General features: G+C 47.0%; 2 protein-coding genes and 1 pseudogene across 2 annotated transcripts; 1 reads left to right on the plus strand and 2 right to left on the minus strand.

The window, feature by feature from the left end:
* Window positions 1-24,879: 24,879 nt before the first annotated feature.
* On the plus strand, window positions 24,880-28,018 carry LOC109779717 (uncharacterized). Its single transcript, XM_020338352.4, has 3 exons — window positions 24,880-25,405; window positions 27,008-27,266; window positions 27,373-28,018. Exons 1-3 carry the CDS (start codon window positions 25,046-25,048, stop codon window positions 27,747-27,749), a joined length of 996 nt encoding a protein of 331 aa, XP_020193941.1. The 5' UTR covers window positions 24,880-25,045; the 3' UTR covers window positions 27,750-28,018.
* Window positions 28,019-30,286: 2,268 nt separating this feature from the next.
* On the minus strand, window positions 30,287-31,402 carry LOC109779713 (F-box/kelch-repeat protein At1g80440-like; annotated as a pseudogene).
* An 11,162-nt stretch (window positions 31,403-42,564) lies between these two features.
* On the minus strand, window positions 42,565-45,801 carry LOC109779712 (protein FAR1-RELATED SEQUENCE 5-like). Its single transcript, XM_020338351.1, has 3 exons — window positions 45,696-45,801; window positions 43,659-44,278; window positions 42,565-43,560 (listed from the first exon to the last, which is right to left on the minus strand). The coding sequence occupies exons 1-3, from the start codon at window positions 45,799-45,801 to the stop codon at window positions 42,565-42,567; spliced, it is 1,722 nt and encodes a 573-aa protein (XP_020193940.1).
* Between the last annotated feature and the right edge of the window lie 26,288 nt (window positions 45,802-72,089).

Below are 72,089 nucleotides of genomic sequence, written 5' to 3' on the forward strand. Positions count from 1 at the left end.
AAGGTTTGCCCCTACGGGCCCTCTTCTTGGTGTTCTGAGGCTTCCGAGCAGCACGAGAGCTAGAGCCACCTGCAAACGCACACAGAGAGCACACAGAAACCCCAGCAAAGATGAGAAGAATGCACACAAGATCAGAGGAATATATCTCATGTATGTAAGTAGAAGAAAAACAATGCATATAGGTTCAGAGAAGCCGGTTGTTCCGGTTCTTCCACCGGTAGAACCGCTCGAGCGGTAGTACTGCTCGCAAGGAGCGGTAGTACCGCTGAGAGCGGATCTGCCGAGTGAAGAACGGGAACCGCCCTATCTCGAATCTAGATGCAATATTCCTACTTCTACCTACGCACAAGAAACAAAAGGAGGCTATACGGATCCCTCCCACCAAACATTTGGCCAAAAATGTGGGAGTACAAGCAATGCCCTAGAGATAGGATTCAACAAGAGGAACCCTAAGAACGAGAAGAAACAGGGCATTACCGGTATCCATGGGAGTAGATCGAAGAGGAGGCGACCTCAACGAAGCGGATCCGATGAAGGGCCGACCGATCCGGAGGGCCTGAGGGCGCTCCGGGGTGATGGACGGAGCAACTGGCGGCTAGGGATTAGAGGAGTGACGAGCGCGAAGGGGAAAAAGAAAACCCCTTCAGCCCGCGCCCTTTATATAAGCCCCAGATGTCAGCCGATAGTACCACACTGAGGAGCGATAGTACCGGTCCTGTAGCTACCCGGTGTTTGAGAGTGGTACTTCCGCTCCAGAGGTAGCGGTAGTACCGCTTCCAAATACCGGTAGTACCGGCCAGAGACACAGGTGCAGGCAGGAGCGGTAGAACCGCTCGTGTGAGACCGGAAGTACCGCTGGGACTATACAACGTAGTGGAAGACCGGTAGAACCGTTCTGACCATCGGTTGTACTGCCAAGTTGCATCATCCCATGCACAGAGAGATCAAACTTGTGTACATTTGAAAAGATGGCTTGGGAGGAGAAGGCTTAGGATGGGAGCACGACACTGTAATATGATGATGAAGTCTTTCAAGAGTGCAAGAAGCAAACAATAAAAGCCACTCTTTAGAGAGTTCAAACATCTATGAAAACCAAAAGAGCAAGGCAAAAGAAAACCCACAACAAGGAAAAACACCTAAGCACAAGGGCGGTGGACGGAGCCACCTATGTTTGAGTTAAATGGTATGGGGCCGCGAAGAATTATCCTTGGGCCCATGACCAAGACTCGTCTTTGAAGCACAAGTACCATCAACAATATCTAAATGTGAAAGAATCGATCAATTTATGCATAATGGGGGGAGGAAGAGTCCATTGAGAGAACAATACTCCCCCTATGTCCATGCCTACACCTAGAGCAAGACATCACGATGAGTATGGTGGGGTGTGCAAAGGTTCAAGCCACATTGCTCGAATCAATGATATTTAGCTCATGCCTTAACTCGCGAAATCTTTCTTCATCCAAGGGCTTCGTGAAAATATCTGCAAGGTTATCATGAGTGTTGACATAGTTGAGCTCGATCTCCCCTCGCCGAATATGATCCCGGATAAAGTGATACCGTTGAAATGTTGCACCGGGTTGAGAGAAATCTTGATGGCACTTTCATTGTCACACCAAAGAGGCACTTTGTCACAAATGACACCGTAGTCCTTTAAAGTTTGCCTCATACAAAGAAGTTGTGCACAACAACTGCCGGCCACCACATACTCCGCTTCGGTGGACGAGAGAGACACACAACTTTGCTTCTTAGAAGACCAACTCACCAAAGAGGAACCAAGGAATTGGCACCCTCCGGAAGTGGACTTCCTATCCACTTTGTCTCCAGCCCAATCCGAGTCCGAATAGCCTACAAGCTTGAAGTTTGCTCCTCTTGGGTACCATAAGCCAAAGTTTGGGGTATGAGCCAAATATCGAAAGATTCGCTTGACCGCCACAAAGTGACTTTCCTTAGGTGCGGCTTGAAACCGTGCACAAATTCCCACACTCAACATGATATCCGGTCTAGATGCACAAAGGTAAAGCAAGGAGCCAATCATGGAGCGATATACCTTTTGATCCACCGCTTTACCATTGGGATCTATGTCAAGTTGGCATTTGATGGGCATTGGAGTGGAAGCCAGCTTGACATCACTTAGCTTGAATCTCTTGAGTGTATTTGGCTTGGTTGATGAAGGTCCCTTCTCTTCTTTGCTTGACTTCGAACCCGAGAAAGAACTTCAACTCTCCCATCATTGACATCTTGAACTTTGAGGTCATGAGAGCGGCAAATTCCTCATTGAAAGCTTTGTTAGGGGAACCAAATATAATATCATCAACATATAGTTGGCACACAAACAACTCCCCTTTGACCTTCTTAGTAAAAAGAGTGGGGTCAATTTCCCAATTTCAAAACTGCGATCTTGCAACAACTCGGTAAGATGGTCATACCACGCACGTGGGGCTTGCTTAAGGCCATAGAGTGCCTTATCAAGTTGATACACATGATCGGGAAAATAGGGATCCTCGAACCCGGGGGGTTGCTTGACATACACCAACTCATTAATAGGACCATTAAGAAAAGCACTCTTCACATCCATTTGTTGCAACCTAAAGTTGTGATGAGAAGCATAAGCAATCAACAAACGAATGGATTCAAGGCGAGCAACAGGAGCAAAGGTTTCACCGTAGTCGATACCCTCGACTTGGGAGTAGCCTTGTGCCACCAAGCGAGCCTTATTGCGAATGATAATTCCATGAGCATCTTGCTTGTTCTTGAATATCCACTTGGTTCCAATGACATTATGGTTCCCCTTGGCCTTGGCCCCAATCTCCACACCTTGTTGTGCTCGAAGTTGTTGAGTTCTTCATGCATGGCATTAAGCCAATCCGGATCCTCGAGCGCCTCATAGACCTTTTGGGGTTCAACACAAGAGACAAACACGTGATGTTCACAATAGTTTGCTGATTGTCTACGAGTGCTTACCCCCTTTCTTAAGGTTCCAAGCACATTTGTCATGCAATGATCTTTGGTGGATAGCTTGGATGCAATCTTAGCGGCACTACGCTCCACTTCCTCCTCAGGAGTGAGTTGAGGAGAGGAACCTTGATCATCTTGAGCGTCGTCTTGAGCTTGTTCTTGATCTCGAACTAGCTCGGAGGAGCGAACTTGATTTTGGGCATCACTTGGTGATTCACCACCATCTTGAGGTTGATCTTGCCCTTGATCTTGATCATTTGGTTGAGGGCCTTCACTTTGTTCTTCGGAAGCGTGTGGGTCTTGAGTTGGTGATGGTTCCACTTGAGTGGAACATTGTCCTTCTCCTTCGGCCACAAGGGGTTCCTCAATGGGTAGGATAAAGCCAACACCCATTCTTCTTATGGCTTGGGGAGGAATTTCATCACCTACATCACAAGTACCACTTTGCTCCACTTGGGAGCCGTTATTCTCATCAAACTCCATGTTACACGTCTCCTCAATAAGTCCCGTGGACTTATTGAGGACACGGTAAGCATGAGAGTTTGTAGCATAGCCAACAAATATGCCCTCATAAGCTTTAGCCTCAAATTTAGACAAACGAACACCTTTCTTGAGAATGAAACACTTACACCCGAACATCTGGAAGTATTTGACGTTGGGCTTGTTGCCGGTGAGAATCTCATAAGGAGTCTTGTTCAAGCCTTTGCGGAGATAGAGCCGATTTGATGCATGACATGTGGTGTTGATGGCTTCGGCCCAAAAGTTGTATGGAGACTTGAACTCCGCCATCATGGTCCTTGCCGCATCCATCAACGTCCGGTTCTTCCTCTCCGCTACACCATTTTGTTGAGGGGTGTAAGGTGCGGAATATTGATGTTTGATCCCCTCATCACTAAGAAACTCATACAAGGTGTAGTTCTTGAACTCGGTGCCGTTGTCACTTCTTATTGTCAAGATCTTTGCATTGTGTTGGCGTTGAGCTTCATTTGCAAAGTCAATGACGGTTTGTTGGGTCTCACTCTTCCTCTTGAAGAAGTACACCCAAGTGTATCTAGAATAGTCATCCACACTCACCAAGCAATACTTTCTACCCCCAAGACTATCAAAGGATGGAGGCCCGAAGAGGTCCAAGTGAAGGATCTCCAAAGGCCTCTTTGAGTAAATGATAGTCATGGGAGGGTGAGCCTTCTCATGTAACTCTCCTTCAATACAAGCACTGCAAGCACGATCTTTGGCAAAACTAACATTTATTAGTCCACGGACATGGTCCCCCTTGAGAAGACTTTGCAAAGATCTCATATTGACATGGGCTAAACGGCGATGCCAAAGCCATCCCACGTCAACTTTAGCCATTAGGCATGTCGCGGTCTTAATGGGTCGCTCCGAAAAGTTAATCACATAGAGACCGTTCTCGACATGCCCAACAAAGGCTACTTTAAGAGTCTTGCTCCACAAGAGGGCCATGGTATCAATATCAAAGAAAGTGGCAAAGCCCATGAGTGCAAGTTGACGAACGGAAAGTAAATTGTATGCAAGGGACTCAGCAAGCATGACCTTCTCGATCATGAGAAATGACAACCTTGCCAAGTCCCAATACCTTAGAGGACGAGGCATCACCCCACTCGGCATTGGTGGGCATAGATGGAATCTTGTGTACGTCCACCACCAAGTCCTTGCTTCCGGTCATATGATTAGTGGCTCCACTATCGAGCAACCATGATCCCCCACCGGAAGCAAACACCTAAAAGAGATCAGTGCTTGGTTTTAGGTACCCATTTTGTAATGGGTCCTTTGATGTTAGTGACAAGGGTCTTAGGAACCCAAATAGACCATTCAATGTACTCATAAGGAGAACCAACAAATTTAGCATAAACATGTCCATCACTAGCACGACATAACACATAAGAAGGGTTAAAGTCGCCGGCTTTGTTGGGAGGGGTAGCATTGCCCTTCTTGGCATCACTACCCTTCACATTGTTCTTATTCTTCTCCTTAGAAGCACCCTCTCCCTCCTTCACAAAGGTTTGCTTGAGAGGAGGAGGTCATTTGGCCTTGTCATTCTTCTTCTTGTTCTTGGACTTGGGCGCGTACCCAATCCCTTCCTTGGCCACAACTTCCTTTTGATTGCTCAAAAGGTCGTTGAGATTCTTCTCGCCTTGTATGCAAGACACAAGGCCATTCTCAAGATGCTCCTTCAACTTTGCATTCTCCTCAACAAGATGCACATGCTCACAACACGGGTTAGTAGCATTTGCATTATCAACTAAGACCATATGAGGAAAAGTGGCTCTCTCCTTGGTTAGCTTTACTTGGAGTTGATCATGAGACTCTTTGAGGCTAGCATGAGCACCCTTCAAGACCTTGTGAGCCTTGTCAAGTAAGTCAAACTCCTCTTTGAGTCTAGCAAGATCAACCCCAAGCTTGGCCTTCTCGGAGTTTAGCACACGAGATACAACAAGAGCATGATCAAGATCTTTCTTTAATTTAGCGTGGTCATCATTGTGTGACTCCTCAAGAGCCAAACGAAGACCTCGCTCTTCCTCAAGAGCATTGGAAAGATCCAATATCTCATCGGCATAGTCACGACTATGCCCCTCCATCTCAGAGATGGTATCTTCGTGAGTCTCGATCATGTCATTGGCTTCACCAAGTTGTTCCAAGAGTGCAATGAAGTGCTTCTTGGATTTACCCTTGAGTTTACTCATAAAAGACTCAAATTCATTCTCCTCCACATTAGACCCCTCATGTTCATCAATGCAATCCGTCAAAGAAGGATTATTAGTGATGGTAGTTTTGATGTTGGGGGTTACCTTGTTGGTGGCTTTAGCCATGAGGCACTTGGCGGTGATGTTCTAATTGGGTGAGTCGAAGAGAGACACCCGTGGAGTTGTCGCAATGGCAACAGAGGCCATGGAAACCAACTCACCATCTTCATCATCATCATCATCCTCATTGTGCTCTTCTTGTGCCACCAACCCCTTGGGAGGAGTCTTCTTGGTGAAGTTGCTCTTGTTGAGGAAGGACTTGGCCTTGTCTTTTCGGATGAGCTTGCCACCATTGTCTTCCCTCTTCTCATAAGGGCATTCCACAACAAAGTGGCTCGCATTGCACAATTATAGCAAGTCCTCACTCGTTGCTTGCCCTTCGCGCCACTTGAGTTGTTCTTGTTGAAGTTGGGCCTTGAGTTCTTCTTGCTCGAAAATTGCCTTGAAGCAAGAGCCATGTGTTCATGGTACGCATACTTTGTATCTTCGGGATTGCTCTCCTCTTCTTCCTCTTCGTCCTCTCCTTCCACACTAACCTTGGCCTTCAAGGCAAGGTTGGGCTTCTTTGCTCTTTGAGAATGTAACACCGCATTATCGGCGGTCTTGTCCAAGATAGTCATAGCCACAAACTCATCCAACACTTCACTTGAGGACAAGGTGTGGAAATCCGGCCTTTGACGAATGACGGAGGACATGGCCTTGTGGTAAGGCATCATGGCCTTGAGGAATTTGCGCTTGATCCAGTTGTCATCCGTATCCTTGCTCCCATGATATCGGAGTGAGACCGCGAGAGTAGTTAATCTTCGATAAAGCTCACGAGGTTCTTCATCTTCTTTCATTGCAAACTCATCGGCTTCATCTTGCACCACTTCATAGTTGGAGCGTTGAATGCTTGCGCTTCCCCTGTAGAGGGAAACAACATGGCGCCAGGCATCCTTGGCCACGGTGAAGGGCCGGAGATGAGCAAGATCTTCGGGTGGAATTGCATCTTGGATGATGAAGAGAGCATTCTCATTGAATTGATTATCCGCGGCTTCTCTAGGGGTGAAGTTGCTTCGGTCATGCGGATAAAAGCCTTCTTCAATGATTCTACAAAGATTAGTATTAACATGGTTTAAATGACGCTTAAAGCAATAAACCCAAGAATCAAAGTCCTCATTTTTCACAATCTTAGGGGGAGGACCGACATGATTCAAATGAGTGGAAGGAATCGGTCCACCATAAGTAAGCGGAGGTTCCACATGGGCAAAGATGTCGTTGCCATTTTTACCACTAGATGAAGGAGCCTTTTCACTAGTAGCTTCCCCCTTGTCGGAGTTAGCATCCGTCACCTTGTTAGTGGGATCACCCACTTTCATCGATGCGGTGGATAATTTAAGACCTTCTAAGAATTTGTTAAACATGCTTTCAACCTCGGTCGTCATGGAGGTTTTCAATGTGTCCAAAGCCACATTGAATTCCTCAGAGAGACCGCGGTTCCCCCATCGGCCGTAGACGAGACCGGATTCACACCGGAGTGCTCCTCCACATCGTCTATGGTATCAACCATACTCTTCGGAAGGCAAAGTCCTTAATAAAGAGACGAGGCTCTAATACCAATTGAAAGGATCGATATAGTTGACTAGAGGGGGGGTGAATAGGCAACTAACATTTTTTTAGCTTTTCTTTACCAATTTAAACTTTGCATCAAAGTAGGTTGTCTAGATATGCAACTAGGTGAGCAACCTATATGATGCAACAACAACAAACACACAAGCAAGCAAGGGATATAATACAAATAAGCTTGCACAAGTAAAGGCATGAGATAACCAAGAGTGGAGCCGGTGAAGACGAGGATGTGTTACCGAAGTTCCTTCCTTTTGAGGGGAAGTACATCTCCATTGGAGCGGTGAAGAAGCCACTAGGGCCACCGTATTCTCCTCACGCCCTCACACAATGCGAGATGCCGTGATTCCACTATTAGTGCCCTTGAAGGCGGCAACCGGACCTTTACAAACAAGGTTGGGGCTCTCTCCACAACTTAATTGAAGGCTCCCAACGAAACCCCGGAGCTTCACCACAATGGAATGTGGCTCCGAAGTGACCTCTTCCGTCTACGGCGCCCAAGCACCCAAGAGTAACAAAAACCACACAAGAAAGTATGGGGGAATCAAATATCCTTTGGTGGAAGTGTAGATCTAGGTCTCCTCCTTCAATCCCTAGCAAATCAACGAGTTTGAGTGGCTAGAGAGAGAGATCGGGCAACAGAGCTTTAATGGCAGTAATGGAGGAGAGAGAGAGGCAAGAGGTAGGTGGGAGGTAGGAGAAGCACCTCCTTAAATAGGCCCCCCACAGATCCAACCGTTATGTGAAGAAACGCATAGGAGCGGTACTTCCGCAATAGACACCGGTACAACCGGTAAATGCGGGAAACCCCTGCTAGGGCACTAGGGCGGTACTTCCGGTGGCGCATCCGGTAGTACCGGTCTATCGGAATAAACCGGAACTACCGCACCACCACCGCTAGGACTACCAGGCCACATACAGAAAGTAAACCCCTTAGGCCGGTAGTTGGAGTGGAGGTTGGGCCGGAACTACCGCTGGGCCAGCAGTCCCTGGGTGGTGGAGTCCGAGGCGGTACAACTGCCCTGAGCACCGGTAGTACCGGTTTGTCAAGAAAAACCGGAACTACCGTTCCACCACCGATCTACCACCGTACCCGGTACAGAAGGGAGTCACCCCTGAGCGGTACTAGGAGCGGTGTTGAGAGCGGAACTACCGGCCAGCGGTACAACCGCTCAAGGGAGCGGTACTACCGCCATGGGCAGAACTGCACAGGACAGAGGATGGGGAACCTCTCTCTCCTCGAACTGAGGGTATATGGTGGGTGCAGAGAATGTGTTCGTGAAGTGATTCCCCCAATACCTTCTGATGTGGATTCCCTCTTAATAGTACGGATATCCTATGACCAAAGGAATAAAACGTCGGAAACTCTGTCTTCGATCTTTTCCGCATAGAGGGAAATCCTAACCGTCTTGCGCCACACAACGTGTACCTGAGAAAACGATGGCGCACGATTAGTCCACATGTCTGTTGTCATCATCACCAAAACCCTAAGGCAGAAGATGCCCTTACAAGCGGCATGCCCGGGTGATGGCATGTGCCCCCTTTATGCGGTCCCGAAAACCGCGACTCACATCCTATTCTCATGCACGACAGCACGGGTCCTCTGGACTTTCCGTCCGCGAGGCTCCGGGGCCCAACTGGGAGGCCCTGGACTTTGCGGAGTTCCTATTGGCCAGAGCTACCCACCCTAGGCAGCCCTCTGACTCCTTTAAATTCCTTGCTTTTCTGTAGTACCGGCACCCTCTCTCTAGGCAACGCGATTGTGATCGGCTCGGGCTCATGCTGGATGCACTTCTGGCTACCGTGTGTCGCTTGTCCTCTTCGCATGGCACATGTTGGTTGCCACTCGGTGGCTCGTTTCTTATTTCTCTTATGCTTTTCTGGCCGTGATTGTGATGTTGCCCCAGCCGTCGGATTTGCTATGACGTTTGGATGTTGGTTGTATGGATAGTTACTTTATTTATAAAGCGGGGCAAATGCCTATTTCAAGGAAGAATATCCTGCCCGCTTAACTCCTTCCTATTTTCAAAAAGTGCCACATGGGTACGCCCAACCAGCCATGGGATGGACCCACATGCAAAATTCAGCAGGACCTGCTCATCTCGATTAGAATTATATGCCAAAGATCAATAAATTATATCCTAAAAATCTCAATGCCTGTTTGATTTGCTTGGAATATGCAAAAGAGTTTATCTCACGTTATAAATGGAGGGGGTAAAACCAGATAAGGTTATTCATTCTACTCGTCCTTATAACAAAAGAGAGTAATGACACACACTCACTCACTCACTCGCCGGTATCGCCACACAACAACCAACATGTTGTGTTTCCTGAACGAGCCGAGCCTATTTTAGATCGTGGAAATTAACTACATAATTGAAAACATTATTTCTCAAGTGATCCATAGTGGATACATAATTCGCCTTGGGAAGACTAATTGATTCACCTACCAACATTAGTTTCTATCTCTCATTGTCTCCCCATATAGCTTCTTGACCTATTTGACTGAGTGGCTATACATAGAGGGGAGGGGATGGAGAGGTATAGGCAAAGAAAAATTTGCACAATCACACGCTTTTAAAGCATCTCCAATGCTAACCCGCAAACCAGATACCGCATCCGTCCGCGGACTGATCCAGTTCACAGACATTAGTACGGGAGTTGGCCATCTAACCGTAGCCGCAATTGTCCGCAAAAGTCTTAGTTAAAAAGCGAAACAACACCTTCCGCCAAACAAGCAACATGCATTACATGCACCTTCCGCCAATGCAATACAAAGCAATGTAATGCGTTGCGTTGCATGCCGCTTCCGCCACACACTTGGGCCAAGTAATGCATTTTGGAAAGGAAAAAGAGATTAATGTCAGCACTTTTGGCGGAAGGTGTTCGGCGTGATCCATGCATTTAGTAATAATTAGAGCTTTCCGTTAAGTAAATCATGTTTGGCTAGCTAGCTATGCGCCTTCCGCCAAATCAAGCTAGCTACCTTGAAGCCTTCCCCAAACATCAAGCTAATCAGTTATTAATCACGTTCTCCATCGGCCTTCCACCATCATACATGGATGAGGGCACGTGGTGGCTTTTTACTAGCCACCCGCATGTCCGGATTCCCACAAAGCCCCTTTTGTTTAATTCCGATTTGCAGCAAACGAATGTCCGGACTGCTCTGCAGACTAGTGGGGTATCGCATTGGATGGCAAACTGTGTCCGGACACGCGATTCGGATGGATGCGGGCGATTTGAGGGTCCGCTTTAAAGATGCCCTTACTACTCTTCCTCACACATTGCTCTACTCATTTTTTTGTGCTGCTTCAAGGTCTGTCACATCATGGTAGCCGTGTGCGTGCCCATTTCGGAGAGGAGCTTTCCAACTCCCTTCCCCTCCAAGAACCTGAAACGAGTGACAGGCAATAAGATTTTTGGAGAGTGTTTGTGCGACTGCTCGCTTGTTCGCTTACAACTTCATCGATCTACTACTATGTATACGATATTTGCAGTCATCTGGTACTCCCTTCGTAAAGAAATATAAGAGCGTTTAGATCACTACTAGTGATCTAAACGCTCTTATATTTCTTTACAGAGGGAGTTGTCATGGAATAGTCACGGCAGATGTCCTCGTGCAAGGACTTAGTCGTGGAGCCATCGCAACTAGGAAGCTTAAAGGGGTTAAACGGGACAAAGGACACGAGGATTATACTGGTTCGGCCCCTTACGGTGAAGGTAAAAGCCTACTCCAGTTGAGGTGGAATTACTTAGGGTTTCGATGACCAGGGAGCTAAACCGCTATGCCTGGCTATCGATCTGACCTTACTTGTCCTGAACCGCCGCTGGGTCGACCCTTTATATAGAGAGGTTAACGCCCAGCGGCTCTCAGAGTCCCGGCCGGCTTATAAACAGTGTCCGGCTCGGACTCTTAACTATTCTTGCCTTACACTACAAGTCATGCCTTAACGGCGGTTTATCACTATGGGCCTTAAGCCGCCTCTAGGCCTTAGGCCCATCATTGAACCGCCATCCTCAAGCTTGATATTGGGCTTCATGTGATGATCGTCATGACATAACCCGGCCCTTCCTGGGTGGGTGACTCCAGTAGTTATATCCCCAACATTAGGCCCCAGATTGATTTGAACCGGTTCATGTCAATCTTCAATACCTTAATAAAAAATCTTCTGGCTTCTGTCCGCGCAAAGGCTATAACCCGCCATGACGTCATCTTCTGGATTCTTTGTAACCCGTCGTAACGTCATCCGCCATTAATGCACGTTCTGCTCAAACGTATCTCAACGGATCCTTGTCTTAATAACTATCCCGAAAATCGAGGCGTCTCTGCAGCTGGATAATCATGTCTTCAGCCTCCTCGTTTCTCACGCCCATTCATCAGCCGTCCCTTATAAGTAGGCCCGGCCCTTAGGTCTTCATCATTCTTCCCTTTCCATCGTCTTCCTCCTCTCGACACCTCAGAGCCCGAGCTCCGCCGCCGCCGCTGCGCATCCCGTATGCACCAACCAAGGCCGCTGCATCGACCTGTCTTGACCAGAGAACCGCGGCGCACCTCCGCTGCTCATCAGCACCAGTAAGTCCTCGTCGTCCCGTATATTAGATCCGCATTAGGGTTCGCGAGTTCTTCGGTGTTCTTCGTGGTTCCTCGCGATTCCTTCGCAGTTCTTTCAACGGCCTCCTTTGATCCAAGAGTAGTGCATAACTTCGGCGGTAGTCGTTTCACACCCATTTTCAATACTAGCAGATCCCTTTTGCTTGCAAAAAGACCTCATTTAGAGCTTATGAACTTCTCCGTATCAGTTTTTTGGTCTAGAAATTTTTCTTTTCTGGACGATCGTTTGATCCAAAATAATCCCTGCAATCTGTGAAACTTGTTTGTGCAACACTTAGGCAAAAACTACGTCTGTTAGCCATGGCGGCTCATATCGCCGGCTTAAAAGAGGCTATGCTTTGTGAAATTTCCGGATCATTCATAATAGAGTTAAATAACTTAATTGCTCATGATATCCACGGCGGCTTAAATAACCTGACACAATTAGCCATATACTATTAGGCCCTTTCATAAGCCGCCATCTTGAATACTGAACTGAACCTTTCCTCCGGCTTAAATTTAAACCGGAAATTTTATTTGGTCATAGGCTTCCATCTTTCACAATGCCGCCTAAGGCTCCCAAAGCACCCGTCACATGCAACTGGGTTAGATCCAACGTCACTGACAGCATCTTAGCTGATTTCGTGAAAACGGGTTACCTGCCAAAGAAAGAGGTCATGTCCTATCGTGCTCCTGACCCGTCAGAAGAGAGGCCTCAACCCAAGGATGGGGAAGTTGTCATATTTACTGATCACATGAACCGGGGCTTTGCTCCTCCCGGCTCAAAATTCTTCAGAGATGTACTGCACTTTTTTGATCTGCGACCTCAAGACATCGGACCCAATTCCGTGTCAAACATCTGCAACTTCCAAGTGTTCTGTGAGGTGTACCTCGGAGAAGAACCCAACTTGCTACTCTTTAGGGAATTATTTTATTTGAACCGCCAGAATGAATGTGCCAATGGGCCCAGCTTGGAGCTCGGTGGAATCTCAATCCAACGACGGAGAGATTGTCTCTTCCCTTATGCTGAGCCGCCAAGCCACCCGAAAGATTGGAACCAGACATGGTTCTACTGCCAAGACACTTCTCCGGCTGACGAGAACCCTCTGCCCGGCTTTCGCGCCCTTCGTCTGGAGTTAAATCACCCCTTGCCAGACAAATTATCTCAAGCTGAACGTCAATCACTTACTCCCACCATCAACAAAATCAAAGCTCTTCTGGGGAACGGCCTAAATGGCATTGATCTGGTCCGGGTCTGGATTGCCTGGCGGGTGATTCCTTTAAGCCGCCGCCCCGGCTTGATGTGTGATTACACGGGCCAGAAGGATGATCCTCTTCGGCACAGTCCAGATGACTTACCTGAGGACGTCATTGATGATACAACTAAGTCTCTTCTGAACGAGAGCCTGGCAGATTGCGGGAGAGTGGGCTTAAGCCCTTTCTGCAAGGCTAACCCGGCTCCAACGGTAAACCATTGACCTGAATACTTCACCTTCCATTTTAACGATTTTGTCTTAACTTACTAACCCTTGTTGTATTTTAGAGGCTAATGATAAATTCTGGAAGGTCAAGTATGACCACGAAGCTGCCAAGAAATCCCGAAAAATTAAGAAAGTCGTCAGGAAAACCGCTCCCCGTAAGAAGGGGAATAAACCTAGCGCCTCGGACCTGCTTCGTCTGGAAGACACCTCCGAGTCAGAGGTAGCTCTTGACTCTTTAGGCTCCTTTTTTAACCATCTTATTGACACGGATTATCAGCAGGAGGACACCGGAACGAGTCATGAAGTGAATGAAGAGGTAACTATAATTCCTCCGACTCCGAGCCTTTGCCGAGACAGAAAGTCTGAAGAGTAACCCGGAAAGTAAGATTTTCACATCCTTTAGCTTATCAAGATCCTCAATTTCTTTTGAAGCGATAGATTTATGAGAGCCGGAGGCAGCCCCGGACCAGCAAAGATACAGACCTCTCCTCCGACTTACCCGAAGCATCAAGGAAGCGCCGGACTGAGGTTATCTCCGACTTATATTCTTTGTATCCTTTGGCGGGCATCCCTCGTCAACCACTCAATTCTTCCGACTCAAACTACCAGGGAACTTCGCCTTCCTCCGGCGACTCAATGCAGTCCAGCTTGCCGGCTTTCAAAACCGCTCCCGGGTAATGATGATCAGTTGATTTTGTACTTATCTTACTCATGTTTTTGCACTAACCCTTGGACTTGCAGTGTACAAGTGAAGCCCAGCAAGAGGGTGAAGAAAAATAAGCCGGCCGAAGAGCCGGTCCTGGCTGAGCCGGAACTCAGAACGGCTGCTCCTAATGCCTCTGCTGATGAGTCGCCGGCTATACCATCTCCTTATGCCACCGCTGCTCCCACTGTTGAACAAGCTATGGAAGGTTCTGAGAACCCGGAGATCCCCAGCCCCGCTCATCCAGATGATCCGGACGTTGAGATCACCCGGATTGAGTTTGTCGAACCGGGACGACCTACCGTGTTGGCCAAGTGCTCTGCCAAGGAAGAACTTCTGGAGCGCCGCCGGGCCAAGTTGGACATCACTGATTATGCTCATCTGAGCATTGAAGATATTGTCTCTGGCTATGTGAATCAAGTGCACAACAACCGGGATCTGGAGATTAACATGGTGAAACAAATACAGCAAAAATCTGAGGTATAACTCTCTTTCTTACTCCATAGTTATACTTACCATGCCAGCCCCCAAGTCTATTACTTATGATAAAATATGTTGTAGACTTAATACCGGCTTAGTAAGCACTGCAAGAAAACCGGCTTACCTGGTAGCACTCAAGGTCCGGTTTAATCAGCATATCTGAATCGGTCCTTACCTTGTTTTAATCAAGTAGTTGAACAAGCAATATGCATTAGCCCCCAAGTGCCAAGTACCTTTTCTTGCAAAGTGCTTGGGACTTATTTGCATGAACCACCACTGTAAATAGAGCTCTTCAGCATACATTAGCCCCCAAGTGCCAAGTGTATTTGCTTGCAAAGTGCTTGGGACTTAATTTTGCATTATAATCACCCTAACTGTGACCCGGAATTTATACAGGCCGCCGTCAAGCAATTTGAATCGAGGATCTGATTTAAAGAACCGCCTGAAGACTCAAGAAAATGAAACCCAAAAGGCCAACTCCAAGTTTGAATTCAGTGTATCTGCTCAAGAGAAACTGAAGAAAAAGTTTGAAGCAGAGAGAAAAGCTTGGGCGGATGAAAAGACGGCTTTGCTCAGCCGGGCCGAACAAGCGGAGGCCTCTCTTGCTGAAACAACCGCTGAGCTATCCGGCTTAAAACGCCATGTATCTCAGATGGTCACCGCAATCTTTGGTAAGTTACTCTGTAAGTGTTTAACCAGTTTACATCTTTTCCAAAGAGCATCTCAATTGTCATCAGCTTACCTGACTTTGCAATGCAGGTCCCAGGAGCTCCAATCTTAATCAAAACGTGCTGACAAAAATGAAGGCGGTTTATACCTTGGTGGAGCAACTTTACACCGGGTCACAACGTGCCTTAGCCGTTGTGGCTCTGTCAAATGAAGTTTCGACTCATCTGGCGGATGTACTCAGGCGGCTTGCCATACTTCCTCAACGCTTCCAAGAGTTGAGACGAGCTTCTGCAAGAGCCGGAGCCATAGCCGCTCTGAGCCGGGCCAAGGCATTTCTACCTGAGCTAGACCCGGCTGACATCGCCCTTGGGTATCACAGTCTAAAGGAGGACGACACCCCATTTGACCAGAAAGACTTCGCCGCTTGCGTGAAGAGCGTACGCCATGTCGCCGCACTGATTGGTAATGACACAGATCTTACCAAATATCAACCGGGCTATGACACGGAGAATCAGAGGATCCCAACACCACGCTATGAAGCAGTCAGCCTGATTCCTCCAACTCGTAAGCATACCTTCGCCCCTGAAGTTGACCCGGCCGGGTTAATTGATGATGAGGCTCAATTTGAAGCCTTGAGTGGCATTGACTGGAAATCATCAACCTTACAGGTCATGGAAACAGCCGGAGGAGCAGAGAGGGATGACCCGGAAACCTCAGGCCAACAACGCCCTTGATCTCGCAGGCGGCTCATGGTTATGTCTTAAAAGACGATGCCTCACCTTTTGGACTCGGGGAGTCATGTAATAGAGTAGGACAAACACTTAATTTTGTCGTGCCATCGCGCACGTGTGTAGCGCTCAACATTGTTTAAGCTGCCCTTTTATATTCTTCAGGGTTATGCTTGATCCTCTGTTTTCCTTATGTTTAAAGAGCTGTCTTTAATTGTCCTGCATAGAAAAACAAATCACAAGTCCCTTGGCGGTTTACCGCATGGAGAGTCATTCACTTTACATATAACCCGGAATCATAACAAACCGGTCCTCCATTATATCCTTGAGACAACCATAACAGCATACCTGTGATCCTTCAAGTACACCTCCGGTTTATGTGATCCGAATAATGAGTAAAAACCCCACTATGTAACATGATGCTTATCATGTGCGATCAACTTTATTGACCAAAGTTAAGCCGGTGGAGTAGAAACCACCCTTGAACACTTTAGATATAATCAAAAGAACTTGTTGCAACAAAGAAACTTCAAAAATTTGGAGGCTTCTGATTCGAATACGACCAGAGAACCGTCCCAAAGGGGTTAAGCTAAGATTCGAATACAATCATATAGCCCCCAGTGGCTTTGGCGTTGCCGATCAAGAGGGTATCGACAGCTATGTTCTCTTTGGTTCGAATACGACCTATGTTTGAACAGGAAGCCCCCAAATGATCTTGAGAGTTGTTTAACGACGCTGATTCGAATACGATCCACGTCGGTTCCCAAAGGGGGTTGAGCTATGATTCAAATATGATCAAGAAACTCCCTAGTGAGCTCGGCAATATGCCAATCAAGTGGGTATCGACAGCTATGTTCTCTTTGGTTCGCATACGACCTATGTTTGAACAGGAAGCCCCCAAGTGATCATATATTTAACGGCTAGATTCGAATACGATGATAAGCCGGATCAGCCTCCAAGTGATCATGTGATATCATAATGAAAATAACAATGACACATTTACCTTTGGAGGGGAAAAAAGGACAGAGGTCTGCTTTATTATTCATCATAATATATACATGGCTATAGAAATATGTACATTATGAGAGCCGGTGGCTCAGGTGTAATAAGGCCAAAGCTGAGCTATATTCCACGGCCGGCGGGTCTCCTCCTCCGACTTACGTGAATCTTTGTGCTCTCGAACATCGATGAGGTAGTATGACCCGTTGTGCAAGTTCTTGCTGACCACAAAGGGCCCTTCCCAAGGTGGGGATAGCTTGTGTGCATCTGTTTGATCCTGGATGAGCCGGAGCACCAAATCACCTTCCTGAAAGGTCCTGGACTTAACCTGGCGGCTATGATAGCGGCGCAGGTCTTGTTGGTAAATCGCCGAGCGAGCTGCTGCTACGTCACGTTGTTCGTCCAACAAGTTAAGAGCATCTTGACGCGCTTGCTCATTGTCCGCCTCAACATAAGCCGCCACTCGAGGCGAGTCATGACGGATGTCGCTAGGGAGAACCGCCTCAGCTCCGTAGACCATGAAGAAAGGCGTGTAACCCGTAGACCTGTTAGGAGTAGTATTGATGCTCCATAACACAGAGGGTAACTCCTCCACCCAAAAACCCGGCGTCCGTTGCAAAGGGACCAAAAGCCGGGGCTTGATGCCCTTCAAGATTTCCTGATTGGCTCTCTCAGCTTGACCATTGGATTGGGGGTGAGCTACTGATGAAACATCTAGCCGAATATGCTCTCGTTGGCAAAATTCTTCCATGGCGCCTTTAGACAGATTGGTACCATTGTCAGTTATAATGCTGTGTGGAAAACCAAAGCGAAATATCACCTTTTTCATGAACTGAACCGCCGTGGTTGCGTCACACTTACTAACTAGCTCTGCCTCAACCCACTTTGTGAACTTGTCCACCGCCACCAAGAGGTGGGTCTTCTTATCCTTGGACCTTTTGAAAGGCCCAACCATATCAAGCCCCCAGACTGCAAACGGCCAAGTGATTGGAATCATCCTCAACTCTTGAGCCGGTACGTGAGCACGTCTTGAGAACTTCTGACAACCGTCACATTTACTGACTAAGTCCTTTGCGTCAGCGTGAGCCGTCAGCCAATAAAAACCATGACGAAAAGCCTTCGCCACAAGGGATTTCGAGCCGGCATGATGGCCACAATCCCCCTCGTGAACCTCTCGTAAAATTTCTTGACCCTCCTCAGGGGAAATACAACGCTGAAAAGCCCCAGTAACACTGCGATGATGCAGCTCGCCATTGATAATTATCATTGACTTAGACCGTCGGGTTATCTGTCTGGCCAAAGTTTCATCCTCAGGCAAGTCTCCCCGGGTCATGTAAGCCAAGTATGGCACTGTCCAATCTGGGATAACGTGAAGAGCCGCCACCAACTGTGCTTCTGGGTCAGGAACAGCCAAGTCTTCCTCTATAGGCAACTTGATAGAAGGGTTATGCAGAATATCCAAGAAAGTATGAGGCGGCACCGGCTTACGCTGAGAGCCCAGCCGGCTTAAGGCATCAGCCGCTTCGTTCTTTCTGCGGTCAATGTGCTCCACTTGATAACCCTGAAAATGCCCGGCGATGGCATCAACTTCATGGCGATAAGCCGCCATGAGGGGGTCCTTGGAATCCCACTTGCCTGATACCTGTTGAGCCACCAAATCGGAGTCACCAAAGCATCTCACCCGGCTTAAGCTCATCTCCTTAGCCATCCGAAGACCATGGAGCAAGGCCTCATACTCAGCTGCATTGTTAGTACAGGGAAACATCAACGTAGCACATAACGAAATTTGTCACCTCAAGGGGAAGCTAAAATGACTCCAGGCCCCGAGCCCTCCAACTGCCTGGACCCGTCGAAGTGAATAGTCCAGTATGTGTTATCTGGCCTCTCCTCAGGCATCTGCAGTTCTGTCCAGTCGTTGATGAAGTCTACCAATGCTTGATATTTGATAGCAGTGCGTGGCACATACTTTAAATCATGAGGCCCAAGTTCAATGGCCCACTTAGCAACTCTTCAGGTGGCTTTTCTGTTTTGGATGATATCTCCTAAAGGAGGAGAACTAACCACAATGATGGGGTGGCCCTGGAAATAATGCTTAAGCTTCCGGCTTGCCATGAACACCCCATAAACAAGCTTCTGCCAATGTGGATACCGTTGCTTGGACTCAATGAGTACTTCGCTGACATAGTAAACCGGCCGCTGAACCGGATGTTCCTTACCCGCCTCCTTGCGCTCCACCACGACGGCCACACTGACGGCTCGTGTGTTAGCGGCTACATACAACAATAAGGGCTCCTTATTGACAGGAGTAGCAAGGACTGGCGGCTCAGCTAACTGTCTTTTCAAATCCTCAAAAGCAGCATTAGCAGCATCACTCCAGACAAAGTCATCTGTTTTCTTCATCATCTGATACAGTGGTATGGCCTTTTCGCCCAACCGGCTTATAAATCGACTCAAAGCAGCGATGCGACCCGCCAGACGCTGGACGTCATTTATGCACGCCGGCTTAGCCAGAGAGGTGATTGCCTTGATCTTCTCCGGGTTAGCTTCAATGCCTCTGTGAGAAACCAGAAAACCCAAGAGCTTGCCTGCAGGAACACCAAAAACACACTTGGCCGGGTTAAGCATCATCTTGTAGACCCGGAGATTATCAAAGGTCTCTCTCAGATCATCTATCAAGGTCTCCTTCTCTCTGGATTTGACCACAATATCATCCACATAGGCATGAACGTTACGCCCAATCTGATTATGAAGACAATTCTGCACGCAACGCTGGTAAGTCGCCTGTGCACTCTTGAGCCCAAAAGGCATAGACACATAACAGAAAGCTCCAAAGGGAGTAATGAACACCGTCTGCTCTTGGTCCTTAACAACCATTTTGATTTGATGGTAACCAGAGTACGCATCCAAAAAACTCAAACGCTCACAACCCGCCGTAGCATCAATAATTTGATCAATACGAGGGAGAGCAAAAGGATCAGCCGGACAAGCCTTGTTTAAATCCGTATAATCCACACACATACGCCAGGTGCCGTTCTTTTTAAGTACGAGCACCGGGTTAGCTAACCATTCTGGATGAAAGACTTCCACAATGAACCCGGCCGCCAAGAGCCGAGCTACTTCCTCACCAATGGCCTTCCGCCTCTCCTCATTAAATCGACGGAGGAATTGCCTAACTGGCTTAAATTTTGAATCAATATTAAGAGTGTGCTCAGCGAGCTCTCTCGGTACACCCGGCATGTCAGAAGGTTTCCATGCAAAGATGTCCCGGTTCTCACGGATGAACTCGATGAGCGCGCCTTCCTATTTAGGATCCAGATTGGCGCTAATGCTGAACTGCTTAGATGAGTCACCTGGAACAAAGTCAACAAGCTTAGTCTCATCGGCCGACTTAAATTTCATTAACGGCTCATGCTCCGTGGTTGGCTTTTTCAGAGACGTCATATCTGCCGGGTCAACATTATCCTTATAAAACTTCAACTCCGCTGTCGCACAAACAGATTCAGCGTAAGCAGCGTCACCTTCCTCGCACTCCAAAGCTACTTTTCGGCTGCCATGAACCGTAATGGTCCCGTTGTGACCCAGCATCTTGAGCTGCAAATATACATAACACGGCCGTGCCATGAACTTGGCGTAAGCCGGCCGCCCAAATAGAGCATGGTACGGGCTTCTGATCTTGACCACCTCAAAAGTCAGTTTTTCCGCCCTGGAGTCGTACTCATCTCCAAAGGCTACTTCCAGCTCGATCTTACCAACTGGATACGACGACTTACCAGGCACCACGCCGTGGAAAACAGTATTGGACTGGCTGAGGTTTTTATCGGTTAATCCCATACGACGGAAGGTCTCATAATAGAGGATGTTGATGCTGCTGCCCCCGTCCATGAGCACCTTAGTGAATTTATACCCACCAACCTGAGGAGCCACCACCAAATCCAGGTGACACGGATTATCAACCCGGGGAGGGTGATCCTCCCTACTCCATACAACAGGTTGCTCAGACCATCGCAAGTAACGTGGAACCGCCGGCTCAACAGCGTTCACAGCCCTTTTATGAAGCTTCTGGTCTCGCTTGCACAAACTGGTAGTAAACACATGATACTGTCCACTGTTGAGCTGCTTTGGATTGGTCTGATATCCCCTCTGCTGCTGCTGCTGATTACCCTGGCCAGATTGCTGGTTGAACCCCCCTTGATTACTTTGAAAATTCTGAAAATTGGAATTTGAACCGCCGCCCGGGCCATGAAAGCCGCCGCCGCCTGAGCCGCCGCCCTGCCCATTGTTGCCATTGAAAGTGTTGGAATTTTTGAAAGCTTTCATGATTGCACAGTCTTTCCATAGATGAGTGGCTGGCTTCTCCCTAGAACCTGCCTTGGACAGGGCTCATTCAACAATTGCTCAAGCGTCGGGCCTGATCCGGCGGATCGGGGAGGTGGTCTCCCCTTACGTCGGTGGTTGTTACCTTGCGCATTGGTGTTGGCCACAAATTCCATACTGCCATCAGCCTTACGTTTATTACTTCCCTGGTTCGCCGGGTTATGCTGAGGGCCCTTGCCGTTGCCATTCTTCTTTCCCTTCCCTGTCTTTTCCTCATCAGACGCGGGATCCTTGGTACTATCAGAGTCGGCGTACTTGACCAGAGCCGCCATCAGCGTACCCATATCGTTGCAATCGCGCTTGAGCCGCCCAAGCCTCATCTTCAGAGGCGCAAAACGACAATTTTGCTCCAACATCAAGACCGCAGAGCCGGCATCCCTCTTATCAGACGAATGTATTATCTCTTTGACCCGGCATACCCAATGGGTTGTAGACTCGCCTTCTTGCTGTTTGCAGTTAGTCAAATCCACAATCGACATTGATTGCCTACATGTATCTTTGAAGTTTTGGATGAACCGGGCTTTTAGCTCTGCCCATGACCCGATGGAATTGGGCGGCAGTCCCTTGAACCAAGTGCGGGTAGTCCCATCCAACATCATGGTGAAGTATTTGGCCATTGCCGCTTCGCTGACCTCCAGCAACTCCATAGCCATCTCGTAGCTCTCAACCCATGCTCCGGGCTGTAAATCAGCCGTGTAATTAGGTACCTTCCTAGGTCCTTTGAAATCCTTGGGCAGACGTTCGTTACGGAGAGCCGGCACCAGGCAAGGGACGCCTCCGGCTCTTGTAGCCATGCCTGCCTCAATAGAAGCCGTCGGGTAAACCGAAAAAGGCTGGTAAGCCGTCATCTGAGCCGCCTGCTCAGCTTCCTGACGCGCTATGTCTTGATCTACCGCATTAAAGGCTCCATTATGTGCCGGGCCATGCCCCCAGGAAATTCATGGCGCCGGACGTTGCTTGAGCCGGTCGCCGACGCCATGTGTCTGCTATAACTCGGACTCCGGTTTTGATGAATTGCCTGTCGAGGGGTCGAATGAATCCTGTCCCGGCTATATGAATATGCCTCCTGCTACGCCAAAGCCGTCTGAAGAAGTTCTCTGACCCTGCGGGTTTCGACCGCCGTTGGGGAGTCATCCTCAACCGGAAGAGCCGCCAGTCGCGCTGCTGCAGCGATCATGTTTTCCAACGGGTTAGAATAATGACCCGGTGGTGTTGGCACATATGGAGGCGATGCAGTATTCACACGGGGAGGCCCCATCACTGGTGGCTGAACCAGCGTTCCCACCCCGGGTGCCGTGACCTGATTTATCTCTGGCGGGTTGCTAGGCCCTGCACCGGGTGTGTTGAAGAGGTTGCGAGGATCATAAACCGGAGGGAGCCGAGATTGAGCCTTCTGATACCTCCTTCTCATGACCTCATTGGATGCGTTCTGATCCATCGTGAGCCGGAAAGACTGCGCCTGAATAAACTGAGCCTGGGCATCCAGAGCCGCCCGCTCTGCAGCCATCCTAACTCCTTCCGCTGCCAGGTCTTCCTTGGCCTGCGCTATGTCCAATTTTAGTTGTGCCACTTCTGCATCATGTTGAGCTTGATCCGCCGGGACGACCGTGGCAGTTAACAGGGCCGTCATCTTATCTGTGAGATCCATTAGCACCTGAGCCGGCGAGTGCACAGGGCCTCCTGCCCCAGCGGCGGGGTTTTGAACAGGTTGTGTGCCGGCCATGAAGATTCCAACCCGGCTTGGCGGCTCAAAGGGGTCCGGAATACTGTCGCCATCGGAACAGCCCCTGAGCCTGCCATCTTGAAGTTGATATAACGAGTTGGTCTCATCTGTGGACGACTCGCCATCAGAGCGGGCGGCCGTCTCATCGCCAGATCCAGATCCTTCAGAGAGTCCTCCATGGACGCATCCCACGAAAGCATGCTTCAAGGCAGGCAGAGTCCGGGCGGGTCTCGCACGCTGAGCCGTCTCGACGAGGTCGGTGCAGAGGTCCGGCTCAGGGCCCGGCTCGCCAATCTTGCCAATGAAAACGTGGATTCCGCCGAAGGGGACCCGGTACCCGTACTCGATTGAGCCGGCGTCAGGGCCCCAGCCTGCGTCGTCGATGTAGATCTTGCCGCGATGACTCTTGGTCATCCGGCCCACAGCATATCCCTTGAGCCCTTCGAAGCTGCCCTTCAAGAACTCAAATCCACCGTGCGCTGGCCCCACGGTGGGCGCCAACTGTCGTGGAATAGTCACGGCAGATGTCCTCGTGCAAGGACTTGTCGTGGAGCCATCGCAACTAGGAAGCTTAAAGGGGTTAAACGGGACAAAGGACACGAGGATTATACTGGTTTGGCCCCTTACGGTGAAGGTAAAAGCCTACTCCAGTTGAGGTGGAATTACTTAGGGTTTCGATGACCAGGGAGCTAAACCGCTATGCCTGGCTATCGATCTGACCTTACTTGTCCTGAACCGCCGCTGGGTCGACCCTTTATATAGAGAGGTTAACGCCCAGCGGCTCTCAGAGTCCCGGCCGGCTTATAAACAGTGTCCGGCTCGGACTCTTAACTATTCTTGCCTTACACTACAAGTCATGCCTTAACGGTGGTTTATCACTACGGGCCTTAAGCCGCCTCTAGGCCTTAGGCCCTTCATTGAACCGCCATCCTCAAGCTTGATATTGGGCTTCATGTGATGATCGTCATGACATAACCCGGCCCTTCCTGGGCGGGTGACTCCAGTAGTTATATCCCCAACAGGAGTATTTTGATTGCGACGACTTCTTCTATCGGGCTACTTGTGGTATTGCCACTTCTCTGATCACACCATTGTTGCGAAGGTCACTTCACCACCATGCGCGCGGGCAACAATGAGATTTTTGCTACCTTTGCTTATGTGCCGATGATTTAGCTGTTGGTACTTGTGTTTGCTTCATATGCAAATAAGGTAGACATGCTACTTTATTACTCCACACATACTTGCATACATAGTATCTCATCTACGACAAGTTTTACTAGCACGCTTGTGATGATATTGATGTTGATTAAACCCGTTTCAAATTGCTCATTATTGCAACAATGTCACCTACAAATAACCTAGCTCTACCATCACATTCCCCTTTTCCTACATAGACAATGACAGCCACACACCATGAGTGGAGCCGAGGTTTTCCTATTCTTTTATACTTTATTCATCGGTTGTTGTTGCTAAGAAAAACAAATTGCCCTGGACGGGTGAAGCTACAATGGAGAAAAGGTCGTGTGATTCGTCTCGAGAAAAAGGAAAAAAACAGTACAAAAAATCCTAACAAAACAACAACAAAGAAAAACACTTCAAACAATATAAGACGTTTTAGTCACTAGAGTAGAAAGAAAAACTCACGCTCAAGTTAACAAGGACCAACCTCAAACCGGCACGAAGCTCTCCACTCGCCCTTGTAACACAACCCAACCTGCCACCTACCCTCCCCCACTGACACTGACACTCCACCGAGAGCCGCGGGCCCCACAACCCCGGCCTCCACCTGGCGTTACCACCTCACTCGCTCCCCTGCCCTCTCCCATCTCCTCTTCTCCTCCGTCGCCGCCTCGTTCCAAGGGTCCTTCCTTCCCTGCCCTAACCGGACCCCACCCACCGACCGCTCCTCCCTGCTGGATTCCCGTTCCGGCCAGTGCGGCACCGACCCCTCGCTGGATACGCGGCACCGGCCATGGCGGGAGGCGGCGGTCGGAGGGACGCGGAGGCCGCCGTGAGGATCGGCAGCGGCAACGTGTTCGCCGCGCTCGAGGCGCTCAAGAAGAAGAAGAAGAAGAAGCCGCCTTCCGCGTCCTCGTCCGCTCCGGGGCGGAAGGTGAACGGGACCAAGAAGCCCGCCGCGCCAGGGAAGGGGGAGGAGAACGCGCCGCGGCCGCCGCCGGAGGTTTTCTGGGCGCCCGCGCCGCTCAAGTCGAAGTCGTGGGCCGACGTAGAGGACGAGGACGACGACGACTACTTCGCCACCACCGCCCCTCCGCGTCCCGTCTGGGAAACCGCCTCCGCCGCCGCGGACGGCAAGGCCGGCGCCGAGGAGGTCAGTGCGTGCCCGTTTTGCTTTCACGTCCACTGATGTTAGAGTTTCGCAGCCGGTTTTGATCTAGTACTGGTAGGTTGTTAGAGCGGTGCAGCCGGTATCTTCGTGATAGAAATGAACCTTTCGGAATCGTACAAAGATTCAGTTTCGCGAAAGGTTGCAGTTAGTGAGACCGCTGATTCTTGTTCTACATAGTGGGATCATGGTCTTTAGGATGTGGGGAAGAGTAGTATAACTACTTGGTGGTGGTCCTTTGCTTGTACCACTTGTGGAGTGACCATTAACGATGCCAATAGTGACGACCAACGGGTAAAGCTTGGAATCTTGAGAATTGGACATGAGGTGTCTTATATTACTTTACAGAGGGAGTACTAGGTTTGCTATATTTATGCATGGTATGATAATGGGCAGACAGCTTGACGAGTGAAGGTGCCACCTCACGCTCCTTACCGAAGCACCAGTGAAGATTCATGGTGCGTAGACCCTAACTGTTTGTTGTACAGTTTTTTTCCACTATGTCTATGTGACATTCTAGGAAGTTCGATGTGTGTGATTCAGATACGGAATATGTCAATTTTGTCTAGCATGGAGACAGTAATGTTGTTTTATGATGATTAGTGTCAACCTATATTTCTAGTTTACGTCGGAAATATTTCTCATTGTTATGTTGATGATGTCACTGATTCTTCTGGCACCATGTTCAGTGTTTCTCACTTACAATTTTGTGTTGGTTACTCGTATTCCTTAGCTTTCCATTTATGCATGTCTTTTGTGTACACAAGTATTCGCACTTTACGAAGTTGTCCTGGATTGTCTCATATGTAAAATCCTATATCATGAGGAATGGCTTAAATTCTTAAATATACTTTCTGCCAGTAGGTGTATTTGCTATGTGTATTTAACTTGCTTATCCCGTGATCAATCTAAGAAAAAGTGGCTCATCCCATAGTCTCACACTCTCACGATACATGTAAGGTAATCTATGTAAGATTTGTATTACATATAAATTTGTTGAGGTTCTGTAGTGTTGCTAATACTAAGTAATAGGTTTACATATATAGATGCAAAAGGGGGAGAAGAAACCAGTATTTTTTCAGCTCATGTGGCCAAATTAGCTTTTATAATGAGAGTGATGATAGAGTGGGAACAAAAGTTATAGAACAGAAAGAAAAACGATTGATGTATGCTCTTTGTGTTTTGTTGTGTTTGTTTTTTGTGATTCAATATGAGAAAATCTGTTTCAGTGACTGGTATGGCACACAATGATATTACCTAGTGTTAGTCGGACACGGACATGGTTGTCCGAATCTGACTCGGATTTCGGTGTCTGACTTGGCAAGATATTTTTGGACACAGCAAATGACATTTTTTTTGCGAGGAAATCACATTTGTTATACGGACGGGTATAAATTCCGACAGCGATTCATACTATTGAGTTCTGCCAAAAAATGCTGGTGTCCGTGTAGAACTGCTTCTGTCTACTTTCTCTATGTATACGGCGTAGCTGTGTCTGCTCTTCCTTATGATGTTCTCTGTTGATACATGCATTATTTCCCCCCTTGCATCTAGTATGGTATAATTAGCTCTGCATTTACACTGCAGGAAACTGAGAGTGAAGATGATGGTCTTGATGTTGACATGGGTGATGATGAGCTAGAGGAACCCGAGCATGGACATGAAGTTGATGTACCATCTGAACCTGAGGTTAAAGAATCTGCTCCAGTGCCTGTCCATTCTAAAGACACAGAAAAGCAACTTTCAAAGAAGGAATTGAAGAAGAAAGAGCTTGCAGAACTAGATGCTGTTCTGGCCGAGTTGGGGATTTCTGAAAATGCTACACTGGCTGACGTCACTAGTAAATGTATGTAATGTAATCATGCTACAACCTATACAAATTAATCAAAATGATCAACCATTCCTCATTTTCTGGTTAAACTGACATGTATTTTGATTTTGGTACTTTGCAGCTGAAAGAAAGCCTGATGGACAGAAAGGAGATGGGGATAAGAAGGGTCTTCCTGTACCATCAGAAAGCAAGACTTCAAAAAAGAAGAAACTAAGGAAGGAGAAACCATCGAAGGATTCCAAAGAGCAGCCCAATGAAGTGGATTCCAGCAAGGACCATGGAGGGGCGGCCGATGATACAAAGTCTGGAGAGGAAGCTACCGCTGTGGACTTGAAGGAGAAGATGAAGAAGATAGCTGCATCGAAAAAGAAAAAATCAAGCAAGGAGGTGGATGCTGCCGCCAAGCACGCTGCGATGGAGGCCGCCGCTAGGAGTGCGAAGCTCGCTGCTGCAAAGAAGAAAGAGAAGAGCCACTACAACCAACAGCCCGTGCGATAGACCGCCTTCATCTCGAGCTTCAGTATAAGCAGCGCGCTTGTTGGATCCATTTGCATCACGCGATGCATCTTGCCTTGGCAACAAGTAGTGGTGCTCTCTCTGCTTGCTTCAGATTACTTAACATGAGTATATGGACCATACCTGCTGTCATTTCTGTTGGAGCCCCATTTTCACCTCTGGTATGGAGCCTATCAACACTAGTGGTTAATGAACTTCCAGTTGTATTATCACCATGCACAGTTTATAATCGGTAAGCTATCATTGTGCTATGTTAGTATGTTTCATCATGCATTGTCTGGATTTCTGGCTGTGGCTAGTATTCTTAGTTTCTTACCCTTGTCATTTGCACATACTCAAAACCCACCAGATGTTGCCTGGTAGGATACATCTGCTGCCTCAGATGTATTGTTCTCATCTGGTACGTAGACGTTTAGATTCTACAAGTTTGCTTTTATGCCTTATCATTTGGTCCTGGCATTGCTTTAGTTATGTACTGAAACGATTTGGACGTGGATTACGCAAGCTTAGTGTATGCTGTCATGGATCATAGATCAAACATCTTGGAGGAAAAGTTGAACGATTCTTCATCCGACGTGAAGTAACCCAATGGCAGATTCTCTTGCTGATCGGATGAACTTTCTTTCGTTGACAACTGATTACTATGGGTTAGGAGAAATTAAAAGCAACCACACGAGTATTAAATTATTGTTTGCATTTGCTTAGTATAGTGATGCATTGTCCGATATTTGTTGGTGCAATCGAGTGATCCTGAAGGTTTTGGAGATTGTTGGACAGAAACAGTGTGGGACTGATTAATGTGTTTGCTAGTGCACGCAAATAGATAGTCCCTGGAGTTTGGAGAAGATTGCTAAAATCTTCGGAGAACTTTGCTACAAACTTTCGAGAGAGTTATCTACGCAGCAGAGAAGTTTGCTAGCTGTGAGGAGTTTGCTACCGAGACTTCATTCTAGTGTGATGCTTAATCGAAACTACATACGAACTGAAATGAGTGACCAAACAAACTAAAACGTGTCTATATACATCCGACTCAAAAACCTAAGAATGTCCTATATTTGTGAACAAAGAGAGTAGCATATTTCTCTTCACATTCACACATGCCACCTCATCATATAAACATGCATTGAAAAAAGGCGGGTGCCGGCCCAAATTTGGGCCGGTAGGCCCGCAGCCATCCGACCTGGCGGATCGTAACCATCGGATGCCCTCGTCTTCCTCTTACGTGTCTCGCTCTCTTCCATCTCCCCTGCATCTCGCTCTCTCCCATCTCCCTGTCCGCACACACTCCGATGGCCGTCCCCTCGTCGGCCGTCCTCATCGCCTGTCGCCGCCCCTATCATCTGTCCTCGTCGCCGTCCGCCGCCCTCGCTGGTCGTCCTCCTTGTTGTTCGCCCATCCTCGCCGCCCGCGGTGACCATGCTCACCAACCTCTGTTTGTAGCAAAGACTAAGTCGGTAGTAGCAAAAAAAATGAGTCGGTTGTAGCAAGAAACAAGTCGCTATGCACCACGCTCGTCATCTCTCTGTTTGTAGCAAAAAAGAAGCCGGTTGTAGCAAACAACGAAGCCGGTTGCAGCTTTCGTCGTCGTCCATGGCTTCCGTCGTCTACGGTTGAAACTTTTTTCGCCGTCGGTTGAAGCTTTTCTCGTAGCCAGTAGCAGCTTTCGGGTTTGCGCAGTGCCCCACTCGAAAATCTTTTTCCAGAACGATTGTAGCTTTCTTATGAATGATTGTAGCTTTCTTATGATCGATTGTAGCTTTTCCAGTGCACGGTGTCTCAGTTGAAGCTTTATATGCCGCTGGTTGAAGCATTTGAATCGAAGGGTGAAAGCTTTCGTATAAACGGTTCAAGCATCACCTCGCTGTCGCGCCATGGCTAGTCGCGCACCATTGACGGGCACTAGCGCCGCGTGCGGGCCTCTTGCAGCTCTCCTGCCTCGCAACTTCTCCACCCTCGATGTCTTCTCTCGCCCTCGGCGTGGCTCACCGTAGCAGCAAAACGGCTCGTCACGCCGGCGCGCTGCGCGTGGCGGCGGAGATGGGGGAAAAGGAGTGGTTGCTACGCGTCGTGGGGGGAGAAGAAGATAATGAAAAAGAAAAAGGATTGGAAGGAAGAGTGATGCGTGACGCACGATGGAGAGCGATCGCAAGGCGTGCACTTGTCCGGTGCAACGGTTCGGCCGGCGCTCCGAATGTAAACGTTTCCCTTGAAAAAATCCAACTCAACATGCAAACATGTGTGGGAAAAGTTCACCTCAGTAACTAAATACAATGAATTATATATATATATATATATATATATATATATATATATAGTTTTTAATTTGTATATTATTATGTATCCAAACATTCATGTCTAATATTTTGCAACCGATCCCACGGCAACGCGTGGGGTATCATCTAAGTATATGTTGCAGTCTTGTAGATTTTTCCTGTATGGTTTAAATTTTAGTATGTAGTTTTCTAAACGCCACTAACTTTCAGATTTAATTGACAACTGTACATATACTGATTTTTTGTTACTGTATCATACTTCTACGCAACACGCGGCTTGCACGTGCCCGGCGAACTCCTGAGGCGCCAGGACGCGCGCCCACGACGGCGCCGCCCCGTTGGTTCCAGCCTCCTTGCTGAGCACATACACGGCCTGCTCACCGCCGTGGCGCCCGGCGCCGATGGCGGCCACGCGGCCGTCCCCGATGGCCACGACGACCGTCGCCGCGCGCCCGTCCTCCGGTACCGGCGCCACCACCCGCCACACGCTGTCGCCGTCCCGCACCGCGAGGTGGCCACCACGTAGCATGTACATGGCGCCTGCTGCGGACGGCGCGGCGCAGCACGTCCTCGGGCACGCCCCCTCGTCGACCAACCTGTCCAGCACTGGATCCCACGCCCAGGCGTCTGTGTCGAATGCCTCGCCGGTGCCGGTGGCGCCTCCGTCGGGTACCCGCCAACCACGACGAACCTGGCGCCGACGCAGATCCCTCTTGGCTCGTCCCGCTCCAGCGCCATGTCGGGCAGCGCCGCCCACGCGTCGGCCTCGGCGTCGTATGCCACCGCCGACCGCAGCGCGTTCTTCTCCTCGTCGTGTCCGCCTGCGACGAACACCCTTCCTCCGGCCGCCGCGCACGCGAAGAACGACCGACGCGGCCCAGGCATCGGCGCGCCGCTCCGCCACGCGCCCTCCAGGAAGTCGTACACGTGCACCGTGTCCGTCGGCGCCCACGTCTCAGGGTCCCACCCGCCCACCACCACCGGCTTCCTCCTCTCGACACAAGCCACGGCGGCGAGCTGGCAGAAGAGCGGGAGCCCCCGGCCGCCTGGGAGCGGGGGCAGCGTGGCCCACCCTCCGTCGGCCGGGTCGTGGAGCACGAGCCGGTAGGAGTTGGAGAGGGCGGCGGACGCAGCGTACTTGTGGGCCGGGCCCGAGGCGGCGAGCGGGGGAAGGGCCTGGGCGAGGGCGAGGATCGGGCGGGCATGGCCGTTGGCCCGGCGGAGGCGGCCGTAGAGCGGCGATTCCACCTCCGCCTTCCACTGCCGCGAGGTGCGGCGCGCTGCTGGGAGCTGACGGAACCCCACCCGGAGCAGGCATTCCCGCGCCACCTCCTCCGGGAGCCCCGGAATCAGGTCACCCATCGTCGATCAACCTCGACCGATGCACAACCTTAATTCGCTCACTCCTTCAAATCAAACGAAAAGAACCGATAACAATCCGCTTCTTGCTCTCTGGTTTGGAACCCTACTACGCAACGAGAATCGAGCAGTGAATTGTGGGGGTCGTGGCTGAGCTGAGTTGTTTTGGGACGCGGCGGGATGGCGAGCTTTATACCGGACAAAGCAGCATTTTTTAAATTTATTGTACAAACCAAGGGGGTTGCGCGGGAATGCGAGAGAGGTTTTCCGAACGGCGCTCGCCTCGCCATGCTGATCCCGTATCATATCCGGAAACAACTTGCCTTCAAAAAATTGGTCAGGATGGAGACGTCGCCCTCTCGGCCCGGTGGCGTGCGGCAGTACACTGTAATTGCTCCGTCCCCAGTTTCGTGCCAGGCCGCCGGTCGCCGTCGCCGGGATCCGACCGGCCGGCTACGAAGAGCGTGGCTATTTATCGCCATCTCAACCACACGCCTCCATCGCCGTCCAGCAGTATCTGCACGAATCTTGGCACGTTTTGACTGATTTTGTGTGCCACGTAGGACAAGGCGTGTGTGTGGTGTGACATAGTTCGCCCACACGCCGGTTGCCTCCCCGCGGTCAGCGGTTGCCACTCGGGGGCGTGCGGTGGAACTGCTCTGCGCCCGCACGCCACGCCCGACCGTGGTTGCCATCAAACACGTCGCGCACTTCGCCCCCCTCCCCTCACGGTTCCATTTACTCCTCCCCTCAGTTACTCGCACAACCCACCCCGCAGTTCAGTCGATTGGAGGAGAAGGCGAGAGGAGAAGGCGACGGCGGAGGCGGAAGAGTCGACGGCATTCGCGGCCGTCGGTGGGACTCGCCGGACCGGAGCGTCTTCGCTGGAGCGCCTACAGATTGAAGGTAGTGCTCGCTCCCACGCTCAAAATCCTTGCCTGCATTTCTCCCCTCACCTCCGTGGTCGATGCTTCGCTCGAGATTCATCGAGATTTAGGCGGGTTCGCGATGCACCGGCGTTCCCGCCGGCGGCGGAGTCTTGTGGTTGCCGTTTTCGGTGGCATTGAGCAGTTTCGTCGCCGCCGCGGTGGTGGTCACGCCGGTGTGGTCCGGCCTGTCCGGAGCCATAGCCTGGTTGTACCTTGGGATTGGGCCGTCGTTTTTCTGTCCGGTAGTTGCGCATTGCTTCGAAATGCTATTTGCGATCAGTGCAGGGAGAATTTTGGTGATGAATTTCAAGTTATGATAGTTGCCATTGAACCCTAGATCTAGGTAGTTGTTTTTCAAAGTGCAGTATGAATGCAAACATGTTAGTTTGAGTAACTATCTGCACCGTATGGCAACTAATTTCCTGATTGATTGTGATAGTTGCCACAAATATGTTTTCCATGTGGCAACTAATTTCGTGCACATGCTACGGCTGCTGCCACGCTGTAGGCATGGTAAAGTGTAGTAAATAGGTAGCCATTGCAGTTTCAGCAACTATGTGCACTGGATGGCAACTAATTTCCACATCAACTGTGTCAGTTGCCACATATATGCTTTCCATGTAGCAAGTATTTCTGTGAACACACTATGGCTGTTGCCACGTTGTAGGCAGGATAATGTGACAAATTCACTATACTACAGACCCAAATTTGTGTTTTGCCACGCTGACTTGTGGCAACTGACAGGATAATGTGGCATGGCAAAGTATAGTAACTAGGTTGTCATGTCAGTTTCAGCAACTATGTGCACTGGATGGCAACTAATTTCCACATCAACTGTGTCAGTTGCCATATATATGCTTTCCATGTGGCAAGTATTTCTGTGAACACAGCATGGCTGTTGCCATGTTGTAGGCAGGATAATGTGGCAAATTCACTGTACTGCAGACCCAGTTTCGTGTTTTGCCACGCTGATTTGTGATATCTGAACATATTTGGCCGTACTAAATGGCAACTCATTTTTAATATGAGGTCAGTGTGTGCATTGCAATTTCAGGTTATTTAGTAGATGTTTTCAGCGCTTTTTTGAATTTTGTGTTGCATTTTAACATGGCAATTTCAACCTAGCACATTTTGCCTTTGAACACATGGCAACTCATTTTTGTATGAGGACAGGGCGTGGGCTGCCACATTTTATGTTTGTGCAGGGGAAGATTTGTGCCTTTCTTTCGTACTATCTTGTGCTAACATGGCTACTTCAACATTTTGTTTCAAGTGCCTTATGATCTGTACATTTTTCAAATGAAGCCAATGTGTTTTGTTGCCACATTTATTGTTGGACAATCATAGGGGGTGTGGTTGTTCATACGATATTGCCTAAACTTTTTGCCACTTTCAATTGAGCCCATGTGGCAAGTACATTCTGTTAGGTGGCAACTGTTTACTTCATACTTTCATTTTCACCCTAACATTTTGCTTTGTTCTTACCTCAGCAGAATGGCTCGCGGTGATCATCAAGACGATGATGATGATTTCATGGAGTTACCGCGGCAGAATCGCGCAACTAGACGAACAACAGACGGCGATGAGGTAACTGTCCACCCCCCAGCCCCCTTCCCCCATATGTCTTGAATGTCATGTTGAGTTTGCAATCGTCTGATAGGGTCTAAACCTTCATGATAGTGAAACATGGCAACCAATGATCATTTCTCTGTTTTGCAGAAGAAGAAACGTAATCGCAATAGGGCTTCACAGGAACGCCTGACTATATCGACCGAGGGATTCATCGACGCCAGAAGGGAGCTGGTGCTGAGTTGGGGATGCAGGCTCTGATGGATGTTCGGTGCAAGAATCTAGTGAACCTTGTATGCGACTGGCTCGGTGAGATTTACGAGCCCGCCTCCAGGGAATTTGTGATTCCGGGACGTGGAAGACTGCCGTTAGACGAGGAATCCGTGTTTTGCATGTTGGGTGTGCCCCGTGGAGAAATCAAAGTCCCGTATGAGGTCAATAATATGATTGAGGAAACGTTGTTTGCCCGTTTGTTTCCTGGGATGACATCCATGCCGAACACGACCGTGCTGGCAAATTCGCTGGAGGGCATGAAAACCCATGGCGAAGTTTTTAAGATGAAGCTACTCATGTACCTGATCTCAGCTGTTTTTGCACCGACCACATCTCTTCACCCAAGCAACAAATGCTTCCCCATCCTGGTGAATGCTCTATCTCTACTCCTTCATTTTTTCCTTCAGTCTTTTGACTCCTATGTCATATGTAAGCTAGTCACTGCCAGTTTTTTTGATGTTTTCCCATTTTGATTTCTGATGCAGCAACTTCTTGTCCTGAAATTTGTGTCGTGCAGGCAAAACTGAAAGAAGTGAAGAACATGCATTGGTGTAAGTTCATTGCGGACTTTCTGCATGATGCATTCTCAAACAAGATGTACCAGAAGGGTTGTCGACTCCATTTAATGGTATTTTTGTACTACTTTTTTGCAAACACTCCTAGCTCCTTGAGCATGCATGGCAACCATGATGGTGACATTGTGGCAACTACCATCATAACAAGATGGCAACTGCCAACATAACTAGAATGGCAACTGCCAACATAACTAGATGGCAACTGCCAACATAGCTAGATGGCAACTGCCAACATAACTAGATGGCAACTAACACATATAGATGACAACAAACAGAAATACATGGCAACTTTTTCCTTCTTCATGCCCTCCAACTTGATGATTGAAGGAGCATACGTTAGCTTCTTTTTTGCAAAATACCATGATGGCAACTGATATTTTTTTCTTTTTAAATTGTTGTACATCAGCTCATGTACGTCGATCGTCTTGATCTGTCCACTGTGGACTTTACTGGGATAGGAGGCCCGCCGCCTCCACACAAGTTTGTTGTTTCTGCGTGGACTTACGATGCTGTCAAGGCTGTGCTTGCCGCGGACAAGATAACTGATACGAAATACGGGAAACTGCATGTTAGTTCTGGCTTCTTTCTTTGCACGACATTCTTTTAATTTTGACGCTGCATAACATATGAAAAAATCCCCATACGGCAACCGTCTGTGGCTAACAAGAGATGACTACCTTGCTAGCCATGGCTGTCTGCGCATGGTATCCATATTTGACGCCACATGGCAACTCTGCCATCCATTTTGAAACTTCTATCCTCTTCCTCTTTTTTATTTTTATTTTTGCAATACATGAACTGTTAGTTAGTGTTCATTGTTTTTTCTCTTTACATGCTAGCTTTTTTTTTTGGTTTTTTCCAGCTGATGGCCAAGCATGCTATAGACTACAGCGTGTTTGGTGGGCCTCAAAACTTTGGAAAGTGGATGGACGTGCACTCAGCTCCGTCTTGTCTTGTTGAGGTAATCAATGATATATATATATATATATATCTATGGTTGTGTTTGGTTTATTTTGATCTTGTGCACGTGACTTTAATACGGTTTGGTTACTGCTGCTTCTTGTTTCGTGCACAGGCGAGGGCACCTGTTGAGCATCTAATTGGGCAGTTTGCACCCGGAATGACCAGCTTGCTCGGGAAGTTGGTTGAGGGTTGGACGTCCCTTAATGGCTCTGACAGCAATGCGGTTGCGAGGCAGTTCACTCCATTTGTTGCAGAACGGACACATCGGCCAACTGGTTACCGTGGTCGGTACGACTACAACAGCTCGCAGGAGCTTCCCGACATACAAGATGAACTAGATGGAGATGCTGCTCTTGACAAGGACGACGACGATGACATGGAGAACGTGCAACATGACACCGACGATGATGAACGTGTCGACGTTCGTGCAGGTGGTAAGAAGGGCAAGGGTGCACCAAATGTCCCCTCACCGAAGAAAGTCAAAGAACAGACAGCTGCGAGAGGCAAGGGGGTGTCGCCCTCAAAGAGGGGGAGGGATCCAGAGGAGGTTGGGCAGGGCTCTCCTGTCAAGAGACCTAGGACCGATCCCTTAGCTGCTAGGAGGAGGTTCGACTTCTTTTTTAGTGTTTTGTTTTGTCTATCCTTTCGAACAGACTGACCCCCTTTTTCCATTTGTTTTTGCTAAGTGTGGCAACGATTTTCGTGTCTGACACTTGGCACCTTTTTTTGCCTCTTTCTTATATGTGCAGCGAGGCGACAGCTGGTGGACGAGCAGTTACGAAGAAACAAGCACCAACGCCAACCCGTGTTTCTGCTCGATTGAACAAGGGTTCCCCTATTGCTGGTGACACGCATTCCACTAGGTCATCTCCTCGTACGTCGATGTCCAACACCGGTGATCCTGTCGTGTTGACAGATTTGAGGAAGACAGTCAAGAAGTAGGTTATCCATGTTCTTTCTTCATCACCATATTGCTATATTTTTGCCTTTCAATGCAGCTGTTCAGCTTGCCACATGGGCTACTGCCATCAGTCCCACATCGCAACTGTTGTTTCTCCCATGCTCTATTTCTTCTTACTACATGGCAACTCCTGCCTGTTTTTGCATGGCAACTGCTAACCAGGCAAAATGGCAACTCTTATTCCACCTACATGGCAACTACCAGCTTTTCCATCTGTTTGTGCACTCATCCAGACCTAGTTTTGAAATGGCATTCCTGGCACATCACATATTTCTTACATTTTTTAAGATGTCTACCATGGCAACTGCTGCTTGTTACGCATGGCAACTGCTAACTGGTCCACATGGCAACTCTTATTCTACCTACATGGAAACTATCATCTGTTCATCTAACAATGTTCGTGTTTTTTTTTCAGGGTGAAGAAGACTACCATACGCGTGACGAAGCAGAACCCCAGAGACCCACTCGAACGCATACACTCAAAGCTGTCGACAGGTGGCAACGCAGACGTTCATGAGGCGCCAGTGCACAAACCTGCTGCTGCACCGTCCACTGTTCCCACTAGCTCTGATGCAAGCGGCCGAACATCTCCGCCGGTTGCAGATGTGCAGGCTATGACAGCAGGCATCCGTACATCTGGGAGTGACGAGTCGGTATCTGCCAGGACTGCTGAAATATTGCCCACTCTGCTAGCAATGAAGGATGCTGCTATGAGCCATGCGACCCGATCAACAAGTGTTGAAGTGGACGCCCCCGAGATCAACCTAAGCAAGGAAGATTCCCGCTCATCTGACACGGATTCCAAGCACGTGGGTGGTGGCAATTCTTCGTCCACGAAAGAAGGGGCTGAGGCGACAGTTCATAATGATATGCCATCCATAGGTGAGACTCTTGGCACAACAACTCCAGCTTCTGGTGCTCCAGAGGTTGCCAAGGTGACCGTTGCGCGAGCTGGTCTTCCACCTAGGCGTCGTAGCCCCCGCAAGCAATCTGCAGACACACCCAACGCGCCTGCTGTAGCTAGGAGCAGCAGAGATGACTCTGGTTATGTGCCTGCGTCCATACTATTCCCACCACCTGCCAGAAGCAATGTTATGGAGAGAACGGAAGACCGGAGTACAACCGACCCAGGTGGCAAGCCGAGCACGACTGACGGAGGTGAACGTGCAGAGTAGACTGCGTCTTTACCCGTAGTGGATAACCCTAGCTTAAATCTGCGCACTTCTAAGCTCCCAGTCAACATCGGTGTCCCCTACAGCCCAAACAAAAAGATTGTCAAGAAAGCTGCGACTGATACCGCTGACAGCACGCCCCGCCCTACGAATAATCCCGATGATTCTGCAGCGGCCGATGCAGAAATGTTTGTTGATATTTCACCCTTGCCCAGCAAGTTGTTCGCGGTCCGGCCAGTAGGTAGGAGAGGCACCCAATGGCCTTCACCCCACCGAGCTGTAGCCTTGGCATCGATCGCAGTCAAGATGAACCAGTGGTGCAAGATCCTTCACCAGTTGCCTTTGCTTTCCCGGCAGGCATGGCCCCAATGATGGCGCAGCCAATGGTCGAGGGCAAGAAGGCTATGAAGTTCGCAGAGCCGGTTGTGCAAGGTACATTTCTTATGCGTTTATCATATTCGTGTATACATCTTTTTAGTATGACTTTTGTCCCAAGCATTTTTTTTGGGTTCTCACTTTTGTGATGGCAAATGTTATCTGATGGACATGGCAACTGGATTTGCTTGCATGCTGTCACCTACATTTTTCTGTCGCCATGCTGCATTTTCCATTCTGCAAGCACATGGCAACTGCAGTTGATAGATCATGGCAACTATAGTTGTTTTCACATGGCAACTACAATGCATTGCACATGGCAACTGGAGTTGCCTGTACATGGCAACTCCCTACTTTCTGTGCCTACATTTCATATTCTGCAACCTTTCTTTCACACTAAATTTGTTTTGTTTTCCAGGTATCCTAACCCACTTTTTTGATCCTTGCAGCCACCCCTGAGGAGATTACGCCGTCACTTGATGGAGCTTACCGCAGGATTGAGGAGGCAGCATTGCAAAGGAGGTCCTCACGAGGTCAGGGCCAATCAAGTTCCAACGCGCCTGCTGAGTCGGTATCTGAGGATACCATTAGAAGTGCCACCCCTGGTTCTGTGAGGCAGCGTAGGGTAGTTCACGCGCCACCCGCGGATGATTATGAGCTGGAAGTCAAGGCCACAAAGGATCAGAACCAGTTGTACGATATTGTCAAGCGCTTTGGAAATGCGAGGTCCAACAGCAATCACATGAAGGAGCTGAAAGCGTAATGACCACACCCACATAAACCTCTCATTTGCTTTGCTCTTTTTACTATTCATCCTTTTTGATATTTCTAGATATGCTCCGTTTACATTTTATTTCTTTTTTTCACTTAGTAGACATGATTCTTTCATGTTATATCATTTTCATACAGCTCATGTTTGGACAGAACCAAGATCATACAATGTGATGCGACGTACGTCGACCTGGGTGATCTTGCCGAGTTTGTGAGGCCACTCGGTAAAATGTCGAAGAATGTAGTTGCATGTGGGATTGACTTCATCAACAGGCATATGGATATGTCTCCCGACAAAACAATCATGCAGTACACTGTGACGTGCAAAATATGGGATGGTGACTTCCACCACAAAATCCTGAGGAAGCATTTTGCTGCGCATGGTGATTTCAAGCTCACAATGAAGAAATGTGTGAGTACTCCTTCCTTTTTTGCACATTTTTTCTCCCATGTTATTTTTTGCCAGTCGCTATGCTTCAGATGTGGGCTACACCCTGTTTTGTGACAGTTGTTTCATGTGGCAACAACTGCCATGTAAAATGACTTCTGATTTGCTTTCCTAATACAACCTATGTGGCAATTTCAAACTAAAATACATGGCAACTTTGTTCATACATGGACGGCAACTTCTTTTAATTACCCACTACAACTAAACATTATACGTTTGTCCACTTTTCTTGGACCCTTGATGCTTTCGTAGTCACTCATGTGCCTGTTAGTGTAACCGGTGATATCTTTACATGTCATTTTCCCAACTACATCATTTCTATTCTTAATGTGAGCTCTGCTTCTTTTCTTTCCTTCATTTTTGTTTGCAGGTCTTGTTCCCCATGTTCCAGGAGCTTGCACCACACGACCCACACGACAAGTGTGGTCACCACTATGCGATCTACCTTGACCTGAAGAACCAACGTTTTGAGGTGCTTGATTCAATGCGTTCAGAAGCTGATGCAGACCTTACTACGCATGCTGAATACTTCATCAACAACCTCAAAGAGACATGGAACCGTCACTATGAAAACTCAAAGGTCCAGATCAGACATTTTCCAATTGAGTACGTGGCGACTACGAAGCAAGGAAACCGGTATTTTCCCATCTTTTCCTCATGTGTCCTCCAAACCAGTGCTCACCCTCTCTTTTTTGTCACCTCTGAATTGAAGTTTATGATTTTTTCTATATGTTCTTGTGAGTTAACCTGACTCTTTTCTTGTTTAGGCACGACTGCGGCTTCCACATGTTGGAATACCTTGCAAAGTGGGAAGGTCGACGGGTTCCTGTCGTCACAGCTGGAATGGTCGTCGAGCTCCGCAAAATTTACACATGGAACTGGTTGATGAATGAAGATTCAACACGCGGTCCAACGCACGTGAGTTCATAGAGGAAGCTGTGAAGAAAGCCACCAAGAAGTAGAAGTGATCATGTGGTGCTCCTGACCGAACGCCTACCTTACATTCTGTTGCCGAGGAATGTAAGGTATTACCTTGTTTTTTCAAGACTATGTCCTTTGTAATATGCTATGACTGCATCTCCCCGTAGCCTAGTATACAGTGGTGGCGTGTGAGTGACATTTGAATAGTTTGTAATATATGTGTGGATGTGAACCTACTTAGGTTTGACAGCAGATACGTTTATGAGTTTTCAGTATTATTATGTGCTTGTGAGTTGGTAGTACCAGCATGGTGTTTTGAATGCGTCCTTGATGTCTGAAAACATGGCAAATGTAGTTGATTAGTCATGGTTAGTGAAAGTTATCGTTCTTTCTTGTTTGGCTTTTTGGGTTTTTTGCACTGCTAACTATACCGGCTAGCATGGTAGTTTGATCACGGAGCAATAACCTGTGCGGTTGCTGCACGAGACCGTTTCAGCTTGTTTCCCATAGTTTGCACCAGAATACAATATGTGTGACTAAAATGCGCTGACTGAACATGGAAATCTACGCGGTGAAGATTACAACTAACATGGCATGTTCAGTACAACTAACATGGCAGATTCAGTAAAAAATAAGATGGCAAATTCAGTAAAAAAATAACATGTCAAATTTAGTAGAAATGGCATGGCAGATTCAGTAGAAATGGTATGGCAGATTCAGCAGAAATTGCATGGCAGATTCAGTTCAAGTAACATGGCAAATTCAGTGCCATACACGTGGCAACTGCAGCTATTCCTTCATGGCATTTTTACTTCAGATTCTGATGCACCTGAAGAGTCATTCTCCAGTTTTTACAAAATTTAGAACATCTAGATTACAAAAAAATGTCATCATGGACCAAGTCAAAGTGGTCCAATGTTGTTTATGGATTGCCCGTCCCTTTCTCTGGTTTCTTATGTTTTGCTTGAATCTCCAATCCTGATTTGTATCTTATCTCTTTTGGACGCCCTTTTGTGATGGAACGGGGCGGGTTCCTAACCTGTGTTTGTGTGCTTGCTATTCCAGATCCTACCTCTGAGTTTTCAGATGATGGCCCTGTGGACGAAGGCACACTTGATGTGCGGGGGAACCTGTGTAAGGCTTCCTCAGCTTTCCTCTTCTTGATCTCATCAAGCTCTCTTTTGAGGGCCTTCCTGTGTTTTTCTGCGACCTTTGCTGTCTCATCACTCTTGCACGCTTCATCAATTAGTTCAGCATAGTTCTTTGTCAACACAACGTGCCTCACGGCTTCCATGGTTGACTCTGGTCTCTCGTATGCACGGCCAAAACTGCGTTTGATGTTTGCGGCGCCAATGCATCGTCAGCGTCCCAAGTCCATCGCCGCCGTATGAAACGGCGGGGCATTCGTGTCACCGCGTTCAAGTCCATTACTTTTAGAATGTGACAGCACACAATCCCGTCCCGTTCGAATTTGCAGCATTGGCAGTAGTATTCGCCTTGGCTTATCGATGCCTTCACAAAGTAGTTCCTTCCCTTGTCTGGGTCTTCAGGTTCTGAATCCGACATGCCCATGATAGAACACACCTTGAACGTATGTTTGTCCACCTGGAAAGCCGTGTACATGCTGGCACGCTTTATTTCTTCCTGGAATCTGCAAGTTTTGTGTGTTTTTTGTTAAACTCTTGTGTGCAGTTTTTTGTAGCACCTTTTGTTTGTTGTGGCATATGGAATTACAATTCGTTTAAACATGGCAACTACAGTTCATTAAACATGGCAACTGCAGTTGAGTAAACATGGCAACTGCAGTTCATTAAACATGGCAACTGCATTTCATTTAAACATGGCAACTACATAACAACTTCAATTTGGCATTTGCATTCCATACCATCATGGCCATTGGAATTTACATTTCATTAAATATGGCAACTGCAGTTCATTAAACATGGCAACTACAGTTCATCAAACATGGCAACTGCAGTTACGCAAACATGGTAACTGCAGTTGAGTGAATGTGGCAAACTGCAGTTCATTAAGCATGGCAAACTGTAGTTCATTAAGCACGACAACTACATATCATGTTTACTCTGTACCTAATGGCTACTTTTCAACACAATCATCATTTTCAAATAAGCATTTCAACTGTATTGCATTCTACATGGCACCTGGTACCTTCATGATTTGTGCAAATAAGATTGTAACACAACTGACTTACTTGTTAAAAATCGTGTTGGTGTATATCTTGCTCATCTGCCTCTCCATTGGTAAATACGTTAGCAATTTTGGCTGCTTGAGCGCGGTGTTTGCTTCTTTCTGTAGCTCGGATCCCAGTATTTTTTGTTGCAAAGCGGTGTACTGCTTGGCAAACTGTAGTAATGAGTTGCCAGGGCTCACGTACCGCTTCAAAACAGCATTGAACCCCTCACTGCGCTGTGTAGTCTGCAGAAACGGGAAGAAGCACTGCATGAAGTAGGCCGACACCCAGTACATTCGCTTCTCCCACAAGCTAGCAAGCGTCTCGTGGTCTTGGACTTGATATGTTTCAATCATAGCCATCCAGCTCCTTTCAAACTCCTCCACCGTCAAGCTGTGGTCCACGCACAGCTCGAATGCCTTGTGCAGGTCTGGACGGTCAGCAAAGAACGGTCCTAGTGTCTCCTCAGCCTTCTTTATAATGTGCCACCTGCAGTGCCTGTGCACTGCCAACGGAAAGACCTCCTCTATGCCTGCACGCATGCTAAAATCCTGGTCTGTTATTATGTTCATCGGAGCAAGTCCACCCATGCACTCCAAGAAGGTATTGAACAACCAAACGTACCCATCCGTGTCTTCGTTCCGAACGAGCCCGCATCCGAACTGCAACGACTGATTGTGGTTATTTATTCCTATGAATGGAGCGCATGGCATCTTGTACATATTAGTGAGATATGTCGCGTCGAATGAAATGCAATCTCGGAAATGTTTGTAGGCTCTTCTTGCAGCACCATCCACCCAATACATGTTCCTGACACGGTCCTCATCGTCCAATATTATCCTGTAGAAGAAATCTGGATCTTCCTTCGCTTTCTCATCGAAGTAGGCCATTGTGGCCTCTATGTCAGCCAACTTGCTCTCTCTACGGTACTTTGCCTTTAGGTTTGTGACGTCAGCTGGTATGTAGGGCATGCTACTCAAAGTCCCTTTTTTGCTGTGGATGAGTGATAGTATCTGGACCATTCTTGATGGACCGACGTTACAATCATGTAGCAGCTTTATGAATTTCTTCTCGAGGGGGTGAATCCTCTGTGGGCGGTCAGAAATTTTACCAGGTCGAACTTCTTTATGAGTTTGTGGTTGTGCTCGTCAAAATATTCAGTGACCACCCACTGTGCTCCATCTACGTTTAGCTTACACCGGACAGGGCATTCCGTCTTGAGAATGATACCTCTCTTTCGTTCCGGAACGACAGGCGCAACACCTTTCCCCTTCTTGTTCCTTCGTGCCTTGTGGCACCTCATCTCACCTCTGCTGTACTCGTTAGTTTTCTTAATTTTCCTATGGTATTCGGTGTCGACCGCAAATCCATGGAACTTTGCATATGTCTGGTAGAATTCCTTTGCCTCTGCGAACGATTCAAATCTCTGCCCAACGTAAGGTGGCTGAGGTACCATGATCTCTGATTGCCCACCATCTTCATCCCCTTGTGCTTCGTCATCAGTTTCATCATTCACTTCAGTATCGGCGGCACTTTCATCTACTTGAGTGTTGCCAGTGCTTGTGTTCAAAGGTGTGCTTGTCGGTATTGCTGGAATGATTGCCATTTCTGACTCTGACTCGGCATTGTTTGCAACATGATTGTTGGCTGGCTGGTGGAACGCGTCTTCCGTGCGCTCAGAGCTCCCCGCAGTAGATGTCCCCGCGCCGCTGGTGATTGTAGTTGAAGGCCCTGTAATAAAGAAAACAGGTACGAGCGTAAGATTTTGCTTGAATGACATGTTTATCATAACGGAGTACATAAACTGCAAGTGATTTGGCATGACATCATTCAAACAGCAAGCCGTGAGTCTGCATGTGGACATGCATGGCAACTGTAGTTCTCCAGTCATGGCAGCTACAGTCCAACAAACATGGCAACTACTGTTGCCAATGCATGGCAACCAGCTCCTTTCAGTACCAAAACTTGGATTCTATATCAATGGCAGATGCAGTCCTACATACATGGCAAATATTGTTGCCAATACATGGCAACCAGTATATTCTAGCATCAAAACTTTGTATTCTAGGCTTGAGCTCACTAGGCAAATGCGATCAATCATTAGTGCTGCACACATGCTTTTAGCAATTGGCAAATCCTGAAGACAATATATGAGTCATTGCACATGACCACTTGTTAGCATTTTCTGTTTGATTTTTTCCACCATCACTGCTACAAATCTTCTTTTCCTCACATGCTATTCCCACAAAAACAAATGCAGTTCTGTTTTTATGGTTCAAATTTCCTTACCTTGTTGTGCCGCATGTGCCCATCTTGTGTGGTCTGTCACACCAAATTGACGTGCTCTGTCTGCAATCTGTGAAGCTTGTCATGAGACGTTTTCCGAGGTAGCACCACCGTAATAACCTGTTATCATGGTAGTAGTTGGTCAATGCATGGCAACTGTAGTTTCTTCAACATGGAACATGCAGTGGTCCAACCATGCCACACAGATTTGTTCACACTTGCCATCCACGGTTGTTTGTACATTGCAATCACATTTTTGATCATACATGGCAACTGCAGTTTGTCCTGGCATGGCAACTGCAGTTTGTCCTGGCATGGCAACTGCAGTTGTCCAGGCATGGCAACTGCAGCTGTCCAGACATGGCAACTGCAGTTGTCCAGGGATGGCAACTGCAGTTGTTTAGTCATGGCAACTGCAGTTGTCAACTATGCTCCTTCTGCTAATTCACCGTCTGCAACTTCACTTTTTTATGGACTCACCTATGTATGACGTTGATGGCAGGTACATGGGTGCCGCCTGATGCCACGTGCTGCATGAAGGTTCTGCATTTTTCCCGACATAACTCGTGAGTCTTTTGCCATCCTTTGCAAGTTTATTTTTCATGTCCACACCAGTATGTTTCATTTTCGTATGCGTTACCTTGATTTGCCACATTAGCTAGTTGAAGTTGGCTGCCCGTACATTTGTCAGTGTTAGCGCCCTATGACTGAAGTTGCCATGGTGCCCCCCTGAGTGTGTTTTGGTCATAAAAACCTGCGAAAAATGACAGTGTAGGACATAAGTAGAATGTCATCTTCATCATCGCGAACATGGAAAATGTTCTTTTCTTTGTTACCATGCATCATACCAATGCCTGCGTACTGCTCCAGTAGTGGCAGCAACGGCCCTGCAGAAATGAGTTGACTGTACTCTGCTGCATCCCAAGGGGGCGTTTCTGGCCTTTGAGAAACCCAAGGATCAGCGCCATCTTCGTGATTCATTCTTTCCGCGTTCTGTTTCTGCCAATGTGTTCTCAATCACTGCATGAACAAGAACGCATCAACAATCCGCAAAAAATGTATTCTTCTACTGCTTGCACATACAAGATAACACGGCAGTCTTATCACATTTTCATGCATAGGCAACCAACACACCATGGCAAGTAGGACATGGACATCCACTCTCTTTTCTAAAATCTGGGTGCCAGCTATCCTTTGGATTCGATGGCAACAACCACCACAATAGGATGGCAAGCAATAAGTTAACATGGTGGCAGTTAACGGCAACGATAGGTGGCAACTGACGTTAGACACAAGTGGCAACTAATTTTCCTACCCCCCTTTATTCCAAATTTCTCATTTCTCTCCCTTTTAGGGATTCCTACGCATCCATTCATTACCAACTACTTACACCAAGCGAACTGAGAACTTAAGCTTAACTCTAGCGTAGTACATGGCAGATCTGGCGTATGCTGCTTGGCAAATGCGAAGACACACAAAACCATGTAGTGTTTTGCCCCGATAGCGTGGATCCAGTCGCCACCTTCGTTGGTAAATTTGCAATTTTCTGCCCAGAAGAAGGATGAGAAGCAGTAGGAGATCGGAGATTCACCTGCTTTTAGCTGGTTGTCTTTGGAGGGCGGGGTTGGAGTGGGGGGCGGGGGGTGGGGGTGGGGGAGGGGGGGGGTGTGGTTAGCGGTGGGAAGGCCCTACGGATCTGCTCTGGTTGCCATGGCAACCAGAGAAGGCCGGCGATGGAGGTAGGGGATCGAGAGGTGGGAGACGATGGCGGCAGTCGGGACTGGGGATCGAAAGGAGGCTGGGACGGCTGGGTCATGCGGGCAGCGTGGTCGTCTGGCCCAGACGTGTGGGCGGGTTTGCCACACACCGGACGTGCGGGCTGTGGCTTTGCGCGCCCGGAGGCGGTCGTGCGGTCGGGTTCCTATCCATGCCACACGAGGTGTGCGGCACAACCACCCGATACACCACACATGTAGCAGTTATCGGGACCCTATTTATTTATTTTGATCTGAGAGCGTGGCTATTGAAACCTCTCGCATGGCGATCTCCGGTGCAGTCAGCAGCAGAGGTTGTCCGGACAGATCAGGAAACGACGACACGGAAGAGCTGTTTGCTTCGGATACACAGGTGCCGGGCAATTGTTGTTTATTCATGGAAACCGATCGCTCTCTTGTGGATTTGCAAATTACCATAACTTATCCAGCGGCGACCGTAAGATTATGCGGCTGCCGGCCGTGGGCGATCGAGCCGCCAGCCCGCCACACATCCACGTCGCTGGTTGTGGCAATCCGCTGCGAATAGCAGCTAGCTGAAGTTCTACCGTTTCAGTCCCCGTTTGGAACGCAGATATGAAAAACAAAAAATAGGAAAACAATATGAATTGTTGTACTCGTTTGAATGCTCAAGAGTATTTTGCACGGTAATTTTGCATGTAATTGTTTCTTCATCAGAATAAAGAGAAGAAGAGATGAGACCGGTTGTATTGGACTTCTCAAAATGAGTGAAAATATGATATTTGAACAATTGTTTAGAATCCTCCCTTTTTATTGCGAAATACTTGCATAGCTTGCAAAAACGTCTTATATTGTGGGACGGAGTGACTAATTGTTTAGAATCCTTCAAAATGCTTACGAAAGGAATGATTTTTTTCCTAACTAAGATCTAAATGGCATCATGCGAAAACTTTATATAGGATTACATTCCTATGAAATTCATGTGAAACCCCTTTATTCCAGTTGGGACCTCAGTTGTTGAAACGAGGTGTTTTGCAAACTACAACCATACAATTCAAGTTGCCCATTTCTATTTTTTTTAGAAAAAGGAGGATATACCCCCGGCCTCTGCCTCTAGGCGATGCATGCAGTCATTTTATTAATTATTCACCAAGACCTGACAAAATGATACATCATTAAGCCTAAAGCCATCATCTTGGCAACACACATGTCGCTACTCCTATCCCCTTGATGAAGGGGTGCCAAATGTCCGAGCCGAATACCAAACAGACATCGCACCAAAGCCTAACATCTAAAGCCGGATGCCCCAAGCAAGCCACAATGTCGGGACTAGGTCACAAAGTTGTCGATTTCAAATGCTAACTAGTTGTAATTATGAGTTCGGTTCCCAAACCTCATCATGTGCTTGTTTCAGAATGTTCGTGGATTTTCCTTTTTCGATAAAGGGCGATTTTATTATCTCAAAATGTAGCATCAAGCGGATACAACAATTGTGCCCCGCAAGGCCCCTGCTGCAGCAAAGGTTATCTCCTCCGAATCAGAGAACAACCTCATCGAGTCGCGCAGGCCGAGACCACCGCCGAGGAGGTACACCTTATTTTCGCACGAGTTGTACACGTGCTAGTCCCTTCTTTTCACAAATCTGGTCGATTATTTGTCTTTCGCAGCCCACAGTGCTCCCACATCAGCGACAAGAAGTCGTCGAGAGGGCTCCCTCCACCCAGCGCATCAAAGGAAAATGTCCCCCTTCCCTCTTGCCCATGACGGGCTGGGGGAGGCGACCTCTCAACAAGCTACACCCGTGCCAACCACAGGAGGCGGTGCCGATGTCTCCATGGCCGTGGCCTCGGCCTTGGCCTCCAAGGACCCGTTAGGGAAGAACCCTTCCTCCACGGAAGGGGAAACGCTGTGGTAGCCGACAACTTCAGCCCTCGTCGACCCAGAGCGACCTCGACAGCCTACCATGGCAGCAGTTCCTCCTACGATGGAGAGAGCCGAGGTGGCCCGTCCATCCCCGCCTGCAGAAGGGGAGGCGCCCATGGGGTGGACTGAAGAGATGGAGGCGTCCATGACGGGCTCCTCCATCATTGTCGAGCACCGCGTCCTTCTAGGCGCGGCACTACAAAATTACCGGTCCGCGGAGGCCGGTATAAAGGAGGCCTTCAAGGGCCTCTATCAAGGCTTTGAAGTAACCTTTGATTATCTTTTAAAAATTTCCTCCATGCATAGAGCTGTTAGCACTAGATATATCCAGTAGCCCTTATCGGATAAATAAAGTAACTCGTCCGAAGACTTATACCAATGTGGACACATGCCGCGAGCGTATAATCATAGTAGCCCCCGAGATACAAAGATCTTACTCAGGGGTCGTAGTGAGAAACTAAAAGGGATAAGAGTGAATACACAGTAGCCCCCGAGATTCTGATCAGATGGAAAAAGCCGACTAGGGGATCGATATCGTCCGAGGAAGCTAACAATGTCTTTTCTAGGTTTCGGCCTCGGTTTCAGTATCCAACGGGAAAGAATTGGAAGAACTGAACCATAAGCTAGATCGGTCCGAGAAGGACGCAGATTTGCTCAAGAAGCAGATGGAGGAAGCTCAAGGTAAATACCAAAAAGCTTTAGCATTTTTTTTAAAAATTGTACCTGACTTATGACATTGCTGATTTGAGCTATAAATCATATGTGAATGTATCTGCAGCTTCCTCCACGGAGCTCGAAAGGCTTCGGTCTGAGCTGCAAAATGCTCGGCAAGAAGCCGAGCACCAAAGGGCTGCGGGGAAGCAGGCCAGCGAAGAGTTGGCCAAAGAAAAAGAGGTCGACAGGCAACATGCGGCCCGGGTCACGGAGGTCGAAGAAGACCTGAAGGGATTTCAACTAAGTGTGACACCCTTTAGGAAGAAAAGAACAAACTAGTCTCCGAGCTCGCAACAGCGAGCTCGACTTGTAAGGAGGCCATGATCCAGGTCCGGGCGGTTCACGAAGTGCTTCAAGAAGTGAAGCAGATCGCCTCCGGTAAGCCCTACCTGCTTCACTGTGTTTTTGGTGACAGCAGATTTGCCCATCTTACACAAATCTGACGTTCTTCAGAGGCCTTTAGGGACCTAGCGCAGAGTGCTTGGGATGTCGGCTCGTACTACATCGCCCATTCCAATGATTCTGTGGTGAAGGCATTCTGGGCCAAGTTCTAGGTTCTTGAGCACCCGCCGCTTCTAAACAATCAGATAAGGCAGCTGGCGAAACTGTTATGTGCGGCACGACCAGTGATGGAAGACCTCCGCGTCAACCTCTGACCGTCCAGGCCGATGCCGACCAACTTCTTCGACATGGTGCAAAGGCTGCAAGATGCCAGCCCCAGGTGGAGAACTGGAAGCGGTCGGCCTGCTTGGAGGGTGTTGAGCGGGCGTATGCGTCAGTAATGGCACATTATCTAAAGATCAAGCCGCAGGACATTGCGTCTGGTCCTCCAGGATGGAAGAATAGGACGTCAGAACAGTTTCTCGCCAAGGTCCATGAAGGTGCTTGATACGTCTCCGTCGTATCTACTTTTCCAAACACTTTTGCTCTTGTTTTGGACTCGAATTTGCATGATTTGAATGAAACTAACCCAGCCTAACATTGTTTTCAGCAGAACTATCATGGTGTTGTTTTTGTGCAGAAATAAAAGTTCTCGGAATTGGACGAAACTTTTTGGAGAATTATTTTGGAATAAAAGAAAAATATTGGAGCAAAGACCCACTGGAGGGGGGGGGGCTGCTTGCCATTAGGCACCAGGGCGCGCCACCCCCCTCTGGCACGCCCTGGTGGGTAATGGGCCCCTCGAGGCTCCGCTGACCCTAACTCCAACTCTATAAATTCCTATTTCTCGAAAAAAATCAGAGAGGAAGTTTCATCGCGTTTTACGATACAGAGTCGCCGCCACCTCCTGTTCTTCATTGGCAGGCCAGATCTGGAGTCTGTTCGGGGCTCCAGAGAGGGGGATCTTTCGTCTTCATCATCATCAACCATCCTCCATCACCAGTTTCATAATTCTCACCACCGGGAGTGAGTAATTCATTCGTAGACTTTCTGGATGATGATGGGGTCACTATGCTCTGATGAATCAAGTAATCGAGTTAGTTTTGTTAGGGCTTGATCCCTAGTATCCACTATGCTCTGAGATTGATGTTGCTATGACTTTGCTTTGCTTAATGCTTGTCACTAGGGCCCGAGTGCCATGATTTCAGATCTGAACCGTTTATGTTTTCACCAATATATTTGTGTTCTTGATCCGATCTTGCAAGTTATATGCACATGCAACGTGTTATGATCCACATACCTCCAGGTGGCAATAATTGGGATTCTTTCCGGTGATTACCGTAGTTTGAGGAGTTCATGTATTCACTATGTGTTAATGCTTTGTTCCGATTCTCTATTAAAAGGAAGCCTTAATATCTCTTAGTTTCTTTATGGACCCCACTGCCACAGGAGGGTAGGACAAAAGATGTCATGCAAGTTCTTTTCCATAAGCACGTATGACTAATTACGGAATACATGCCTACATTATATTGATGAATTGGAGCTAGTTATGTGTCGCCCTAGGTTATGACTGTTATATGATGAATATTATCCAATGTTATCACCGATCCAATGCCTACGAGGTTTCACGTCTTGTTATTGCTAAGTCACTATTGTTGTTACTACTGTTACAACTTCTACAAGCTATTGTTACTGTTGCCATTGCTATCGTTACTACTACTACTATCAAATTACCATACTACTTTGCTACTGATCACTTTGCTGCAGATATTTCGTCTTCATGTGTGGTTGAATTGACAACTCAACTGCTAATACTTACAAGTATTCTTTGGCTCCCCTTGTGTCGAATCAATAAATTTGGGTTCAATACTCTACCCTAAAAAATTGTTGCGATCCCCTATACTTGGGGGTTATCAAGACCTTTTTGTAGCACCGTTGCCGGGGAGCATAGTTATATTTGTTGAGTCACTTGGGATTTATATCTGTTGATCACTATGAAGAATTTGAAGGATGATAGAACCAAGATCGTTCCCTCTAAAATGAGGGGAGGTAAGGAACTGTTATCTAGCTCTGCACTTGATTCACCTTCTGTTTTGAGTAAACTTGCAACACCACAACCTGCTATTAATTATAATATGTCGCAAGTAATTGATGATGCTACTTCTGCTATGAATGATGCTATTGATGATGCTAGTACTTTGCTTGGTAAGACTGTGCCACTAGGTGAATTTCTTGATGAACAACTTGCTAGAGCTAAAGAAACTGGTAATGCTGAAACTGATCAAATTACTGAAACTAGTGAAGTTATTGAAACTGAACATTATGAAACACCTATTAGACCTATCTCTCCTAGATATGAATTACCTGAGATACCTGAGGGTTATGTTATGGATGGAGAGGTAGCTAGGGACTTTCTTGCTTGTAAGGATGGAGATGATCTTCAGAAATTACTATGCAAGTTGAAAGAAAAAAAATCTTTGAATGCTAGAATGAAATGTGATCCTAAGTTTGCTACTTCACCTATCTTTATTACCAATAAGTATTATGAATTCTCCGTTGACCCAGAGTTAATTACTTTGGTTGAATCCGATCCTTTCCATGGCTATGAAACTGAAACTGTTGTGGCACATCTTACTAAATTAAATGATATAGCCACCCTATTTGCTCATCATGAAAAAAATTCGCTATTACTATATTCTCAAGTAATTTCCTTTCTCGTTAAAGGGTGATGCTAAGATATGGAATAATACTTTTGCTCCTGGTTGTGTGCGTAGTCCCCAGGATATGATCTATTACTTCTTTGAAAAATATTTTCCTGCTCATAAGAAACAAGCTACCTTACAGGAAATATTTAACTTTGTGCAGATTGAAGAACAGAGTCTACCACAAGCTTGGGGGAGGCTTCTCCAATTACTTAATGCTTTGCCTGATCATCCTCTTAAGAAAAATGAAATACTCGATATCTTCTATAATGGACTAACCGATGCTTCTAGGGACTACCTAGATAGTTGTGCTGGTTGTGTTTTGAGGGAACGAACTATTGAACAAGCTGAGGAACTATTGAATAATATATTGAAGAATTATGATGATTGGACACTTCCAGAATCACCTCCTAAGCCCACTCCAAAGAAGAGGGGTATTTTATTTTTCAGTCCTGAAGATATGCAAGAAGCAAAGAAATGTATGAAAGAAACTGAAGGTATTAAGAATTTGCCACCTATTGAAGAAATACATGGTCCTGACACACCACCACAGGTTGTAGAGGTAAATTCTTTTATAAAGTTTGATGAAGGTGATATCCCCTACAATAAATCTCCTAGGCAATGCTTGTATGAATTTGATAATTACATTATTAAGCAAGATCATTTCAATGCAAATGTAATGAAACAATTGAAAAAATGCTTACCTGATTGATCGCTTGAGTGACTTGTTGTTTAGAATGGTTAATGATGTCAAAGGTGTTAGTAAACATGCATCTATGGTCTAAACTCAGATAGAACAAGTTGCTAATCTCAAGGTGAATTGCTCAATTAAATGAATAATAATATGAATGATCATGTTGTTAGAGTAATGACTAGAGGAGGTAAAATGACTCAGGAGCCACTTTATCCTGAAGGTCACCCTAAAAGAATTGCACAAGATTCTCAAAAAATTAATGTTGATGCACCTAGTCCTTCTAAAAAGAAAAAGAAAAGGAAAAAGAAAAATGATAGGACTTTGCATACTTCTAGTGAACCTGAGGTAGAAAAACCTTCAGAGGATGATAATTAGGTTTCTATTTCTGATGCTGAAACACAATCTAGTAATGAACATTTTCACCTAGTGATAGTGATAATGATAATGACAATGATGATGTTCATGTAGATGCTCAACCAGACAATGATGTTGAAATAGAACCTGTTGTTGATCTTGATAACCCACCTTCTAAAAATAAATGTTATGATAAGAGAGACTTTGTTGCTAGAAAACATGGTAAGAAAGAGAGCCATGGGTTCAGAAACCCATGCCCTTTCCACCTAAACAATCTAAGAAAAAGGATGAGGAAGAATTTGAATTCTTTGCTGAAATGCTTAGGCCAGTCTTTTTGCATACTCGTTTGACTGATATTTTAAAGATGGCCCCTTATGCTAAATATATGAAAGATATTATCACTAATAAAAGAAAAATACCTGAAGCTGAAATATCCACCATGCTTGCAAATTATTCTTTTAAGGATAGAGTACCTAAGAGATCCAGGAATACCAACTGTATCATGCTACATTAAAAGAAATTATGTCAAAACCGCTTTATGTGATTTAGCAGCCGGTGTTAGTGTTATGCCTTTTTCTTTATATAAAAGACTTGATTTGAATAAACTCACACCTACTGAAATATCATTGCAAATGGCTGACAAATCAACTGCCATACCTATCGGTGTTTATGAGGATGTGCCTGTTGTAGTTGCAAATGTTACTATCTTAATAGACTTTGTTATACTTGATATGCCCGAGGACGACAACATGTCAATTATCCTTGGTAGACCCTTTTTGAACACTGCAGGGGCTATAATTGATTGCAACAAAAGCAAGGTGATGCTACTTCTTCAGCTTGCGTTGATTTTTCCCTTGAAGAGGAAAGGGTGATGCAACAAAGTAGAGACAAGTATTTCCCTCAATTAAGAACCAAGGTATCAATCCAGTAGGAAGCACAAGCAAGTCCCAGATATATGCACCTGCACAAACTAACAAATACTTGCACACAACACGAAAAAGGGTTGTCAATCCCTTCACGGTCACTTACAAGAGTGAGATCTAATAGAGATAGGTTTAAAAGATAAGTAAATAACAAAATAAAGTAAATATAAATAAATTGCAACAAGGTATTTTTGGATTTTTATTTTTATAGATACGAAAATAATATGATGGAAAATAGACCCGAGGGCCATAGGTTTCACTAGAGGCTTCTCTCTCGAAGAAAGCCTAAGGTGGGTAAACGAATTACTGTTGAGCAATTGATAGAAAAGCGCAAAGTTATGATGATATCTAAGGCAATGATCATGAATATAGGCATCACGTCCATGACAAGTAGACCGAAACGATTCTGCATCTAGTACTATTACTCCACACATCGACCGACTACTGCCTGCATCTAGAGTATTAAGTTCATAAGAACAGAGTAACGCCTTAAGCAAGATGCCATGATGTAGAGGGATAAACTCAAGCAATATGATATAAACCCATCTTTTTATCCTTAATGGAAACAATACAATACGTGCCTCGCTGCCCCTTCTGTCAATGGACCCTTAGGTCCATGGTAAACTACTCACGCTTCATCGAAAGGGCAACAAGGTTGATGTAGAGGCCCTCCATGATCGAATCCCCCTCCGGAAAAGGCCTCAAGATGGGATCTCACGGGAACAGAAGCTTGCGGCGGCGAAAAAGTTTTTTTGGTGTGCCCTATGGTGTAGGGGGAATATTTGAGGATTTATAGTGCAAATATTAGGGCTGGAAGGGCTACGAGGGGGCCACAAGACAGGGGGCGCGCCCCCACGGCTTGTGCCCGCCTCGCAGGTCTTCTGGCCTCCTCTCCAATTCTCGTGGGTTTCTTTTGGTCCAAGAAAAATCACTGTAAAATTTTCTTCCGTTTGGACTCGTTTGATATTCCTTTTTTGTAAAAGTCAAAAACAATGAAAAAAACAAAAACTAGCACTGGGCTCTAGGTTAATAGGTTAGTCCCAAAAATAATATAAAATAGCATATAAAACATCCAAAAAAGATAATATAATAGCATGGAACAATAAAAAATTATAGACACGTTGGAGACGTATCAAGCATCCCCAAGCTTAATTCCTGCTCGTCCTCGAGTAGTTAGATGATAAAAACAGAATTTTTGATGTGGAATGCTACCTAACATATTTATCCCTGTAATTCATCTTATTGTGGCATGAATATTCTGATCCATAAAATTCAAAACAAAAGTTTAATATTGACATAAAAACAATAATACTTGAAGCATACTAACAAAGCAATCATGTCTTCTCAAAATATCATGGCCAAAGTAAGTTATCCCTACAAAATCATATAGTTTGGCTATGCTCCATCTTCATCACACAAAGTATTTTATCATGCACACCCTCGATGACAAGCCAAACAATTGTTTCATACTTTTGGTGTTCTCAATTTTTTTGAACTTTCACGCAATACATGAGCGTGAGCCATGGATATTGCACTATAGGTGGAATAGAATATGGTGGTTGTGGAGAGGACAAAAAGGAGGAGAAAGCTCACATCAACTAGGCAAATTAATGAGCTATGGAGATACCCATCAATTGACATCGATGCAAGTGAGTAGGGATTTCCATGCAACGGATGCACTAGAGCTATAAGTGTATGAAAGCTCAAAAGAAAACTAAGTGGATGTGCATCCAACTTGCTTGCTCACGAAGACCTAGGGAAATTTGAGGAAGCCCATCATTGGAATATACAAGCCAAGTTCTATAATGAAAAATTCCCACTAGTATATGAAAGTGATAAAATAGGAGACTCTCTATCATGAAGAACATGGTGCTATTTCAAAGCACAAGTGTGGAAAAGGATAGTAGCATTGTCCCTTCTCTCTTTTTCTCTCTCTCTTTTTGTTTGGGCTCTTTGGCCTCTTTTTTTATTTGGGATCTTTGGCCTCTTTTATTTTTTTAAAGTTCGGAGACTCATCCCAACTTGTGAGGGAATCATAGCTTCCATCATCCTGTGCTCGCATGGGACAATGCTCTAATAATGATGATCATCACATTTTTATTTACTTACAAATCAAAATTACAACTCGATACTAGAACAAGGATATGACTCTATATGAATGCCTCACGCATATGAGAGCAATATAACAATGACGATGCATGTCATAAAATGGAACGGTGGAAGTTGCATGGCAATATATCTTGGAATGGCTATGGAAATGCCATAATAGGTAGGTATGGTGGCTGTTTTCAGGAAGGGTATATGGTGGGTTTAATGCACCGGCGAAAGTTGCGCGGTACTAGAGAGGCTAGCAATGGTGGAAGGGTAGAGTGCGTATAATCCATGGACTCAGCATTAGTCATAAAGAACTCACATACTTATTGCAAAAGTTTATTAGCCATCGAATTAAAGTACTAATACGCATGCTCCTAGGGGGATAGATTGGTAGGAAAAGACCATCGCTCGGCCCCGACCTCCACTCATAAGACAATCAAAAAATAAATCATGCTCCGACTTCATCACATAACGGTTCACCAAACGTGCATTCTTCGGGAATCACAAACCTCAACACAAGTATTTCTACCAATCCATAATTACTCGCTAGCATGACTCTAATATCACCATGTTTATATCTCAAAACAAATGCAAGGAATCAAACTGCTCATAATTCAATGCTCTTTATATGAAAGTTTTTATTATATCCCTCTTGGATGCCCCATCATATTAGGACCAAATTCATAATCTAAGCAAATTACCATGTTGTGTAAGACTCTCAAAATAATATAAGTGAATCTGAGAGTTCAACAGTTTCTACAAAATAAAACCACCGTCGTGCTCTAAAAACATATAAGAAAAGCACTAGAACAAACTGCCTAGCTCAAAAGATATAAGTGAAGCACATAGAGTATTCTAATAAATTCACGATTAATGTGTGTTCCTCTCAAAAGGTCTCTACAGCAAGGATGATTGTGGCAAACTAAAAAGCAAAGACTCGTATCATACAAGACGCTCCAAGCAAAACACATACAATGTGGTGAATAAAAATATAGCCTCAAGTAAATTTACTGATGGATTGAAGACGAAAGAGGGGATGCCATCCGGGGCATCCCCAAGCTTAGATACTTGGTTGTCCTTGAATATTACCTTGGGGTGCCTTGGGCATCCCCAAGCTTAGGCTCTTGCCACTCCTTATTCCATAGTCCATCAAATTTTTACCCAAAATTAGAAAACTTCACAACACAAAACTCATAGAAAACTCATAATATCCGTTAGTATAATAAAGCAAATCACCACTTTAGGTACTGTTGTGAACTCATTCTAAATTTATATTGGTGTAATATCTACTGTATTCCAACTTCTCCATGGTACATACTGATATGTCTCCAACGTATCTATAATTTTTATTGTTCCATGCTATTATATTATCTGTTTTGGATGTTTTATATGCATTAATATGCTATTTAATATTATTTTTGGGACTAACTTATTAACTTAGAGCCCAGTGCCAGTTCTGTTTCTTCCTTATTTTTGAGCTTCGCAGAAAAGGAATACCAAACGGAGTCCAAACGAAATAAAACCTTCGCGATGATTTTTCTTGGACCAGAAGACACCCACAGGACTTGGAGTGCAAGTCAGAAGAGCCACGCGGTGGCCACAAGGGTGGAGGGCGCGCCCAGGGGGTAGGGCGCATCCCCCTACCTTGTGGGCCCCTCGGTCACCCCCTGACCTCGACCTTCCTCCTATATATTCAAATATATTCCCAAACCACCAGAAGTAACCACGAAAACACTTTTCCGCCGCCGCAACCTTATGTTCCCGTGAGAACCCATCTTGGGGCCTTTTTCGGCATCCTGCCGGAGGGGGATTCGATCACGGAGGGCTTCTATATCAACTCTATTACCCTTCCGATGAAGCGTGAGTAGTTTACCTCAGACCTACGGGTCCATAGCTAGTTGCTAGATGGCTTCTTCTCTCTCTTTGATTCTCAATACCATGTTCTCCTTGATGTTCCTGGAGATCTATCTAATGTAATCTTCTTTTGCAGTGTGTTTGTCGAGATCCGATGAATTGTGGATTTATGATCAGCTTATTTATGAATATTATTTGAATCTTCTCTGAATTCTTTTATGCATGATTTGATATATTTGTAATTCTCTTCGAACTATCGGTTTAGTTTGGCCAACTAGATTGGTTTTTCTTGCAATGGGAGAAGTGCTTAGCTTTGGGTTCAATCTTGCAGTGTCCTCACCCTGTGACAGTAGGGGCAGCGAGGCACGTATTGTATTGTTGCCATCGAGAATAAAAAGATGGGGTTTACATCATATTGCTTGATTTTATTCCTGTACATCATGTCATCCTACCTAAAGCGTTACTCTGTTCTTCATGAACTTAATACTTGATACGTCTCCAACATATCTATATTTTTTTGATTGTTCAATGCTATTATATTATCTGTTTTGGATGTTTTATATGCATTAATGTGCCATTTTATGTGATTTTTGGGACAAACTTATTAACCTAGAGCCCAGTGCAAGTTTCTGTTTTTCCTTGTTTTAGAGTTTCGCAGAAAAGGAATACCAAACGGAGTCCAAACAGAATAAAACTTTCGCGATGATTTTCTTGGACCACAAGACACCCAGGAGACTTGGAATGCAAGTCAGAAGAGCCACGAGGCGGCCACAAGGGTGGATGTAACACCCCCAGTGTCATGCTACAGTAATCCCCTGTTAATGGTGCCATGTCATCATCTTACTGTTGCTAATCTTCACCTGATCCAAATCACAATTCTAATTCAAATCCAATTTAACGTCAAAATTCAAACTTCTCATACATGAAGTCTAAAATGTTCATCTTGTGCCATGTAATTCATAACAAATATTGGTGGTGAACCAACATTTTGCAAAATGTCTAAGTGCCCTAAACTGGATAAACAGTGGCTAAAACAAATAGTTTAAATGCCTTTTTTTAATTATAAAAGTGGCAAACTATTTCAAAAGCCTCACAATCCTTTTTGGCAGTGCCAACTAGTGCAATGTAATTATGTGGCCAAGTCCCACATTTTACAGAATCCTTTTGGGCAGCTCAAATATTGCAAAGCATTTCTTTTGTAAAAAAAGAGAGGAAAAGAGCAAAAGAAAAAAAGGAGAAGCCCCTGCCCCACTGGGCCTTAGCCCCGCAGGCCCAGCCGGTCGGGCAACGCCTCGGAGTCGTTCCCCCTTTCACTGCTGCAGCGACCGAGCGCCCGAGCGCGCTCCCGCCAGACCGCCTCGCCGGCGGCGCCGGAGGGGATAAGGGCAAAGCCACGGGTTCCCCTCGTCTCCCAACCCCATTTGCCCCTCGCGCTTCCCCTTATCCTCTCGCTCTCCCCTCTCTACCTCTCCCTCTCCGTCGATCTGGAGAAGGGGCTGGCACGGCCGTCGCCGTTAGTACCCGCGGCCACCAGCCTCCCCGACACCCCGGAGGACATCCAACAACTGCGCCGCCTTCTTCTACGTCGACTGAGCCCGTCCGTGCGACTGGAGCTGCACTGCATCGCCGCCACGCCCTTCGTCTTCAATCTTCAGATCGTCGGTGTTCGTCACCGATTCCGGCTACCACGCGCCCTCCTCGAGCTCGCTGCCACTCCCTACGGCTCCACCGTGAGCTTGCCCTCCTCTCCTCGCTCTCCCCAGTCCCTCTGCCTAGCCGTAGCCGCTACACCGCATTGCCGACCTCCGCCGCCCGCCATGGTCGCCGTTCGCGCGCCGTGCGCGCTCCTGCACCCCCGCGCAAGTCACTGGCGCCCTCCAAGCCGCGCACAGCACCGAGCCGCGGCCCCAACCGCACACCTAGGCCGCTCCCGCTGCGATTCGAACAGGGCCCGAGCGCCACCGCCGCTCCCCGTCGCTGCTCCGGCCAGCTCCGGCCTCCCCAGCGTTGCCTATTACCACCACTTGACGCGGCGTCGACCCGACGTTCGAAAGAGCCCATCCGCGCCTCCGTTCGTGCTCCCTGTCGCCGACTCCATCCTCGCCCAACTCCTGCGACCGCAAACCTCGACGCCGGCGATGCTCCGGTCGTCCCCGACGCCGGTCGTTGTCACCATCGTGTGCGCGGCGCCGGGCCGCACCCTTAGGTCCAAGCCACAGGTCCGAAGGCCCCCTGTAGCGCGGCTCCGGCCAACTCCGGCAGGGCGCCGCCATTGCCTTGGTCGCCGGAGCCACTCCGGCACCGGCCCGCCGACGTGGCCACTCCGGGGCCACCCGCTGGGTCACGGACCGGTGGTCCCTGCTGGCCCCGCCTTAACCCGTTGACCGGTCAGCTTTGCTGACTGGACCAGCCCAGCTGCTGACAAATGGGCCCCACCTCCACTAAATAGCTAAAGGATTTTAAATAAATTAATTAGCTTAACTAGACACTGACAGGTGGGCCCAGTAGTTTTACTAACTAAATTTAGATTAGTTTGAACTCTGTTTAACCCACTGTCTATGATAGGTGGGTTCCCCATGTCAGTTTTGACCAGTCAACCGGACTGTTGACTGCTGACGTCACACATACGTCATGCTGACGTCATATTCCTTTTCAGTTAATTTAAGTAATTCCAGAAAATTGTTAATCTTTGAAAATTAATAGAAAATCAACCGTTCCTCAGATGAAAATGTTTTCTACATGAAAGTTGCTCAAAAAAATCCAACGAATCCGGATATGCGGTCCGTTTACCTGTCAGATTCCTCTAACTATCTGAGCATGGAATATTCCCCCTCCGGTCATCTGTCTGACACAGGTCCGGAACCGGGAATACATTCCCGGTTGAATTCCCCCTTCACCTATATCGTGTAGCCATGCGTTCGGTCACACCCAGCGCAGCATATTGCCACGTTATGCTTAGTGATGCTATGTTTGCTTTATATTTACTGTTTCTTCCCCCTCTTCTCTCTGGTAGACTCCGAGACCGATGCTGCCCCTGTGATCGACTACGTCGACGACGACCCCCTCCTTGCCAGAGCAACCAGGCAAGCCCCCCTTTGATCATCCCGATATCGCCCATTCCATTCTCTCATGCTTGCATTAGATTTTGCTACTGTTATTGTTTGCTCCTATTCTGATGCATAGCCTGCTTTTGTAACCTGCTCATTGTACCTTACCTGCTTATCCTAAATTGCTTAGTATAAGTTGGTTAGTGATCCATCAGTGACCCCCACCTTTTCCTTGTTGCCCTTGCTTCATCATTGAAGACCCGATCAACGGGATCGAAGACCAGGCCCCGGCACCGCACATCACTTTCCCCTTAGTTGCTCGACACTACTGGGTTACTATCGAGTGCCGAGGGTGAGACCTCTACAGCACTTCTGATGTTAACCCTGTAGTGTAGCTATTCGGTCGTGGTCATCGAGGGTGATTCCGCCTTAACCACTTCCGATACGACTCTGTCGTGCAACCCCTCAAGTGTGAACCTCGGGGGTGGTTCCTCTTACGTTCACCTTGATGATTACATCGAGTGGAATTCACCGGGGCTGATTCCTCGGGTTTTCCCCTTGATGTTTGGACACACAGTTACTATGGTTACTATGACTTTACACTGAACCATGTTACTAAAGACGGGTCGGCCCTGAGGGGTACCTGCGCGAGCTTAATTATGAGTGATGTGGAGACGGGTTGACCTGGAGGGTGCCCGCGAGATAATTACGAGGCGTGGCCGGGCATTCCTAGCCCTTGCCGCATGTCCTCGAGACGGGGCAACGGGGTCACATCTTTCGTGAGTCTCTGCTTGTTACTGCGCGTTCCTAATCCACTACGATTTGGATATTTGATCCGAGGGGCCTCTGGCCTGATAGCACTAACCATCACGTGGGCATAGTATGGGCGTGCTGCGTCGTATTCATCAGCCGAAGCTTAATAGACGTCAACGACTGAGCGGCGCGCGCCGGGTTGGACTGCGTAAGCACCTGCCTTGTTGAAGGAGGTAGCTAGGTCTGCTCACCGGCCGCCCTCGCAATGTGCAGGAGTTCTCGGGGTGATGGCCCATGACCCCTGGGGGCATAGGTTTAGTCCGGCGTGCTGGCCTCTCTATTAAGCCTAGGCCGGGTTGCGGCGTATTGTTTGGCTGAGGCCGGGCATGACCCAGGAAAGTGTGTCCGGCCGGAGTTAATCGAGCGTGGTGGGTAAGTTGGTGCACCCCTGCAGGGAAGAAAACAACTATCGGTAGCCTGTCCTACGGTAACAGACACTTGGAGTTGTATCCCGATCGATACAACTAGAACTGGATACTTGTGATGAGAAATGGATTGTGATGAGAGCTGGATAGTATGGCTCTGGGATTGCTTTCTCGCAGGGAGTCGAGCAAGGATCTCTGGCCGAGGTTGATAACACTTCTACTACTTTACTTTATGCTACTCTACTCCCTCTTGTTGCTGCAAGATGGTGGTTTCCAGAAGATGCTAGTCTTCGATAGGCTAGGCTTTCCCCTTCTCTTCTGGCATTCTGTAGTCCAGTCCACAGATACAACCCTTTTCATTGATACCGATGCATATGTAGTGTAGATCCTTGCTTGCGAGTACTTTGGATGAGTACTCACGGTTGCTTTGCTCCCCCTTTTCCCCCTTTCTTCTTCTTTCCGGTTGATGCAACCAGATGTCGGAGCCCAGGAGCCAGATGCCATCGCCGATGCCTGCTACTACGTGGAGGCCGCCGATGACCAGGAGTAGTTAGGAGGCTCCCAGGCAGGCGGCCTTGCCTTTTCGATCGTTGTTGCTTTTGTGCTAGCCTTCTTAAGGCAAACTTCTCTAACCTGTGTCTGTACTCAGATATTGTTGCTTCCGCTGACTCTTGTGTATTCGAGCTTATGTATTCGAGCCCTCGAGGCCCATGGCTTGTAATATAAAGCCAGTATTATTTCATTTTTGTCTAGAGTTGTGTTGTGATATCTTCCCGTGAGTCCTTGATCTTGATCATACACATTTGCGTGTATGATTAGTGTACGACTGAATCGAGGGCGTCACAGTGGAGGGCGCGCCCAACCATGTGGGCCCCTTGTTGACCTCCTGACCTAGATCTTCCTCCTATATATACTCTTATACCCCAAAAACATCCAGGGGAGCCACGAAACCACTTTTCCACCGCCGCAACCTTCTGTACCCGTGAGATCCCATCTTGGGGCCTTTTCCGGCATCCAGCCGTAGGGGGATTCGATCACGGAGGGCTTCTACATCGACACCATTGCCTCTCCGATGGAGCGTGAGTAGTTTACCTCAAACCTATGGTCCATAGCTAGTAGCTAGATGGCTTCTTCTCTCTCTTTGATTCTCAACACAAAGTTCTCCTCGATGTTCTTGGAGATCTATTCAACGTAATACTGTTTTGCGGTGTGTTTGCCAAGATCCGATGAATTGTGGATTTATGAACAGCTTATCTATGAATATTATTTGAATCTCCTCTGAATTCTTATATGCATGATTTGATATCTTTGCAAGTCTCTTCGAATTATCGATTTGGTTTGGCCAACTAGATTGGTTTTTCTTGCAATGGGAGAAGTGCTTAGGTTTGGGTTCAATCTTGCGGTGTCCTTTCCCAGTGATAGCAGGGGCAGCAAGGCACATATTATATTGTTGCCATCGAGGATAAAAAAGATGGGGTTTTCATCATATTTCTTGAGTTAATTCCTCTACATCATGTCATCTTGCTTAAAGCGTTACTCCGTTCTTTATGAACTTAATACTCTAGATGCAAGCTGGATAGCGGTCGATGTGCGGAGTAATAGTAGTAGATGCAGAATCATTTCGGTCTACTTGACACTGACGTGATGCCTATATTCATGATCATTGCCTTAGATATCGTCATAACTTTGCGCTTTTCTATCAATTGCTCGGCAGTAATTTGTTCACCCACCGTAATATTTTCTATCTTGAGAGAAGCCTCTAGTGAAACCTATGGCCCACGGGTCTATTATACAAGATATTAGTTTCCCATCAACCTGCCAGTTTCAGTCGCCGTTCCCTTATTTTGCAATCTTTTACTTTCCGTTCCATAAATCAAAAATACCAAAAATAGTACTTTACTGTTTATCCATCTCTATCAGATCTCACGTTGCAAATAACCGTGAAGGGATTGACAATCCCTTTATCGCGTAGGGTGCAAGGTTGGTGTTTGTTTGTGCAGGTATTCGGTGGCTTGCGCATTCTCTCCTACTGGATTGATACCTTGGTTCTCAAAACTGAGGGAAATACTTACGCTACTTTGTTGCATCACCCTTTCCTGTTGAAGGGAAAAACCAACACGAGCTCAAGAGGTAGCAAGAAGGATTTCTAGTGCCGTTGCCGGGGAGATCTACGCCAAGCCAGACATACCAAGTACCCATCATAAACTCTCATCCCTCGCATTACATTATTGGCCATTCGCCTCTCATTTTCCTCTCCCCCACTTCTAAAATGATTTTCGAAAAGATTCGCCTTTTCTTCGCTTCTCTTCCGTTCGTCTTCTTTGTTTGATTTTTGTGTGCTCGTTTGTTAGATTGCTTGCTTTGTCATGATTGCTCAAGATAATACCAAATCTATGACTTTTCCAACACCAATAATAATTATTTTGTTAGTACTCTGATTGCTCCCGATACTAATGCAGAATCTTGTGAAATTAATACTGCTTTGCTGAATCTTGTTGTGAAAGATCAATTTTCCGGCCTTCCCAATGAAGATGCCGCATCCCATCTTAATAATTTCATTGATTTGTGTGATATGAAAAAGAAAAAAGATGTGGATAATGATATTGTTAAGTTGAAGTTATTTCCGTTCTCGCTTAGGGATCGCGCTAAAACTTGGTTTTCATCTTTGCCTAAAAATAGTATTGATTCATGGAATAAGTGTAAAGATGCTTTTATTTCCAAGTACTTTCCTCCCACTAAGATCATCTCCCTTAGGAACTATATTATGAATTTTAAGAAAATTGATCATGAACATGTTGCACAATCTTGGGAGAGGATGAAATTGATGATTAGAAATTGCCCTACTCATGATTTGAATTTGTGGATGATTATACAAAAAATTTATGCCGGATTGAATTTTGCTTCTAGAAATCTTTTAGATTCGGCCGCGGGAAGCACTTTTATGGAAATTACTATAGGAGAAGCTACTAAACTCCTAGATAATGTTATGGTTAATTATTCTCAATGGCATACCGAAAGATCTTCCACTAGTAAAAAAGTGCATGCGATTGAAGAAATAAATGTTTTGAGTGGAAAGATGGATGAGCTTATGAAATTGTTTGCTAATAAGAGTGCACCTAATGATCCTAATGATATGCCTTTGTCTACTTTGATTGAAAACAATAATGAATCTATGGATGTGAATTTTGTTGGTAGGAACAATTTTGGTAATAACGCGTATAGAGGTAATTTCAATCCTAGGCTGTTTCCTAGTAATTCCTCTAATAATTATGGTAATTCCTACAACAATTCTTATGGAAATTATAATAAGACGCCCTCTAAATTTTAGAATAGTGTTAAATAATTTATTAGTTCGCAAAAGACTTTCAATGCCTTGATTTAAGAAAAATTGCTTAAGATTGATGATTTGGCTAGGAACATGGATAGAATTTCTCTTGATGTTGATTCTTTGAAACTTAGATCTATTCCACCTAAGCATGATATTAGTGAGTCTCTCAAAGCCATGAGAATTTCCATTGATGAGTGCAAAGAAAGAACCGCTAAGATGCGTCCTAAGAAAGATTGGTTTATAAAAGTGTGTTCTTCTAGTTTCCATGAAAATAATGATGAAGATCTTAAAGTGATTGATGTGAATCCTATTGAAACTTTGTTTTCCATTGTAAATCTTGATAAATATGGGACTTGAGATGAGTCAACTTTAGTTAGAAGGCATCCCAATGATTCGGAGTTTTTAGATCTTGATGCAAAAATTGATAAAAGTGGGATTGCAGAGGTCAAAACTTTAGATAGTAATGAACCCACTATCTTGGATTTAAAGGACTTCAATTATGATAATTGCTCTTTAATAGATTTTATTTCCTTGTTGCAAACCATGTTGAATTCTCCTCATGCTTATAATCAAAACAAAGCTTTTATTAAACATATCTTTGATGCTATGATGCAATCTTATGAAGAAAAGCTTAATTTGGATAGCAGGGAAATCAAGATACAACACAAAATATGAACAAGTTTGTGTTGGGGGAGGCAAGAATGTTGTCGATGACAACATAATTCATCGAGGGGCAAGGATGGTATTTCTCATCCTGAATTTCGACACACAACTTGGAAGAAGTCAAATTGTTGACAATGATCACGACAAATTTGTCGAGAGGTTTTCAAGAAGATGTAATTGATCGACGATGACATCAAGTCAAAGGAATGATGAAAGCGAAAGGTTATTGGAACCATGGTTAGGACACAAACTCGAAATCAAGTTTGCTGTTCAAGGAGAAGTGATATGACGAGGAAGATCGATTGTAAGATTAGCTCACCGTCGAAATTTGTGCTCCGGGAAGAAGGACCAGGTGGCACAGTTTAAAATTTAGCACGATAATGATATAGGCAATCAGGCTAGGACTTACGTGATCGAGTTCAAATTCGTAAGTAATGAAGGTTACCAAGAGTTGTTTAATCGCGGTGCGAACTCGATTCAGTTATCGGTGCCTTTGAGTGTTTAATAACTCAGAGCCCGTGAAAAAAATTGGAATCAGTGAGAATGTAGTACTTGATGAAGAACTCATAAGAAGTTATGCAGTTTCGTGATAATCTCGAGATACCAGGGGGGTAATACTAGACGACAGATCAAAGTAGAGGTTGGACTGGGGTATTTCTCTACAGAAGACAAGTGCTTAAACTTGCACGAGAAATGGTATTTAAAGGAGAACATGGTCGGAACCACGATTGCAAAAGACCAGATCCCAGATATAAGATGAACTTATACCAAAGGAATAATTAATTTAAGAGAAGCTTTAATGATAAGATCTACATCGTATCCATGGGCATGAACACTAAGTTCAAGGTTAACTCCCACTTCTTCAATGCATAACGTTCCACTCACTTCTCATGTTTCAGACATGACATTAGTTGTTGAAAGTTTTACCTGGTGCCATATCAGATAAGTATGACCCGTGAAATCTTATGGGTTCAATGAGAATAGTGAAGGCATTGGTTCAACCCATCGGGGCATATTAGGAATATATGCCACAAGCTTCAAGAGTAATTATCACCAGCTCAAAAGCAGAGCATGGTTGACAAAGCAGAGGATACAATTTACCAAAGGCATTATGTATCAGGGAAGAACTCACAAGGTGATTAAATATGAGGGCAATGTCGGATAATAATCTAACAAAGGATTTGGTTGTCCACAAGGGATCAGATGTGAGCATCGGTACTCAACTAGAGGAAGAAAGAATGCAAGGGGATCAGATTATAGGAACAACTGACTAACTCAAAGCTCAAATGCAAAGGAATTATGATTTCCAAATCAAGGGATCAGAAGCAAACGCTCTGATTAAGGATGGATAAGTTGAATAGCCTTAGGGGTACAATTGATGGCAATTCGATTGGTCGATACCAGCTCATGTTTAAAATGACGTTTGAGCCAGAAGGAAGAATTCTAGGATCTGATTGAGGATTGTGAGCATTCGCAATATTTTGAATCAACAGACTCAAAATGATAATGACAAGGAATGACAATAAGATTACGAGACTTATGGGATTAACCATAATGCAAGCAAGCAAGAATTTTAAGAGCAATAGGCTACTCAGGATTTTTCGGAAGTTCAAATAGTATTTCAAAGACTTTTGTGAATTACTTGAATCAACTGGGGACGAACGAATACTCGGTAAGTGCGAGAATTATCCGTATGGGTATTCAGGTGACAAGGAACAGCAAGGCAGTAAGCTCAAAGGATTCTCGGAACAACAGAGAGAATTTCGAGGTATCTTGTAATAACAAGATCAACGGGGAAACATTGTATGAATGGCGAGTAAACATGGTTATCCATAGGAGTTTATCGATGGAAGGGAATTGCAAAAGCGATGAACACAAGTTCTCGGGTTAACAGCGGAGAGTGTCTTCAGGGTCTTCACGTGCAGCAGACGATCATCAGTAATAAGGGGCTCTCCGGGTGAAAGTGATAACGAGATCCTAATGTTAGATTTAGCAAAATTCATTTAACCCGAATAGGAGAGGGATCAGAGTCCTAGAGTAAAGGTCGAGGAGTAATTATCCTAGTACCACCCAATGGCGACGTGGGCCCGTAAGACACACAGCCATGTTAGGAAAAGGTTGTCTAGACTCGACTTCGGCCAAGGAGTGTGGAACGGGGATTCCTACAGGCAGTCGGCTCTGATACCAACTTGTGATGCCCCCGATTTAATCGTACACTAATCATGCACGCCAATGTGTACGATCAAGATCAGGGACTCACGGGAAGATATCACAACACAACTCTAATGCAAAAATAAGTCATACAAGCATCATAATACAAGCCAGGGGCCTCGAGGGCTCGAATACAAGTGCTCGATCATAGACGAGTCAGCAGAAGTAACAATATCTGAGTACAGACATAAGTTAAACAAGTTTGCCTTAAATAGGCTAGCACAAACTGGTATACAGATCGAAAGAGGCGCATGCCTCCTGCCTGGGATCCTCCTAAACTACTCATGGTCGTCGTCAGCGGCCTGCACGTAGTAGTAGGCACCTCCGGTGTAGTAGGAGTCGTCAGCGGCCTGCACGTAGTAGTAGGCACCTCCGGTGTAGTAGGAGTCGTCGTCGACGATGGCGTCAAGCTCCTAGGCTCCAGCATCTCGTTGTGACAGCCAGGTATAGATAGGGGAAAAGAGGGAGAAAAGCAACCGTGAGTACTCATCCAAAGTACTCGCAACCAAGGAGCTACACTACATATGCATGGGTATATGTGTAAAGGGCCATATCAGTGGACTGAACTGCAGAATGCCAGAATAAGAGGGGGATAGCTAATCCGGTCGAAGACTACGCTTCTGGCGACCTCCATCTTGCAGCATGTAGAAGAGAGTAGATGGTAAGTTCACCAAGTAGCATCGCATAGCATAATCCTACCCGGCGATCCCCTCCTCGTCGCCTTGTTAGAGAGCGATCACCGGGTTATATCTGGAACTTGGAAGGGTGTGTTTTATTAAGTATCCAGTACTAGTTGTCATAAGGTCAAGGTACAACTCCGGGTCGTCCTTTTACCGAGGGACACGGCTATTCGAATAGATAAACTTCCCTGCATGGGTGCACCACATAACCCAACACGCTCGATCCCATTTGGCGGGACACACTTTTCTGGGTCATGCCCGGCCTCGGAAGATCAACACGTCGCAGCCCCACCTAGGCACAACAGAGAGGTCAGCACGCCGGTCTAAATCCTATGGCGCAGGGGTCTGGGCCCATTGCACACCTGCACGTTGCGAACGCGGCCGGAAGCAGACCTAGCCTAGCAGGCGTTCCCGTCCAATCCGGCGCGCGCCACTCAGTCGCTGACGTCACGAAGGCTTTGGCTGATACCACGACGTCGAGTGCCCATAACTGTTCCCGCGTAGTTGGTTAGTGCGTATAGACCAAATGGCCAGACTCAGATCAAATACCAAGATCTCGTTAAGCGTGTTAAGTATCCGCGAACGCCGACCAGGGCCAGGCCCACCTCTCCCCTAGGTGGTCTCAACCTGCCCTGTCGCTCCGCCATAAAGTAACAGTCGGGGGCTGTCAGGAACCCAGGTCCACCTCTACCGGGATGAAGCCACCTGTCCTTTCAGCCCCCTCCTCAGAATCACTTGCGGGTACTCAACGAGCCGACCCGACGTTAGTCACCACATGTGTCATGTATATAAAGTATATAGTATATACCCGTGATCACCTCCCGAAGTGATCACGACCCAGTAGTATAGCATGGCAGACGGACAAGAGTGTAGGGCCACTGATGGAACTCTAGCATCCTATACTAAGCAGTAGGATAGCAGGTAAGGGTAACAACTGTAGCAACAATGACAGGCTATGCATCAGTATAGGATTAACCGAAAGCAGTAACATGCTACACTACTCTAATGCAAGCAGTATAAAGAAGGAATAGGCGATATCTGGTTATCAAGGGGGGGGCTTGCCTGGTTGCTCTGGCATGAAGGAGGGATCGTCAACACCGTAGTCGAACTGGGGGTCGCCGGCAGTCTCGGGGTCTACCGGAAAGAAGTAACGAAGGGGGAACACAATAAATAACAGAGCAATCAAAGCATCACAAAGTGTAACATGGCAATACGCGGTCTAAAGGTGACCTAACGCAGTAATAGGTGATACTAGTGAAGTGGGGAAAACATCCGGTAAAGAATCCCCGGTGTTTCGCGTTTTCGGACAGATGAATCGGAGAGGAAAGTTGCGTGTTTGCTATGCTAGGGATGTGTGGCAGACGAACGGGTTGCAACTTTCATGTACAAAGTTTTCCCATCCGAGTTACGGATTATTTTATATTAATATTTAAAGTTTTAAAACATTTTCTAAATTGTTTTAATTCGAAATTAAATGTTAAATTGCTACGGGTACACAGAGAGTGTACCCAGCTATTTGTATGTGAGGATGACAGTGGGTCCTAGTTGACTGGTCCCTGTTGACTGGTCAACGTGGGCCATGGGGTCCCACCTACCATTGACTGGGCTAGTCCTAGTCAGTAGTTTGACTGGTCAAAGGGCCCAGTGGGGCCCGAGTGTCATTGAGTGATTTGTTTAACAGACTTTTAAATAAAACCGATGAGATTAATTAGGACTGTGGGGTCCGATGTCAGTGGCTGTTAGGGATTTGGTTAGGGGGTTAATGACGTCCACGTCATCGTGGTTAACGCCGGCGAGGAGTTACAGTGCGCCGGCGACGGCAGCAACGCGGGAACCCGCCGGGCTTGCGCTACGGGCGTCGGTTCGATGCGCGAAGGGGACCGATGGGTAGCTGGTGGTCGACCACGTCGACCGGTGGTCGCGGGGCGGCCGGACTTGGCTGGCGTCGACGGTGGAGTCGACATCCGCGGCGGCACGGGCGGCTACCAGAACAGGCGCGGTGGGGCGATGCGAGGCGGGCAACGGGCGGGTACGGCGCGGGGAAGGGAGAAGGGAGTGGAGGCCGGAGGTGGCCTCACCGGCGTTGGAGAGAAGCGGGGCGGCGAGGCTCGGGGGCGACCGTTGTGGAGGAGGATGGGGACGAGGCGTCATCGCCGCGTCGGGGAGGCGGACGCAGTCCGGCGGGGAGGAGGACGGGGACGCGGCGACGGCGGGGCAGCGTTAGGCGGCTTCGGGTCCTCGTGCGGCGGCAATGTCGGGTCGCGCGGTGGTCGAGGCGGTAAAGGAGCTGCGGGGCGGAGGCGGCAGCCCTTGGGCGCGGGCGTGCTCGCCGGGGCCACGGGGAGCAGCGGGGAGGAGGTCGTGGCGTGGGGTGGCCTTCTGCGCCGGCGAGGTGGGCCGACGGGCGGCGGGATCGGCGATGGGGGTCGGGAGGCCGTTGCCCCGATCTGGATCGAGTCGGGGGAAGGCAGAGGGGATCGTGCGGGGGGGGGAGAGTGGGGGGTTGGGCTCTACGGTTCGGTCGGGGTGGGGGGGTTACCAGGGGGCGGCTGGGCCGGCCTGGTTGGCCCGGTGGCCAGCTGGGCCGAAGCCCAGTGAGAGGGGGGTTTGCTTTTCTCCTTTTCTTATTTTTCTTTATTTCTTTGTTTAGACTTTTCCCTTTTTTTGTTTTATTTTTGTTCCTTTTTATTTCAGTTTTATAAAAATTAACACTAGCACCTAAATTTTTATTTATAAATATACTACTGCCACATTAACTTTGGCACCTAAATAAAATA

Source organism: Aegilops tauschii, chromosome 6 (assembly GCF_002575655.3).
Source record: "Aegilops tauschii subsp. strangulata cultivar AL8/78 chromosome 6, Aet v6.0, whole genome shotgun sequence".
In the NCBI taxonomy this organism is placed as follows: Eukaryota; Viridiplantae; Streptophyta; class Magnoliopsida; order Poales; family Poaceae; genus Aegilops; species Aegilops tauschii.

What these genes read in the sequence shown, in the direction of transcription:
- LOC109779717 (XM_020338352.4), top strand. Translation starts at nt 25,046, where the DNA reads ATGGCGGGAGGCGGCGGTCGGAGGGACGCGGAGGCCGCCGTGAGGATC. An exon ending in GCAAGGCCGGCGCCGAGGAG is followed by an intron (nt 25,406 to 27,007) that starts GTCAGTGCGTGC and finishes TTTACACTGCAG; the next exon opens with GAAACTGAGAGTGAAGATGA. An exon ending in GGCTGACGTCACTAGTAAAT is followed by an intron (nt 27,267 to 27,372) that starts GTATGTAATGTA and finishes GGTACTTTGCAG; the next exon opens with CTGAAAGAAAGCCTGATGGA.
- LOC109779712 (XM_020338351.1), bottom strand. Translation starts at nt 45,801, where the DNA reads ATGGCGCTGATCCTTGGGTTTCTCAAAGGCCAGAAACGCCCCCTTGGG. An exon ending in TTGCTGCCACTACTGGAGCA is followed by an intron (nt 44,279 to 45,695) that starts GTACGCAGGCAT and finishes TCTTTATTACAG; the next exon opens with GGCCTTCAACTACAATCACC. An exon ending in TCATAAAGAAGTTCGACCTG is followed by an intron (nt 43,561 to 43,658) that starts GTAAAATTTCTG and finishes AGAATGGTCCAG; the next exon opens with ATACTATCACTCATCCACAG.